Source organism: Narcine bancroftii, chromosome 1, assembly GCF_036971445.1.
Source record: "Narcine bancroftii isolate sNarBan1 chromosome 1, sNarBan1.hap1, whole genome shotgun sequence".
NCBI classification, from domain to species: Eukaryota; Metazoa; Chordata; class Chondrichthyes; order Torpediniformes; family Narcinidae; genus Narcine; species Narcine bancroftii.
The window spans coordinates 402145224-402217312 of NC_091469.1; the positions used below are offsets into that span (position 1 = coordinate 402145224).

General features: G+C 41.5%; 1 protein-coding gene across 1 annotated transcript; it reads right to left on the reverse strand.

Annotated features, from left to right (window-relative positions):
- Positions 1-26946: 26946 nt before the first annotated feature.
- On the reverse strand, positions 26947-40506 carry LOC138753183 (anterior gradient protein 3-like). Its single transcript, XM_069915823.1, has 7 exons — positions 40368-40506; positions 38073-38136; positions 36330-36382; positions 35286-35362; positions 34435-34498; positions 29108-29191; positions 26947-27175 (listed from the first exon to the last, which is right to left on the reverse strand). The coding sequence occupies exons 1-7, from the start codon at positions 40465-40467 to the stop codon at positions 27126-27128; spliced, it is 492 nt and encodes a 163-aa protein (XP_069771924.1). The 5' UTR covers positions 40468-40506; the 3' UTR covers positions 26947-27125.
- Between the last annotated feature and the right edge of the window lie 31583 nt (positions 40507-72089).

Sequence of the window (72089 nt, forward strand, 5' to 3'; positions counted from 1 at the left end):
GCATATTACTGGTCATAGGCCTCCGGCTGAAAAATTAATCCCCACTCTCACTCTCTATCTCCCAACAACAATGAAGTTTTATATCTAATTGGCTACTTGACCTGGATCCCTTGTAATCTCACCATGTGCACCAATCAATGAGTATGGCCAAGTGGTTCTTTCTATAGAGTGCTCCAGTAGTAAAGGAGAAGCTCCACATGTGACTGACATTGCAGTGTAAGGCACCACTACTCAGAATGTTGGTGCATGTTTGGCTTGCAGGGTTAGTGAAGGGTGGCGCATGTTTTTTCACGCTAATATATCCCGTGTATTCTTTCACTTCTGAAAATCATTTTAATTTTAAAAACCAGTATGCTAATATAATAATTAAACACAAATGCATGAAGTACTCTGTGACACATTGGGTTTATTATCAATTTCTAATCAAATTGTTTAAAATGTTAAATTTATTTGCCATCGAAAGATTGCCATCTGCAGATTTGTTATGGTCTTACACTGATGTTGTGTCACTGCTACTTGGTAGTTGATTTCATTCACTTCCAAAATGAAAGAGGCTTGTATTCTAACAAAGCTTCTATGCTTGAATCACCTTTACAAATCCTGCAGGAGAGGGATGGGGTATCCTGGATATGCTGGTAAATGAATGGGTGTATTGTGTAGTGTGCAATCAAGTCTAACTTTTACTTTAACATTAAAAAAGAAACCTTTGACCCAAATTCAAAATGACAAATACACAAATGTTAAACTATCCCGCATAACACCTGTTTCATTAAATGAAAATACATATAATTTGTGGAAAGTATCTTGTCTTTTTCCTGTCGTCGTGCTGAGTTAACTTTCAACTTGATAAGATACACTCTGTATAATTTCCCTGCAACGAAAGCTAATAACAAATGGAACATAGCACGTTGAATAACCAGTGGGGTGGCAGCATAGAACAGTGGTTCTCTACCTTTTTCTTTCCACTCACATACCACTTTAAGTATTCCCTATGTCATAGGTGCTCTGTGATTAGTAAGGGATTGCTTCAGGTGGTATGTACTGAAGGATGTGTTTGTGGAAAATGTTTTTTTTTCAGTGCAATTTCAAAAATCTTAAAGATTGAGTGAAAGTCCTGATAGATATTTTGGCTCATTGCATTTCTGTGGGTGGAAAATAATTGTTCAAGTGAAAATTGTTGATGTAAGTCAAAGACTAATATCCCAAAGAGTCAAAGCCTGAAAATCATAAGTTGAATGCTTGTATATTTTATTGCTTTGATATAAACACAAATTAATTTGAAGGTCCTTTTAAAACATATGTACATGCAACAAAGGAAATAAATGTTAACTTAGTTTTTGAGCAGAAGGAATAACTTGGCACTTGCTTTTCCATTGCAATTACTCCTTTGCGTACAGTAACTCATGTCCCCAGGCACACAGCTGGCCATAGAAAGTGGCTGACCGAGCCTATCTAAATACCAGTCTCCTGTTCATTAAAAACATGTGGACACCCAACATCATCAAAGACTCATATCACAATCTCTTCTCACTTGTCCCTTCAAGCAGAAGGAACAGAAGCCTGAAGTCCAGCGGTTCTGGGTTCAAGTGCAGCTTTTCTCTAACAGTTTTTGGGCTCTTGAACTCCCCATACTACTTTAACCCTAAACATAAATTACTTTGGCATCACCCAAAGATCCGTCTGCTCTACTGAAAGATAACTTTTTTTTTCTTGCATTAACTGCAATTGTGAATATTTATCTATCCTTTGATATTTATTACTTTTTTTCTGTCGTGGCCTATTTAAATTATAATATTGTAGTTCATGATTCTTACATATGGGATTAGCTTCAGCAAGTGAGAGTCATGGTGCATTGTACTTATGTTCAAACTCATGATGGCGTTGACACAGACAAAAGCTGAATGGCGATCTTCCCAATGAAATCCAGTCCTCCTCCCACTCACAAAGGTTTTGATGTGTTGCAGTTAAAAAGGGAAAGATTTTAGAGGTAACAATCGCATCCAGCTGCATTAAAAGTATTGTTACACTTGTGTTTATAGACCAAGAAAAATAATGCTGTACATTACATTTTTAAATTCATTTCATAGCTAACTAAATTTTAAGTTACACCTTTGATGTGAAGAGTTAATAGTTTTGTTTGTCCAACTACTTCAAATTTTTGATGTAAGAGTGTAAACACATGGTGAAATAAATTTTACTAAAATAATTAAATGACTGTAAGTTGCATAAGAGTTCTGCTCTACATCTGTCACTGATACTCCTAAAACCAAGATAAAGTACATCCGTTGCTCAAGGATGACTGTCCTTAACTCTTCATCTGATTGGTTAGTTTTGTTCCCATATCCTTCTGCTTGTTTAAATTAAATTTTAAGGTGTATTGTCATTCGCTACTGGATTCCTGCCAGACTGTGATTGAGTAACAAGCAGGAACCGCCTTTCTGAAAGCTTCATTCAGTTTTAAAGGTTAATTTACAATTTGGTGCCTTGATTTTTGCTAATGTTAGAATCATATTGCAGAAATCAGCTGTTCAACCAATTTCCTACAAACTCTCCCCAGATTATACACTCATCGAAGCACAAAGGATAACTGACCTCCATATTTGTGAGAGTAAACCCAAAGAATATGTACAGGGAGAATGTTCTAACTCCACACAGACAACACTCAGGGTGGGTGGAGGGGGGGGGGGGCAGTCAGAATTAAACTGGGGCCACTGAAGCTGTCGCTCCACTAGTTGTTCCACTGAGTTGTTTTTCAAGAAGTGCCCTGTGGCGATTCTCTCCCAACATCCCCCTTCCCCGTCCTTCCTCCTAATCATTATTCTTTGGAGTGTCTACCCAGCAATTCACATAACACCAATACACTCACTTGCTCACAAGACATCAGTCACAGAAAACCATACTTTCTGCAGGGATCAAATCCATGGTGTCAGGAAAAGGGAACTGAAATCCAGTATAACTGAGGGAAATTATGAAATTTCTATCAAGGTGAACTATCAAGCCAAAGTTGGGAAGAGAGCTTAAAATCTTCCTCAGTGTAATTGTGCAAATCAACCAATTCAATGGAATTAATAGTGTAGTATTATATTCCTTTAAGGCAAAATTCTATCAATTGATTTAGTAGAAGAAGCTGCCAACTGAATATTTTTTTTAAAATGAGGTAAATGACAGCATCATTATGTCGCAACTCATTACTTATTATAAACTCTCTAGTGGCTCCATGATAAATATATTATCTGTGAAAGAGAAAGGGTGAAACTGGTTCATTGAAAGATTGAAAATCACCATGTCTAATTACTATCTATTTATTTGTGGTAGGAAGAATGTTTGTAAGGGTGTCACATGGGGTATCAGTCAGGCTGGCCAAAGATAACCTCATGATTGATGTGGTCAAGATTTGGGGGTTGAATTTTGATATTTTTTTAAGAGTATTACAACATAAGACTATAAGACCATCATACATAGGAGCAGAAATAGGCTTTTTGGCCCATTGAGACTACCCTGCTTTTTAATCATGAGCAAATCAATTTTCTCACTTGGCCCCACTACCTGGCATTTTCCCTATAACTTTTGATGCCCTGGCTAACCAAGAACCTATCCATCTCTGCCTTAAATACATCTAATGACCTGGCCTCCATAATCATCTGTGATAACAAATTTCACAGACTTATCCTCTGGCTAAAGAAATAACTGATATCACTTTTCTAAGCAGATGCCTTTCAACCGTGAAGTTTTGGCCTCTTGTCTTGATTCTCCCTCCATGGAAAACAACCTTTGTTCATCTTCTCTATTCGTGCCTTTCAACATTTGAAAATTTTCAATAAGTTCCCCCCCCCCCCCCACCATTCTCCTAAATTCCAATGAGTTTAGGCCAAGAGCTTTCAAATACTTCTCATGAGATGAACCTTTAATTCCCAGAACCTCCTGTGAACCATCTCTAACGTCAGAAGATCTTTTCTTAAATGAGAAGCCTGAAATGGCTCATGTTACTCCAAATGAGGTCTCAATATCACATCCCTGCACTCGTATTCCATTCCTCTTGAAATAAATGGCAGCATAGCATTTGCCTTCTTCACCTCTGACTCAATATGCAAGTTTACCTCCAGGCCTTCCTACACAAGGACTCCCAGGTTCCTTTTCATCTGTTTTTTTTTCAATTTTCTCTTCATTTAGAAAATAATCTGCCCATTGATTTTTACTAACAAAGTGCCGGATCATACACTTTTTGACCTTGCACTTCATTTGCTACTTCTGCAGCATCCCTGTATTCTCAACTCTACCTACTCCTCCAACTACCTTTGTATCATATGCAAACTTGGCCACAAAGCCATTCATTCCATAATCCAAATCATTAATTTATAACTTAAAAAGTGGCCCCAATACCAACTCCTGTCAGAAACCGTGAAAAATGGTCAGCCAACCAGAATATGTTCGCTGTTTCCTGTCAATCAGTCAATGCTCTGAGAGGGGTGGCCAAATTTACATTTTTTAATTTAGGCATACAGTACGATAACAGGCCAGTTCAGCCCATTAGTCTGTGCCGCCAAATTAACCCCTGGTACATACTCATAGGCTGAACTGGCCTGTTACCATGCTGTATGTCTAAATTATAAGTTAAAAGTTTGGCCATCCTGGTATGTTTCCTGTTATACTATGGCTCTTAACTTGTTAAGTAGTCATTGTCAAAGGCATTCTGAAAATCCAAATACACAACATCCACATCTCCTTTATCTAGCCTGCTTATCACTTCAAAGAATTCCAATAGATTTGACAAGCAAGACATTGCCTTAAGGAAACATCTTCTTAAGGATGCTGGCTTTGGCCTATCTTATCATGGGTCTCAAAGTACTCCATTATCTCATTCTTGACAATTGACTCCAACATCTTTCCAACCTCTGACGTCAGGCTAATTGATCTATAATTTCCTTTGTGCTGACTTCCTCCTATCCTGAATAGTGGCGTGATATTTCCAATTTTCCAATCCTCCAGCATCATACCAGAATCCAATTTTTTCTTACAAGATCATTACAAATGCCTTCACAATCCCTTCTGTAACTTCTTTCAGAATCCACCTGGTGGGAGACTTATCTGCCATTAGACCATTCAGCTCCCTTGAAATAGTAACTGCACTCACTTCCCTTCTTTGATACCCTTTGCCATCTGACACACTGCTAATGTCTTCCAATTGAAGACTGATGCAAAATACTCCTTTAGTTCTTCTGCCATCTCCTTGTCTCCCACTATTATTTTCCCAGCATCATATTTTAGTGGTCCTCTATCTACTCTTGCCTCTCTTTTACTCCTTATATACTTGAAGAAGCTATTTTAAATGCTCTTTGATATTATTTGCCCACCTACTTTCATCCTTCATCTTTTCTCTCCTTATGAGTTTTTTAGTTAACTTGTGCAAGTTCTAAAAAATCTTCCCAATCTTCTATCTTCCTACAAATTTTTGCTTCCTTTTATTCCTTCTCTTTTACTTTTATGTTGGCTTTGACTTTCCTTCTCAGCCACAGTTGTGACATTTTTCCATTTGAATGCGTCCTCTTTTTTTGGTGTGTATTTATTCAGCACCTTCCTCATTTCTTGTAGAAACTCCATCCATTTCTACTCCAGCTGTCTTCCCTTCTAGAATGCATTTCCAATCAACTTTGGCCAGGTCCTTTCTCATCCACTGTAATTCCCTTTACTTCACTGAAATACTGACACTTTTGACTTTAGTTCTCATTGTAAACCTCAAATTGAACTCAGTCATATTATGATCACTGCTCCCCAATGGTTCCTTTACTCTAATCCCCCAAATCACCTTTGGTCCATTGCAGAACACCCAATCCAGCTGATTCTCTAGTGGGCTCTAAAAACTCAGCTCGTTGGCTTTGTACAAATTCTCTCTCTTGAGATCCATTTGCAAACTTAATTTTCCAATCTATTTGCATGTTAAAATCCTCTCAACTACCATAACGTTGCCCTTCTGACATGCCTTGTTTCATCTTGTATTTGTATGTGTGAGTTCTTAGACAACACATGGATGAAGGAAAAGTTTCTTTAAAGTTGTTGAGCCATACCATGAGACGGCAAGTCTCCATTACAGATCTCACATACAGCAGTCTCCCCTTCTGGCAGCCAAGTATAATCAACAAGAACTATATCCTTAAGACCTTGCTAGTAGCAAATGCAACCATGATCACTATCATTACATGCCTTTTCTATTTGCTTTTGTAATTTGTAGTCCACATCCTAGCTACTGTTTGGAAGTCTGTATATAACTGCTAACAGTAACTTTTACCCTTGCAATTTAGTAACTCAAACCCACAATAATTCCGTATCTTCTGATCTTATGTTATCTCTTTCTAATTATTTAATGTTGATCCTTATCAACAGAGCCAATCCACCCACTCTGCTTACCTGCCTATTATTTTGATACACTGTGTGTCTGAGGACATTCAGCTCCCAATGATATCCATCCTTCAGCTATGACTCTATGGCTTGGCTTGGCTTCGCGGATGAAGATTTATGGAGGGGTATGTTCACGTCTGCTGCAGGCTCGTTGGTGACTGACAAGTCCGATGCGGGCAGGCAGGCACGGTTGCAGAGGTTGCAAGGGAAAATTGATTGGTTGGGGTTGGGTGTTGTGTTTTTTCTCCTTTGTCTTTTGTCAGTGAGGTGGTCTCTGCGGTCTTCTTCAAAGGAGGTTGCTGCCCGCCGAACTGTGAGGCGCCAAGATGCACGGTTGGAGGTGATATCAGCCCACTGGTGGTGGTCAATGTGGCAGGTACCAAGAGATTTCTTTAAGCAGTCCTTGTACCTCTTCTTTGGTGCACCTCTGTCTCGGTGGCCAGTGGAGAGCTCGCTATATAACACATTCTTGGGAAGGCGATGGTCCTCCATTCTGGAGACATGACCCACCCAGCACAGTTGGGTCTTCAGCAGCGTGGATTCGATGCTTGCGGACTCTGCCAGCTCGAGTACTTCGATGTCGGTGGTGAAGTCATTCCAATGAAAGTTGAGGGTGGAGCGGAGACATCGCTGATGGAAGCATTCTAGGAGCCGTAGGTGATGCCGGTAGAGGACTCATGATTCGGAGCGTGGGTATGACAACGGCTCTGTACACACTGATCTTTGTGTGTTTCTTCAGGTGGTTGTTTTTCCAGACTCTTTTGTGTAGTCTTCCAAAGGCGCTATTTGCCTTGGCGAGTCTGTTGTCTATCTCGTTGTCGATCCTTGCATCAGATGAAATGGTGCAGCCGAGGTAGGTAAACTGGTTGACTGTTTTGAGATCTGTGTGCCCGATGGAGATGTGGGAGAGCTGGTGGTCATGGTGGGGAGCTGGCTGATGGAGGACCTCAGTTTTCTTCAGGCTGACTTCCAGGCCAAACATTTTGGCAGTTTCCGTAAAACAGGACGTCATGCGCTGGAGAACTGGCTCTGAATGGGCAACTAAAGCGGCGTCATCTGCAAAGAGTAGTTCACGGACAAGTTGCTCTTGTGTCTTGGTGTGAGCTTGCAGGCGCCTCAGATTGAAGAGACTGCCATCCGTGCGGTACAACGGATGTAAACAGCATCTTCATTGTTGAGGTCTTTCATGGCTTGTTTCAGCATCATGCTGAAGAAGATAGTAAAGAGGGTTGGTGCAAGGACGCAGCCTTGCTTCACGCCGTTGTCAATGGAGAAGGGTTCTGAGAGCTCATTGCTGTATCTGACCCGACCTTGTTGGTTTTCGTACATTTGGATAACCATGTTGAGGAACTTTGGGCGCATCCGAGGTGCTCTAGTATTTGCCAATGCCCTTTCCTGCTCACGGTGTCGAAGGCTTTGGTGAGGTCAACAAAGGTGATGTAGAGTCCTTTGTTTTGTTCTCTGCACTTTTCTTGGAGCTGTCTGAGGGCAAAGACCATGTCAGTAGTTCCTCTGTTTGCACGAAAGCCACACTGTGATTCTGGGAGGACATTTTCGGTGACACTAGGTATTATTCTATTTAGGAGAATCCTAGCGAAGATTTTGCCTGCAATGGAGAGCAGTGTAATTCTCCTGTAGTTTGAGCAGTCTGATTCTATGACTCTATGATGGCCACAGCATCATACCTACCAATGTGTAGCTGTACAATAAGGTGGTCCACTTTATTTCTTATGCTGTGTGAATTTAAATATGTTTAGTCCTTTATTTTTGTATTGCAACTCATCTTGATGGCTGCATTTAGCCCTATCTGCCTTTCCTTCCACATACCCTCCATCTCTTCTAGTACACCAACAGCCTGTTCTTCTGCCTCCTCACTTTGGTTCTCACCCCGCTGCCAATCGATTGAAACCACACTCTCCCCCAACAGCATGAGCAAACCTCCCTTCCAGGATATTGGTTTCCCTCCAGTTCAGGTGCAACCTATCCCAGTTAAACAGGTCACCCTTTCCCCAGAAAAGAATCCAATGATCCAAGAAATCGAAGCCCTACCCTCTGCACCATCTCTTCAGCCACTCTTTTGCCTGCACTATTTTTTTGTTCTGACTTTCCCTCACTCGTGGCACCAGGAGTAACCCAGAGTTTATCACCTTACTTCTCTTGCATTATGGAAAGCGTGAATATTTATCGTACCTATCTTTTGTTTTATTATCTATTTTTCATGTAATATATATTTCAGTTTTTTTCATGAAGTATCTATTCAGCTGCAGCAAGTAAGAATGTACATTGTACAATATATATGACAATGAGCTCATTATCTTTAAGTTACAAAAATAGTTCTGTGATTTTTAGACACCAAGTAATAAGCAAAAGAAGCAATATATTTTGAGGATTTTGAAAGGAGAAAAATAAACAGACAAAACGGATTTGAAATAGAATACCAGATTCTTGAGGTTTGAAGTTTCTATGCTATGGTATTGAGGAAAGTTGCAGGGAATACTTGATAATAAAAAAAAATACAGAAATTATTTTTAGCACTTGTTCTTAAGAAATGTGATTCATTAATACTCAGATCCACTCTGAAACTGGCTTTTTCACATATAATTGCGTATTTGATTGAAACTTTCAGTCAGAAACAGATTAAATGCATGTGGTTCCTCGATAAATATCATCGCATGCCAAATGATATTCTTAAGCTTTCTCAATCATTTCCATGATTCCAGTGGTGCTTAAAGCACAAGAACTCTGGAATGCTGGGATCTTGAGCAAATAAGGACAAAGCTAGAGACCTTTAACGAGTCAGGCAATATCCATGGAGAGAAATAATTGGGCAATGTTTTGGGGCGGAACCTTTATGACCCTAGCACAAGGCACATGTCAGGAGTGCAATGAAATGGTCTCCACAGGCCTGGATGAGGTGTGCGAGCAACTCTCAAGAAACCCAACACCATTCAAGGCAAAGACGTCTGCTTGATTGACATCCCATGCATCACCTTAAACATTAATTTATTGCACCACCGTTGCTCAGTTGCTGTAGGATGTACCATCTACAAAATGCATTGCATTTCCTCACCCAGGTTACTCCAACTGCCCTTCTCTTTCAGTTAAATTAGTTTCCTGTAGAAAAGGAATATCAATTTTCATCTTTTTTATAAGCTAAAAGTAATTTTCGTTTAATCATATTATTTAAACCCTGCACATTAAACATTGCAAAATTCAGATTGGACATTATTGTCAAAATAAAAACAAATTCAGAATCCCCTTTTTCTATTCCTTCTATTCACAACAATAAAAAAAGAAAAAAATGGACCCCTGCCCTTCTCCGATAATAAAATTTAAAGCTCCCCTTGCAATATAATCTAAATTAAAGAATCAATCAACCCCTCTTTAACAAAGTAAAACTAGCACTAGAAAAAAATATATTTTGTATAAATACTACAAAGGTAGTAACTCCCCACTTAACTGAGTGTGGAAAGAAATAAAATCCCTTCCACTAGTGGTGGACGATTTCCAAAAGCTTCAGTGAGCTCCATCCCCCCAACTGGACTTACAAAGTTATAAGTCTTAATCAGCTCACAATCCTAATGATTTCAGTCCTAAAACTTGCTCTGGATCATCAATATCAATCAAGATTTTTGACATATTAGTTGGAGATGTCTTCCCATTCCCATTTACATTCTTCTTATCAGATGTCTTCCTCTTAGGTGAAGAGTGCCTTTCAGTGGTCCTGTCAGGTAAAGAATTAGCAAAAATTAAAGCATCACAATCACTCTCAAAGAACTGTGATTGGAAGTTCCCATAAAAGATCTTCAAAACTACATGGTATCTATAAGAAAATTTATAACCTTCCTTCCAAAGCACTTCCTTAGCAGAATTAAATTCTTTACACCTTTTAATAATTTCTTGATTTAAATCTGGGTAGAAGAAAACCTTGTTTCCTTGTACCATCAACGGAGATTGATATCTATGTGCATTTTGAATTGCAACTCTCAATATAGTTTCCGTATCTTGGTAGCATAGACAACGAATCAAAACACCTCTTGGAGATTGACCCAAGTATGGTTTCCTTCGTAGAGCCCTATGTGCTCCATCTAATTCCAAACCTTTTGGAAAAAATTCCAATCCCAATGCTTCGGGGATCCATTAAAAATAATATTGAATCCAAACCTTCAATTCCTTTAGGAATTCCCACTATTTTAACATTATTCCGGTGACTTTGATTTTCCAAAGAGTCTATTTTCTTCAACAAGTCCTTCTTGTGAATTTCCGATCCAACAAAAGAATCTTCCACTTTTTCTATTTTTTCTTTATTTCGATCCACTTGTTCTTTACAAACTTGAAAGGCACCTTCCATCTTTTTAAAATTATCCACTTGAACTATATCCACTATAGTCAGGCACCTATTAACATCAGCTTTGACAACAGAGATATATTTCTTAACAGAGGAAACTTCTTCACAAATACTATTCATTTTTTTTTTTCAGTCATATTCATGAATCCATGACAAATCTGAGTAGACATTTGTGTTGACATGTTATCCATTTGATGAGCTATAGATTCCAAAATTGTAAAAACAGCATCAAAATTAGTATCACTGGATTCACCATGAGGCCTACCTTCTTTCCCTTCAGCAGCAGTTAGTATTTCTTCTTCTGTCTGTTCAGTTTGAGACAAGGCTTTAAAATGTTGTTCTTTTAATTCAGTTATTCTTATAACTTTACTTCTGGTCTGCACACCTGAAGAATCAGACCCAATACACTCAGAGCACTCAGAGCGCTGCTGACTGACTTCCCCAATGGCTCAAACCTTTTCTAATAATTTGCGTACTCTTGAAGCACCACGCATGCCCACCAGCGCTGAGGCCTGCGCATGCACATCTTCCGACGCGCTCCCTCGGGTCTCTGCGTCACCGGGACCCACAGCGGTATCGCGCTTCAGGGCCGACTCAGTCGATTCTGGCACTTCTCCAGCGCACCCGACATCGAGGGCGCACTGATCTTGATAAGAAAAAAAATCGGAAGCACATCGCCATCTTGTGAGGGCGCTGGGGTAATACTTAGCCGAGCTGGTACACGTTGTTGTTTGGGTAGCTGTCCAATCGATTCCACTTGGTAAGTAGGCCTCATTTTTTCCATATTTTAAAATGGAAGTTTCTTCTGAGTCTGTGCTTTTAACTTCTTTGTATTGGCAGTCATTATAGTCTTTTAACATTCAGACAACTTCTGAGCAGACTTTCCAGACTTTTAAAGTATTTTAATTCGGGTATTTATCAGTCCAACTTGGAGAAGACGGAAATATACCTCTTCTTCCTTCGCCATCAGGCCACACCCCACCCTGCTCTCCTCAAATCTGCAACTTTTCCCACTGAGAAAGACAAGGGCAGTAGGCACATGGAACACTAACTGTTGCAGGTCTCTTTTCTGGTCCTGCAACATTCTGACTTGAAAGTATATCACTGACCCTTCATTATTACTGAGGCTAAATCCTAGAAATCTCTGCCCAACAACATCATCACCAGAATGACTGCAGTATTCAAAGAGGCTGCTCATCGTCACATTCTCAAGTGTAATAAATTCAAGCAATGTAAATATGAAAAAAAGAGAATCAAGTAATTTAAACTCTGGTTTGACATGAACCACAAACTTTGTGATGTACTGGTGAGAAATATTGAACACAATCACTAGCTTATGAACAGAAACATGTGTGGGACATGTGGGAAATGAGTCAGAAGAAGCTCAACACGACAGAAAGAGAAGTGCATGAACTCCAGATGTTAATCACTGATTGAAATATTAGTGTTGCATGACAAGCACATTCACACTGCTCGATAATATCGGTAACCTTACGATATGGGCAAACTATAATTGGGGTGGCAAGGTTAGCATGGGGTTTAGGGCCATGCTATTACAACACCAGTGACCCACGTTCAAATGTGATGCTCCCTTGTCAGGAGTTTGCACATTCTCCTCCTGTCTGCAGGGTTTCCTTTGGGTGCTCTGATTTCCTCCCATCTTTCAAAATGTACAGGTTGTAGCTTAATCGGGGCATTCGGGCAGCCAGGCACATGGCCCAATTGGATCTATTAAAAATAAAAATAAAAATAATTGTGACTATTTTGTTTTTTCCGGTGCAGTAATCAATAATTCATTAGATACTGCAAGAAAAGATATCATCTACTCAATGGTTATCAGGAATTTAGCATTGGTAAAGAAATAATAGGCAAGTGGATACCAGGCCAATGCATAAGGTACACGTATACCTTAAGCCCATGAGTAATTCCTCACTGAACAAAGAACAGGTTGGTTGTGAAACAACAGTGCTGCACCTTGTAATTGAGAAGGTAAATTCCATGACTGTGGGAAAGGTCACAAACTGAATATACTTGCAACTTCCAAAAGCAATTATTTTCTGTCATCAACGTTAACATTAAGGGTTTCTCCAGCTCATTTTATTTATATTTAGTTTCTTTTTTTCCGAAAGATTGAGGGACATGTCTGAACCTTTGATGTCAAAATCATTAAAATGCATTTTAACAATAAATTTAAAATCCACTTATGTTCAGGTGTATTTATACACAGACACCCAAAAACACACATTATATATAATGTGTGTGTGTGTGTGTGTGTGTGTGTGTGGGGGGGGGGGCGGGGGTTTATATATACAATCCCTGAACGTTTTGAAGGGTGGGAGGAAACCAGAACCCCCAGGGAAAACCCACACAAACATCGGGAGAATGTACAAACACCTTACAAACAATGCAGGATTTGAACCCCAGTCCCAATCACTGGCACGTGGTTGCGCTAACCAGTACACTAACTGTGCTGTCCCATTTGTTTATTTTCCCCTGTGCTCCACAATTTTAAATTTGTAATCAAACAATTCACATGTTTTTAAAGTGCACATTCCAGGTTTTATGGAAGATTATTTGTATACATTTTGGTTTGACCATATAGAAATGACAACACTTTTTATACATGATCCCCTCATTTCAGACACCATGATATTTGAGTCATAACAGTTGAATGTATATTAAAGTAGTCACGTTTAGTACTTTGTTGTATATCTCTTGTATCCAATGGCTGCTTGAAGTCTGTGATTCATAGACATTGCCAGGTGCTGAGTATCTTCTCTGGTGATACTCTGCCAGCCTCTACTGCAGCCATCTTCAGCTCTTTCTTTTTTCAGAGTTTGTCCCCTCAAGTTTTCTTTTCAGTGTATAGAAGGCATGCTCAATTGAATTTAGATCAGATGACTAACTTGTCCATTCAAGAATTTTCCAGTTTTTAATCTTTGAAATACTCCTTCATTGCTTTAGCAGTATGTTTGGGATCATTATCTTGCTGTAGGAAGAAACACTGCCCGATGAGATTGTAGGCATTTGCTTGAACCTGAACAGATAGGATTTTTCTATACATATGAGCATTCATTTTGCTACTGCCATCAGCAGTTACATTATCAATAAAGATAAGTGCACCAGTACCTGTAGCAGCCATACATGCCCAGACCATTACATCCTCACCACCATGTTTCACAGGTGAGGAGGTATACTTTGGATCTTGGACAGTTCCTTTACACTGTGCTCTTGCAATCACTCTGGTACAGGTTAATCTTGGTCTCATCTGTCCACAAAACCTTTTTTCCAGAATTTGCAAGCTCTTTTAAATACTTCTTGGCAAACTATAATCTGGCCATCCTGTTTCTGTGGCTAACTAATGGTTTGGATCTTGCAGTGTAGCCTCTGTATTCCTGTTCATGAAGCCTTCTGTGGATATATGTGCTCCATGCCAACCAAGGTGGCCTCCAGAGCTATCCTTTTTGCCTGAATTTGGTCACTGTTATGATGAACCTTTACTATCCATGAAATTGTCTAAAATACTTTTTAAACATTATAATTGTACTTGCCTCTACCAGCTCAACTAGCAACATGGTCCATAAACCCATCTACTTCTGTGATAATATTACCTCTCAGGTTACCTTTACACATTACCCATCTCACCCTAAACTTGTTCTCTCTAATTCACTCCGGGCAATACTGTTGAAATGTATCCAGTCTCTCCTTATAACTCAAACCCCCCCAGTCTCAGCAACATCCTTGTGAACATCCTTGTCTGCACTCTATGTGGCTTAACCACATTCTTTCTGTAGTGCAACAACCAGAAATGCACACAATATTCCAGGTGTGGTCTGATCAACTTTATGTTCAGGTGTAACATAACATCCCAATTCTTGTGCTCAATGCCCACCTGGTGAAGGCAACTTTACCAAGCATCTTCATCATCTTATCTACCTGTGTCAACATTTCAGGGAACTATGTGTGTACCCCAAGACTTCTGTTCTACAATGCTCCCTATGGTGGAACTTGCAGGAAACAGATGCTTAGACCTGACATTCCATCCCAGCAGCCTCAGGTCTTCCTATTGCCATTTTAATTTGCCATTCCATTCTCATTCTGACTTCTCTGCCTGCACTGTTATATGAGGCCCAATGTAGATCTGCAGAATATCACCTCATCTTCCAGCTGGACAAGTTGCAATCTTTTGTAATATTTAAGAAGGTGCCAGATAGATACATGAATATGTAGGGAATAGAGGGATATGTGTCAAATATAGACATCAGAGTTTTACTTTAACTTGGGCATTGTGTCATGTGCAGATACATGGTCTGAAGACCCATTTCCATGCAGTATTGTTCGATGTTCTATATTTCAGACTCAACATCAAATTCTACCACTTCAAGCAACTTACCCTCTCTGTTTAGCCATAGAATTCTTCATCGTGGAAACAGGTTCTTTGGTCCAACTTCTCCTGCTGACCAAGCCAATCCCAATTGCCTGCAATCAGCCCATAACCCTCTAGATCTCTCCTATTTCCATACTTTTAACTGTTACAATTGTTCCCATTTCTATGACTTCCTCTGGCAACTTTTTCAAAATACCAACCACTGGATGAAGCAAGGTGACGGTGCAGACCAGGTCTGCTGTATCGTTTCTCAGCTACAGTTGCTGCAAATGAAATATAGATGCTGGAGCCATACCCACCTTTTAGTTCTAAGAAGTTGGACATTGGTCTGTAGTGATTCGCACGATGAAAGGGAGAGCACGAGGTGGAGTTGATTTGTGCGGATGCTGCGGATTCACGAAGGACTCAATCGTGAAAGAAATTGGAGCCTCGGTTACAGCCTAGCGGAAGGGTTGGTCCATTGTGCCATGGTGGCTGGTGGTTTTCAGACTTCTTCAGGTCACTGTTAGGGTTCCTCGTATCGAAGGATGAGGACTGAAGGTGGAGCAGCAGAGCCGGTGGGGCATCCAGGTGCGACTGGGAGGGATGCGGAGCCGTACTTGGATTGAAGGACTCAGAGACGTTCCACCCTGGGCCTTTTGGTGACAATAGACTCTGGAGGTTACTTTGTCTGAACCTCGTGGCGGCTGATGGTGGAGTCTGGGAAGCTCCGTGAACGCGCGGTGTATACTCTCCCTAATGCCAGTTTACTTAATAACATTTAATCTGCAGTGGCCTTGAAGATTAGGGGAAGCATTCTTCTCCATGTGAATGGTGTTGTCACAACCTGACTTACTGTACCATGTCTAGACTCTAGTAGCTAATCATGTAGTACTGTATTGGTAGGCAGTTTTTGTAACTGTGGGCTGAGTTTTGTTGCTAGTTTTATTAGACAATGACAAAGAATCTGATATGTGAAGAAGTTACCCTTCAGGTTTATTTTTTTCCTCTCACAAATCTATTTCTTCTAATTTTTTCTAATTTCTACCTTGGGAAAAAGACTATGACTCTACCTACCCTCCATGACTGTTACAAACTAACAACCCTCTTAATTTTGTTCCGGACTAAAGGGACTTTGTTAGCATTAACAAAGGTATAGCAATAGAAAATTCACCAGGCAATGGCAAATTCAAAATAATAGTTTTTATTAAACAATTCTTATTTATCTCTTTTTTTCTTTGGCTTGGCTTCGCGGACGAAGATTTATGGAGGGGGTAAAAAGTCCACGTCAGCTGCAGGCTCGTTTGTGGCTGACAAGTCCGATGCGGGACAGGCAGACACGATTGCAGCGGTTGCAGGGGAAAATTGGTTGGTTGGGGTTGGGTGTTGAGTTTTTCCTCCTTTGCCTTTTGTCAGTGAGGTAGGCTCTGCGGTCTTCTTCAAAGGAGGTTGCTGCCCGCCAAACTGTGAGGCGCCAAGATGCACGGTTTGAGGCGTTATCAGCCCACTGGCGGTGGTCAATGTGGCAGGCACCAAGAGATTTCTTTAGGCAGTCCTTGTACCTTTTCTTTAGTGCACCTCTGTCACGGTGGCCAGTGGAGAGCTCGCCATATAACACGATCTTGGGAAGGCGATGGTCCTCCATTCTGGAGACGTGACCCACCCAGCGCAGCTGGATCTTCAGCAGCATGGACTCGATGCTGTCGACCTCTGCCATCTCGAGTACTTCGACGTTAGGGATGTAAGCGCTCCAATGGATGTTGAGGATGGAGCGGAGACAACGCTGGTGGAGGCGTTCTAGGAGCCGTAGGTGGTGCCGGTAGAGGACCCATGATTCGGAGCCGAACAGGAGTGTGGGTATGACAACGGCTCTGTATACGCTTATCTTTGTGAAGTTTTTCAGTTGGTTGTTTTTCCAGACTCTTTTGTGTAGTCTTCTAAAGGCACTATTTGCCTTGGCGAGTCTGTTATCTATCTCATTGTCGATCCTTGCATCTGATGAAATGGTGCAGCCGAGATAGGTAAACTGGTTGACCGTTTTGAGTTTTGTGTGCCCGATGGAGATGTGGGGGGGCTGGTAATCATGGTGGGGAGCTGGCTGATGGAGGACCTCAGTTTTCTTCAGGCTGACTTCCAGGCCAAACATTTTGGCAGTTTCCGCAAAGCAGGACGTCAAGCGCAGAAGAGCTGGCTCTGAATGGGCAACTAAAGCGGCATCGTCTGCAAAGAGTAGTTCACGGACAAGTTTCTCTTGTGTCTTGGTGTGAGCTTGCAGGCGCCTCAGATTGAAGAGACTGCCATCCGTGCGGTACCGGATGTAAACAGCGTCTTCATTGTTGGGGTCTTTCATGGCTTGGTTCAGCATCATGCTGAAGAAGATTGAAAAGAGGGTTGGTGCCAGAACACAGCCTTGCTTCACGCCATTGTTAATGGAGAAGGGTTCAGAGAGCTCATTGCTGTATCTGACCCGACCTTGTTGGTTTTCGTGCAGTTGGATAATCATGTTGAGGAACTTTGGGGGACATCCGATGCGCTCTAGTATTTGCCAAAGCCCTTTCCTGCTCACGATGAGGTCAACAAAGGTGATGTAGAGTCCTTTGTTTTGTTCTCTGCACTTTTCTTGGAGCTGTCTGAGGGCAAAGACCATGTCAGTGGTTCCTCTGTTTGCGTGAAAGCCGCACTGTGATTCTGGGAGAATATTCTCGGCGACACTAGGTATTATTCTATTTAGTAGAATCCTAGCGAAGATTTTGCCTGCAATGGAGAGCAACGGGATTCCCCTGTAGTTTGAGCAGTCTGATTTCTCGCCTTTGTTTTTGTACAGGGTGATGATGGTGGCATCACGAAGATCCTGAGGCAGTTTTCCTTGGTCCCAACAAAGCTTGAAAAACTCATGCAGTTTGGCATGCAGAGTTTTGCCGCCAGCCTTCCAGACCTCTGGGGGGATTCCATCCATACCTGCTGCTTTGCCACTTTTCAGTTGTTCGATTGCCTTATATGTCTCATCCAGGGTGAGAACCTCATCCAGCTCTAGCCTTAGGGGCTGTTGAGGGAGCTGGAGCAGGGCGGAATCTTGGACTGAGCGGTTGGCACTGAAAAGAGATTGGAAGTGTTCTGACCATCGGTTGAGGATGGAGATCTTGTCGCTGAGGAGGACTTTGCCGTCTGAGCTGCGCAGCGGGCTTTGGACTTGGGGTGAGGGGCCGTACACAGCCTTTAGAGCCTCGTAGAAACCCCTGAAGTCGCCAATGTCCGCGCTGAGCTGGGTTCGTTTGGCGAGGCTAGTCCACCACTCATTTTGGATCTCCCGGAGTTTGCGCTGAAGATGGCTGCATGCGCGACGGAAGGCTTGTTTCTTCTCTGGACAGGACGGCTTTGTAAGGTGAGCCTGGTGGGCAGCTCGCTTCTTTGCCAGCAGCTCCTGGATTTCCTGGCTGTTTTCGTCAAACCAGTCCTTGTTTTTCCTGGAGGAGAAGCCCAGTACCTCTTCAGTGGATTGCAGTATGGTAGTCTTCAACTGATCCCAGAGGGTTTCAGGGGATGGGTCCGTGAGGCGGGTTGCATCGTCGAGCTTTGCTTTGAGGTTTGCCTGGAAGTTTCCTCTCGCTTCGTCTGACTGCAGATTTCCAACATTGAACCTCTTTCTGGGGGCTTTATTGTTCCTGGGCTTTGGTTTGAAGTGAAGGTTGAGCTTGCAGCGAACCAGCCGGTGGTCAGTGTGGCATTCCGCGCTAGGCATGACCCTGGTGTGGAGCACATCTCGTTTGTCACTTTCTCGCACCAGGATGTAGTCCAGGAGGTGCCAGTGTTTGGATCGGGGATGCATCCAGGTGGTCTTAAGGCTGTCCCTCTGCTGAAAAAGGGTGTTTGTAATGACAAGCCGCTGTTCTGCGCAGAGCTCCAACAGGAGGCGCCCATTGTCGTTGCACTTGCCGACGCCATGCTTGCCCAGGATTCCTGGCCAGGTTTCTGAGTCTTTGCTGACACGAGCGTTGAAGTCGCCCAGGATGACAACCTTGTCGGCTGTAGGGGTGCGTTGGATGAGGTTGCGCAGGTCGGTGTAGAACTTGTCCTTTTCTGCTGGTTCCGCCTGGATGCGGAATTTATCTCTAAACTCTAAATTTAACCCCTGTGTGTGTGTGTGTGTGTGTGTGTGTGTGTGTGTGTGTGTGTGTGTGTGTGTGTGTGTGTGTGTGTGTGTGTGTGTGTGTGTGTGTGTGTGTGTGTGTGTGTGTGTGTGTGTGTGTGTGTGTGTTTTAAAGTCCCTCTCTGAAGAGTCAATTTTAAAACTTCACCATCATTTTAGTCTTGCTTGGTCTTAAATTTTCAGTTCAGAAATAATTATAGAGCACTTTTAAACATCATATCTTCAGACCTTATTAAACCCACATTTCTTTTGATGAATTGTCTTTTAGAGAAATTTTCCTTCATTAAGGAGTAACCATTTTCAAGGCACAAATGTAGCTCCTGTGAATACGATAATACAAGTCCTGTCTTTCCAGAAGGTCAAATCTTTTTCTTTTGAATAAAGACTTTGAAATCTGTATTCCCAAATGATGAAACTGCCCTCTTTATCTTAAAGAGACAGTTAGAAGTAGGCTTCTCTTTTGAAATCTACTTATTCTGTGTCCACTTTTTATTAGGAGTAATACAAATGCAGCTTTTCCCCCTCTGCAGAAAATATTTGCTACTGGTCAGTCCTATCTGCACAGGATGGTGAATTTCCTTAAACTGACCTCTTGTCTCAGATTTCAATAATATATTTCTTGCAAATCTCTCACATCACATGGTATGTGACTTCATTTCTGTCTTTGAAGTTCATAAGATCTTTTCACACAGATGTGTGATAAAAGCATTTAAGTCCTCTTACTCACAGAATCAAAGTAATTAACTATTGGATGGTTCTCTTCTGGTTTCAGGCCACCTGCCCACATGGACACAAAATAACTGTGCGCTTACACAGGTGCTTCTGAGATAACACCTATTGTTTTCAGTCTCTCAAAATCATCATAAATCTTTTCATCTCTTGGTTTCAACTCTAGAAGCAGCCATTCTGTCTTTCAAACTGACTTCTGTCTTCCATCTCAAAGAACCACGTGTGTTTAAAATGTTAATGTGTTGTCTTTGTGCCCCTGTAACCATCCAAAACTAACTTATTAAACAATATCAAGATAAAATATAGTTTTAACATTAAACTAGGGATTAACATTAACACAGATCCATTACAACGGCCTTCATCTCCTATGTTGCAGGGAGAAATGTCCCAAACCATCCAGTTGCTCCTTGCAATTCAAGCCTGCCAGTCCGACTACTAATTTTTTTCTAGTTGCACAGCATGGTCACAGACCCTTCTGGCCAACAAGCCTGTGCCACCCAAATACACCAATCAACCTACAAACCCTGTACGTTTTTGTAGGATAGGACGAAACCCAGGCAGACATGGGGAGAACAAGCAAACTTCTTGCAGACAGCGCTGGATTTGAACCTGGGTCCCCAGTACAGTAATAACATCATGCTAGCCACTGCATTCACCATGCCATGCCTCTCATGAATCCTTCTGCACCCTTTCCAGCTGACTGATATCTTTCCTAGATCCAGATCACCAAGAATGCACACAGTACTCCAATACTATCTCACCACTGTTCCTGCTCCTATATGTGTCAGGACTGGTCATTTTCACTTTTAGCCGTCCTGGCTATGAGTTTGGCTCAGCTTCATTAGCTGCTGGACACATCCCACATCCCTGCTTTCCATACTTTTTCATGCAATGTTTTATTTTTATCTTATTTCCCCAATTAATTTTTTGACTGGATGATATGTACAGCTTATCACCATATCAACCAAAGCCACTCTTCATCAAAGGTGTTCTTTTAGTCCTCTCTGTTCCTCCCCAGCCTCCCTGCAACTTATTTGTTCACTTATGTCAATCTGTTGAAGGACTTTCAACCTGAAGTATTAACCCCACTTCCTTTTTCATGGATATTGCCTAACCTCTCGAGTGCTTTTTGCATTTTCAGTTTTAATTTCAGATTTACACCAACTATAATTTTTGTATTTTAATTTACTGTTTAATTCGTTATCATTTTTCTGCCAGAAATCTGAACCTGGAAGAAATTCTCCTTTGATGTACCGTAAAACACTTTTTCTTAAAACGCACTTTCTCAGCTACATGTCTTTTCTCACCCAAGGTCCTCAATCCCATCTCATCTGATGTGGACTTCACTCCTCAAAACTCAGACCCATTCAGGATTCCAGATATCTTCAAACAATTCAGTCCACTTTATGCCACAGGTTGGTGAATGTCTCCTTTTGATGCCTCCTGGCAGCAATATCAACTTTGTTTTTCACTACATTTGGTGTAGATGACTTTCTTACTTCCTTTTAGAAGTGAAAGATCAAAAGATCCTATATGTCTTGACTTCCTATTTGTTTTCTCCACCTTCCGCTTACCCCATCTCTTTTCCATCCAAATTCCTGACTTCTTTTTCACCATCCTAATAAAGTCCTCGCTGATCTGAAACCATTAATTCTCAGCAGAAGCTTTTTCCCCCCTCTGTTTGATTATCATGATTTCAGAGTTCAACATGAGAGTGAACACTTCTTCCACACCTTTGTCTCTTTGACCAGGAGTCTTCACCCATTTTCTGAATTTCCAGTTCAACCTGGAACTATTCCTTTGGCCTCCTAACTCCTCTGACAGAAAACATTGCTAATGGGACACCAACCACCTTAACTTTCAGCACTCTGCACACAAAGAACTAATCCTCATATTTTCATCAAACCTGCTGGCAACCATGATGCTATTGTGGTCTGGTGAACTGAGGCCAAATGACAGCACTCAGGCACATAACTACCTCAAGTATATGATCCCACTATGGTGCATTAGCCCATTGTTTTACAGACAGTCACTCTGCAACCCCACATAGTTCACTCATACTTCTTGTCAAAGACCCACAAGCATGGCTGCCAAGCAAACTTGTTATTTCAGCCTGCTTTTGCCCACTTATTTCTTGCAGCCTTCTATTCTCCCTTGGTCCTGCCCCTTCGCAATTGCATGGATGACATTTCTGATACCTTCTGCTGCTTAGTTTTGAGTTCCCTGGTCCTATGGAAACACACAATCCTGCATTGAGATGGTCTGATTGACACCTTGAACCAAGGATCAAGAAGTTGCCTTTTAGTACCCACCCATTTACCTGACTGAACAAGTTCCAATAGTAAACAAGTTTTCTTTAGCACTTGTCTCTTTCTTCCCATTAAACATCTAGCCATTGGAACTCATCCAAGCTGTGCCTAACTTTCTATGGGATACATGGAACAGTCTTTCAGTATTACCAACCACACACCCCCAACAGCTATTTTGGCACAGGAATGACAACATCAGTGCTGCTTCCTTCTGTCTTAATTTCAACAATTTAGTTCCTTGGCAACCCAGACCTCACCCAATCAGTGATATTGCCTTTGTACAATAGACCCAATTTACTATTCAAAACTTACTTATTATCTCTCTTCTCTTGTTCTGATGAAGAGTCCTCAACCTGTAACGTTAAATCTTTTTCTCATTTTCTTATTGAAAGATTTTAGAATATGTTCTGTGCTATTATGCTTTACAAAAAAGTGAATAGTGTTGTAGAAAACACTCACAGTCTGAAATCATTTGCTTTGCATATAAAGACTGAGATGGCCAATTTTCAGAATCTTATTGCCATTCAGTGAATTTTGACAAAATGCCAAAGATCCATCAATCATAAATCTCTTGATTTTAACCATTTTATTGATGGAAAAGATCCATTTTCTGGAAGCACTTTGGTGCAGCAGATTATAGCGATTGGATACAGGACAGCAAGTGATTAAAAGAACACAAACACACCCTTGAAAAAAATTCAAAATAGGAATATACTTAATGATGCTTAGGCATGATAAACACGCTGATAATAACAATGAAATGAGAGATATAAAATAATTACTTTTCCAAATGATTTGTGTCCACATATTAAAATGAGTGAGGGAAAAGATGCCGGATACATAAAATGGAAATAGCACCAATTTATCAAGGGTCATGTCAACAAAGTTTTTGTCATACAGCTAGCAAGTTTACTGCAGGACAAGAGCAAATTTTCAGCCATGGTCACAGAGGATCTTTCATCAACATCTCTAGCTTTGTTCTTTTTTTTATGACCAGTGAGTGCTTTGCAGTCCCATTAGTTGCTACACCACCATGAAGAACTCGTACCGAGCCATACCACAACCGCATTTCGGCGAGTCCGATTACCTGGCTGTATTTCTACTCCCAGCATTCAACCGGAGACTGAAGACCTTTGCACCAATGGTGAAGGTGGTTAAAGTATGGCCGAGGGAGGAGGACGAATGTTTGCAAGACTGGTATGAATCGGTGGCCTGGAATATAGTCAATGAATGTGCAACAAGTGCCACCAATTTCATCAAGACCTGCGTGGATGAGTATGTGCCCACGTTCAAATACAGGATGTTCCCCAACTGTAAGCCCTGGATGAATCAGAGAATTTGCAACCTGCTGAGGGTGAGAAGAAGGGCATTTAAGGCCAAGGATTGGGATCTTTACAAAAAGTCCTTGTACGACCTGTAGAAGGCCATCTCTGAAGCAAAGTGGCTATTCCAGAGGAAGCTAGTGACAGAGACAGATACATGCAAGCTATGGCAGGGAGTGCAGGCCATTATAGTCTGCAAAGCAAGGGCGAAAAATATAGATGGCTGTGATGCTTCACTACCCGATGAGCTGAACACTCTATGTTCGGTTTGAGAATAAGAACCAAATTCTACCTACTAGAATCTGTGAAAAGGTTGAAGACCCTGTGATATTTGTCTCTGAGGGTGATGTCAGAACAGCATTCAAGAGGGTGAACCCTCACGAGGTGTCACGCCCTGACGACGTACCTGGCAAGGGACTGAAAATTTGCTCCAACCATCTAGCCGGAGTGTTCACGGACATTTTCAACCTCTCATTGCGGCAGTCCTAAGTTCCCACCTGCTTTAAAAAGGCATCAATCATCCCAGTACCCAAGAATAGTGCGAGTTGCCTCAATGACCACACAAAGATTCAAAGCAAGCAGTCAAAGGCTTTATTAATCAGAAAACCCAGACATGCCTCTACATGCTGCTGGCTCATGTCCAAGGCAGGTATGAGGGAGGAGACTAGGGCTCTCAGCCTTTATTAGGGGATCTTATGGGGAAGAGCTACAGGCACAGAAGGCGATCCAGCCTGCCCAGTCCAGTGAGGACATGCCCACAGTACCATGTTCCACCACATTCATCCCTCCTTTTCTTTTGAATGAAGTCTGGCGGGGCGATACGGGGCAATGTCCATTGGCACAAGTCTTGTAATTCATTCAGTTCATAGGTTCAAGGACCTCTTGCCACTGGGTTACGGGCATCTCTTTTGACTTGAGGGCCAAAAGGACTGCCTTCCAGATCATACCATTCTCCCTCTCCACCTGCCCTTTCCTGTGGGTGTTGTAGCTGGTGGTTCTGCTCGTAGCTAAGTACCTGGAAAAGAAGTATTGTCGCAACTCCTCACTCATGAAGGTGGATCCCCAGTCGCTATGAACATAACTGGGGTACCCGAACAGAATGAATACTGTGCAGAGTACTTTAATGACAGTGGATATGGTCATGTCATGGCAGGGGATGGCGAATGGGAAACATGAGTACTCGTCCACGATGCTCTGGAAGTAGATGTTCTGATTTGTGGATGGGAGGGGCATCTTGAAGTCCATGCTGAGACGTTCAAAGGAGTGAGAGCCCTTGATGAGTTGGGTTCTCTCCGGTCTGTAAAATTGTGGCTTGCACTCCGCACAGACTGGGCAATTGGGAGTCAGCTCCCTGACTTCCTTCACTGAGTAGAGGAGGTTACGGGCCCTCACAAAATGGTAGAGCCTTGTGACCCCAGGTGGCAGAGGCTATCATGGAGGGCCTGAAGGCAATCAACTTGCACCCTGGCTCAGGTTCCCCTGGATAGGGCATCGGGTGGCTCATTGAGCTTGCCTGGCCAGTACAAGATCTCATAATTGTAGGTGGACAGCTCAAATCTCCACCTTATTGGTAAGCATAAAAGCAACAGCTCTCTGGTCTGTCAGCAGGGTGAATGGTCTACTGGCCAAGTAGTGGCTCCAATGGCACATGGCCTCCACTATAGCCTGTGCTTCCTTCTCATGGCAGAGTGCCTGCATTTGGGGCCATAGAGAATGCAGGAAAAAATGCCACTGGCCTGCTTGCTTGGTTCAGTGTGGCAGCCAGAGCAAAGTTGGAGGCATCACTTTCCACTTGGAATGGGATGGATTCATTAATGGTGTGCATCCTCATCTTTACAATCTCGTCCTTGATGCCCTTGAAAGCCTGATAGACCTCCGCCAACGGGGGAAAGGTCATAGTTTTCACTAGCGGTTGGGTCTGCATAGTTGGTGTTCCATTGGGCATAATACAAGAAGAGCCCCAAGCACATTTTTAAATCCTTGGGGTTCTGTGACAGGTAATTCCGGAAGGGATCCCATGCACTTGGGGTCAGGGGCGATGACACCATGCTCCACCAGGATTACCAGCTGCTTGGTGCTAAACATGCATATTTTCTTATTGTAGTGGTGGCCAGGAACCTCTGCAGGTTCTCGTCATGTTCCTTCTGGTCATGACCGCAGATGGTGACATTGCCCATATATAGATACATAACCTTTAGTTCATTGTCATCCACCATGTGGTCCATTACCCTTTGAAATACTGACACCCAATTTGTGAGGCCAAATGGGACCTGTAGGAAAAGATTGAGTCGACCATTGGCCTCAAACAACATGTACGGACAGTCGTTATGGTGAATCAGGATTTGGTGGTATGCCAATTTGAGATCTATGGTAGAGAAGAATATACTTGACAATCTTATTCACCATATGCAGGGCACAGGGTAGGCACCCAGTAAGGTGAACCAGTTGATGGTCTGACTGTAGTCTATCACCATCCAGTACTTCTCCCCACTCTTCACCACCACTACTTCCGCCCTCAGGGACTGCTACTCAGTTCTATTATGCCCTCCCCCAGCAGCTGCTCCACCTCCATCTTAATGAATTCCCTGTCCTCGGGGCTGTATCACCTGCTCTTCATGACCACAGGTTTGCAGTCCGGGGTGAGGTTTTGGAACAGTAGAGGCAGAGGGAGCTGGATGGTGGCCAATCTGCAGGTTGGGACCCCAGCCCAGTGTTTAGGTGAGTGATTGGGACTCTTTGGGGGAGGGGCCTCCCAAAATTGGTTATTACTGACAGTAAGGGGGTGGGGGGTGGGGGCCATCAAACTGCATCAACACACCCTATGCTGGCATTGGAAATCCGGCCCCAATATGATGGGTGTGCAGAAGTGCGGCATCTCCAGCAGTTTGAAGTTTTTATATTTTGTTCCCCCCACGGTTAGGGTCATTGTGCAGCTCCTGTGGATTTCTGCATAGAGGGATTTGGGAAGGGAGGAGAGAATGAGGGAGTCATGGAGGGAGAAGTTCCATGAGGAAGGCAGAGAGGGGAGAAGAGGGGAAGATGTGTCTAGTGGTAGGTTCATGTAATAGGTGGCAGAAATGGCAAAGGATGATATGTTGAATGAAGAGACTGTGGGGTGGTAGGTGTGGCCAAGGGGAATCCTGTCCTTGTTGCACATGGGACAGAGGGGGCCAGGGCAGATGTGCAGGTAATGGAGGATATGTAGGTGAAGAAATAAAATGTTGTTCCATCTTCCTTTGGGGAAAATTTATTTTATATTACCATTTTTTGACATGAAAAAAGCCAAAGTGCTCCAATTATGATCATTCAAATGTTTATTTATTAATCCATCATGCAATTGAGCACCTTTTAAATCAAAACTTTCATATTAAGGCATTGTGTACAGTTTATATATTTCTTGCATATTGGCTTTGAGATTAGTAACTCAAATGAAGTTGTTCACATCAAGAAATAAAATTCTGGCTAGCCTCCCTCGGGGTAATACAAGTACAGGTAGTGTTGTTCTTCTTTGTTATAGCTCAGATGCTAGCAAACGCTTTGCCTTCTTCATGTTCTGAATCACTGTAAAATGAAAAATAACGTGAATGAAATTATCAACTAAGTTCTATGGATATAATTGCCAGAAACTGAAAGAATCGTACAAAAGAACAAACTTAATGTGCCGTGACTATTGCACTTTTCAACAGTTTGACCACAGTAAAAACAAAATCTGCAGATGCTGGAGTTTTGTTGAACAAGATTCTTCTTGGCAGCACGGTTGGTGTAGCAGTTAGCACAATGCTTTTATAGCTCCAGCGATTGGGACTGGGGTTCAAATCTCGCACTGTCTGTAAGGAGTTTGTACCTTCTCCCTGTGTCTGTGTGGGTTTCCCCCAAGGGCTCTGGTTTCCTTCCACTGTTCTAAACATACTGAGGTGTATTTAATTGGGTGTAAATTGGACAGCACGGACTCGTGGGCCAAAATGGCCTGTTACCTTGCTATATGTCTAAATTTAATTTAAAAATTAAAAAAAGGTGTGAAATATGAAAGCCTGCAGTTAAATAAAAATCATACACTGTCAATATGAGGCAACCCACAAATTAAAGGAACAACACTTCATTTTCCATCTGGGCACCTTCCAATTGAAATAAAACGACTCCTTTCACAGAGCCAAACCATTCCCGCCCTCCCCCTCCTCCTCCCCCACCTTGATGAAAAGGTCAGGTCCAAAACATCAGTTGTATCTTTGCCTCCTTTGGAGGCTGCGAGACCTGCTGAGTTCCTCCAGCTCCTCTGTGCTTTTTGATAAAACACAAATACACAAAAGTGCTGGAGAAACTCAGCAGGTCACACAGCATTCCTTATGTAGCAAAGATAAATAACGAACATTTTGGGTTTGAGTCTTTTGTCAAGATATAATCAAAAATGGTGGGGGTGGGTGGGAGGAGCAGATAGAGGAGTATAGGCCCACAAACATATGTCATATGAGTGGAAGGGCAGAAGAGCAAAGAGCTGGAAAGTGATAGGGGAAGGGGTAGAATGGAGAGGGAATGGGGTTGGGAACCTTTCGGAAAGGAAACAGAGAGATAAGGTAAAAGAGAGAGAGAGGGAATGGGCCTAATGAAAACAAGAGGCGTCGATGTGGATGGACGCTCAGATGGAATATTAGGTGTTGTTCCTCCAATTTGTGTATGGCCCTGGTTTGGCAGTGTATGAAACCATGGACAGACACGCCAGTATGGGAGTGATGTGTGAAAGTGAAATGGTTGGCTACTGCGAGATCCCGCTATTGCAGGGGTGCTCAACAAAATGATCTCTGCAGCTTTTGGAATCTGGAATCTGTTTGATCGTGCACATCTCAATATTTAGTCCAAAATGATAAAATCCTGAATTATCATGGACTTCTTTTTGCAATTTGTTTATTTTGTAGTATTAATCTACTCTGAGCTCGTTTAATCGTGCTGCTGATTTTGGAGAATAAATTTGAAGAATTCCCAATAATTTTATTTTTGGCTAAGGTTTGCAGATTCTTCAATGATTATTGACCAATTAGCAACATTCTCTTAAAAAGTAAATATGTATTACTCACAAAGGAAATATTTACTTCAGGCCATACTATTGTATGCATGTTATAAATTTCTCTCAACAATCTCCATTTTGTTATTATAGAAAATATATAGGCTGAACATCCATCATTTTTATTGATGAATTCCAATCGCTTTTACTGACATGCTTAGTCAGAATCATTAATTTTGGTAGAAACTGATAAATATTCAAACAATAACACTATTGTCTTACAAATCTTTCTCTTTCTGTAAAACATGGACTTAGATTCACAAACTCTGTAACTATACAAAACATTTTTTTTGCTGAATATTGCAAAAAAATGGCATATAACTTACAGCAGACAAATTATTGAAAAAAAGTAGCTCAATGAATTTCCAAAACCTTTTGAATCTGGATCACAGATTTCAATAATTTCTGAAATTCCAACCAAGGTGCTTTAGACTTACAGATGTTAATATCTTGAGGTTCATATGTATAGAGCCGGTTTGAATACCTCCCTCCAATATCTGCTCTTACAGTCAAGGAAGGATCTATGGAAAACAAAATGAAATGCAATTAACTCATTGATCTGAAGCAAAAAAACAAACTGCTGGGAACACTGAGTGGTTTGAGTAGAATCTGTGGAGAAAAAGAATTGGAGACATTTTGGGTTGAGATCAGACATCAGCAAGCTTGTTAGTTCTGAATTTGAAGGGGGCTGCATTGAAATGCAAAAACTAGCACGTAATCAATGCATTTGTCTAATTTAGATAAGTTTAATCAATAATTAGACATCTTCCTGCCTGTTAATGTTAGTAATAGACAGACAGTAATAGACAGGAAATTCAGGGAGACAGTCACTCCCCAAAGGTTAGGAGGGAGGTAGTTGGGTGACTATTAGGAGAGAGAAGGGGAATAGGCAGGCCATGCAGAGTACCCCTGTGGCTGTTCCCCTCAATAATAAGTGTACTGTTTTGGATACTGTTGGAGGGGATGATCTATCAGGGACAAGTTGTAGAGGGAACATCTCTGGCACAGAGTCTGGCCCTTCGGATCAGAAGTGAAGGTAGGAGAAGAGGAGAGCTATGGTGATTGGGGTTTTGTTAGGCAAATTGATAAGGGGCTCTGTGAACAAGATCAAGGCTTCATGATGGTATGTAACCTCCCAGGTGCCAGGGTCAGGGACATCTCTGATCGAGTTCGCAGCATTCTGGTCCACGAGGGGACCAGTGACAGATTGGAGAGGGAATGAGGTCATGAAGAGAGAATATTATGAGTTAGGAAAAAGTTAAAAAACAGAGCACCAAGGGTGGTAATCTTGGGATTGCTGCTTGTGCTATGCACCAGAGTGGGTAGGAATAGGAAGTTGTGGCAGATGAATGCATGGTTGAAGAGATGGTGCAGGGGTCAAGGGTTCAGATTTATGTATCATTATGGTCTCTTCTGGAGAAGGTCTGACCTGTACAAAAGGATGGGCTGCATTTGAACTAGAAATGGACCAATATCCTGGAGCATAGATTTGCTTGAGGATTTAAACTAGTTTGGCAGGGGGGTGAGAACCAGAATGTGAGTGCAGAGAATAAGGCAGCAGGTCAAATTTGGCATGATGCAATGTGTTCTGAGCTTGTGAGCAAGGTCAGACAGGAGACAAAACATAAAAGGTTAGAGGGTTTTAAATGTATCTGTTTCAATGCTGGGAGTATTAGGAAGAAAGATGAACTCCGATGTTGTGGCTGTTCCAGAGACTTGGTTGGAGGAAGGGCAGGATTGGCTAATGCAGGTACTGGGGTTAAGGTGCTTTGAAAGGAAGAAGATGTGAGGGGGTGGTGGGAGTAGCATTACTGGTCAGGGATAGTATTATAGCTCCAGAAAGAGAGGATGTAGCAGAGGGAGTGTCCACTGAGTCAGTGTGGATGGAAGTCAGAAATAGGAAGGAAGCTATCTCTGTGCTGGGAGTAGTCTATAGGCCCTCAAATCGCCCTCGGATCACCAAGGAGAAGATAAGCAGGCAGAATTTGGAATGGTGCAGGAAATACAGGGTTTTTGTTATGGGAGACTTCAACTTCCTTAATAATGATTGGCATTTCTTGACTGCAAGAGGAATAGATGGGGCTAAATTTGTCTGGTGTGTCCAAGAAGAAGTATATGGACCAGCCGATGAGAGGAGAGGCCATATTGGATCTAATAGTGGGTAATTAACATGGTCAGGCAGTGGACCTCTCAGTAGGGGAGCAGTTTTGTGAGAATGATCACAACTCCCTGAACTTTAGCATAGCTATTGATAAGAATAAATGCAGACAAAATGTGCAAGTGTTTAATTAGGGAAAGAATAATTGCGATGGGTTGAGGCAGGGACTAGAAAGAGTAAATTGGAAACAGATGTTCAAGGGTTAAAAGTTAGAACTAATGTGGAGGAAATTTAGGGACCACTTGTGTTGGGTTCAGGATAGGTTTGTCTCACTGGGACAGGGAAAAGATGGTAGGAAAAGGGAACTATGGCTGATGAAACAGGTGATGAGTTTAGTCAAGAGGAAGAAAGAAGCACTCATCAGGTTTAGGAAGCAGGGATCAAGAGAAGAACATGGTGCCAGGAAGGAACATAAGAAAGGACTTAAGAGAGTTCAAAGGGGGCATGAGCAGGTCTTGGCATGTAGGATTAAGGAGAATCCCAAAGGGTTCTATGCATATGTGAAGAGAATTAGGATGAGAATGAAGGTGGGTTCATTAAGGATAAAGGAGGCAACATATAGCTAGAGGAGGAGTAGGTTGGGGAGGTCCAAAATGAATACTTTGCTTCAATATTCACAGAGAAAAGGACCTTGATCAGGGTGAGGTTGGAATAGACAGGCTTGTGTACTGGATGATATTGAGATTAAGGAAGAGAAGTGTTGTATCTTCATAAAAACAAGATTGATAAGTCCCCAGAGCTGGATGTGATACACCCAAGGTTGCTGTGAGAAGTGAGGGAAGAGGTAACTGGGGCAGTAGCTATGATCTCTGAGTCCTCTTTGGCCATTGGGGAGGTGCTGAGGATTGGAGAATGACAAATGTGGTCCCCTTGTTTAAAAAAAGTAATAGGGAAAATTCTAGGAATTATAGACCAGCGAGTCTTATGTTAGTGTTGTGTAAACTATTGGAGAGTATTCTTATGGATGGGATCTATTAGCATATGGAGACGTACAGTCTATTTAAAGGATAGTCTGTATGGTTTTGTTATGGGAAGGTCATTTTTCATGAGCCTAATTGAGTTTTTTGAGGAGGTAAGAAAAGAAATTGATGAGCGTAGGGCAATAGATGCGGTTTACATGGATTTTAGTAAGGCATTTTACAAGGTTCCCCATGAGAGACTTGTTCAGAATGTCACGAGGCATAGAATCCATGGAACTTTGGCTGTGTGGATAAAAATTGGGTTGCATGTAGAAAGCAGAGTATAGTAGTGGATGGAGAGTATTCTGCCTAAAGGTCAATGACTAGTGGAGTTTTGTAGGGATCGGTTCTGGAACCCCTGCTCTTTGTAAATTTTATAAATGACCTAGACAAATAGGCAGAAGGATGGGTCAGTAAGTTTGCAGATGATATTAAGTTTGGAGGAATTGTGGTTGGTGCTGAAGATGAGTTGGGCAGAAAAGTAGCAGATGGAGCTCAATCTGGTAAGTGTAAAATGATGACTTTTGGAAGGTCAAACCAGAAAGCTAAGTATAGGGTTAATAGATGGATACTTAAGTGTGTGGATGAACAGAGGGACCTTGATGTCCAAATCCATACATCTCTCAAGGTCACCACATAGGTTGATATGATAATTAAGAAGGCCTATGGGATGTTGGGCTTCATTAATAGGGGGTTTAAGTTAAAGAGTCAAGAGGTCAATTTTTAACTCTACAGATTTCTAGTGAGATGCACTTAGAGCATTATGTTCAGTTCTGGTCACCTCATTACAGGAAGGATGTGGAAGCTATAGGGAGGATGCAGAGGAGATTTACCAGGATGTTGTCTGGATAGGAAAATAAGTCTTATGAGGTAAGGTTACCAGGACTGGGATTTTCTCTTTGAGAGGAGACTTAATAGAAGTCTACAAAATTCTGAGAGACATAGATAGTGTCTTTATCCCAGGGCAAGAATAAAAAAAAACACCTGAGAACATATGTGTAAAGTGAAGGAAGGGAAGTTTAGGGGAGATATCAGTTGTAGGTGCCTGGAATGCCTTGCCAGGGATGGTGGTGGAGGCTGAAACATTAGGGGTATTTAAAATACTCTTAGACAGACACATAGATGGAAGAAAAATAGAGGCTCATGAGGTAGGGAGGGTTTAGTACTTTTTTTTAAGGAATGTATGGGTTGTCATGAAGGCCGAAGGGCTGTACTATGTTGTAGTGTTCTATGTTCTATATGAAATTCAACTGGACAACTGATTAAGGCTACAGATATTAAGAAGGCATGTTGTTATATGAAATACAATTGGAGAAAGCACACAATAAATTATATGTCCCCAGACCTTGATTTCTTGTTCTTTAACTTGGTAAAATTAAAGACAGGGAATTTAGTGTTTCCACTTTATGCCAGATTCAACATGTTGAAACATTACATTGGTAAACCATACAGTGTAGCGGCTAGTGCAATACAATTGCAGCGCCCGTGACCTGGGTTCTAATCTGTCACTATCTATACCGAGTTTGTACGTTCTCCTGTGTCCATGTGGGTTTTGTCCAGGTACTTGGGTTTCCTCCCACATTCCAAAGGCGCATGGGGTTAGTAGGTTAAGTGGTCACATGGATCTATTTGGGCGGTGCAGCTCATGGGCTCGAAGAGCCTGTTACCATGCAGTTTCTCTAAATTATATAATCAAAATTACAAATCTTTGAAGTTACAATGGGTTGGAATTACTCTGTGTTGTAACGGCTATACCTATAGACCAGCCACATCAAGAGAGCAGTGCACAACTAACTCAGAAGAGAAACACAAAACCTGCAGGTAATGGAATCTTGAGCAAACAATGAAAAGCTAGAGCAACTCAAAGGGTCAGGCAGCATCCATGGAGAGAAATAGTTAACATTTTGGGACAGGACTCTTTGTGGAGACTGAAGTAGGAGAGGGTAGAGAAAATAGGGAGGGAAAAGGCTGAGCAATGGGAAGAGGTGATAGACTATTAGACAGAAGGTAGACCAGTGGAAAAGGGAAGGGAAGAAGAGAGAAAAGTAAGAACAGAGAAGGTAAAGAAGAGATGGAAACAGAGGAATCAGATAGAGGTGAGGTTACCTAAAATTAGAAAAATTCAATTTGATTTTAACATTTCATTCAGATGATGCCATCTTCAACAGAGTAACTCCCTAAGTACTAAATGGTGTAGCTGGTCACATTTCTGGAATTGTCTTGATCTATGTCTTGAACTACAGGCATAGAGATAAAAGTCTTATTCACAGATGATCCATCTTGAATCACTTCCCCTGCAGCCAATAAGAAAAATTGCAACACTAAAGTGGAGAGAAAAGTGACTGCAGATGTTGGAATTTAAAGGGGGAAAAAACTCAATGGGTCAGCCAGCATCCATGGAGGAAAATGGACAGTTGACGTTTTGGACGGAAACACTACTTCAAGCCAGCATTGAAGCACTGCTGTTTTAGCTAATTCTTAGAAATAGTATGCCATTTTACAAGGTCTAACTCACTCTGTTTCATTATGCAATGAATTAAAAAAATAATACATAATAAACTCACATTTGGAAATTATCTTTATAAACTTTGATGCAGCAGAATTCTTAGCATTAAATGATGATTCTACAAAAGTTTCAAATGCTTACCTATAAAAATAATCCGGGGCACATATTTACCATCTGGCGCAAGGTTCTTGTCATTGGTTTCATGCTTACAAAACAAAAAGAAATGAAGAACTGAACATGTGCAATGAAATCATTACGAACTGAGAACTAAAACTCATGTATCTATTGTTGAACTCATAACTTTCTGAACAATATTAATGCTGGGAGAACTAAGACATTAATACAATTTTTATACAGAAGGATGTAGATTAGAGAGACAGATTCCTCTTTTAATTCTGTTTTTCACAAAGATGCTTCTTACGTAATCCCTCATAATTTATTCTCAATTATGTGAGCTTAAAATCAATAGCACCGACAATAAAATAGGAAAATTTTGGAGTGGCTCTTCATTAAATCATGCTTCTGTCCTTGTTCCACTTCCTTTCTACAATAGCATCACATGGAACGGTCCACTCACTTTTCTTAATTTCATGGATTATTTCATCTTCTATTACATGCATTCAATCTGTTTCACCAGATTGCAACTCAACCGGCTAAATGCAACACCATTAATCAAACTGAGAGATGAAAAAGCTTACAGCCTACTTTGGAATTAAATATGATTAAAAAGACCCATTTGAGTTTAGTAATAATGTTAACTTTTTAATCAGATTTACAGTCTTACATTTAAAAAAAAATGCAAGCTTTTGATGCAGGGTTGAATTTTGAAACTATCCACTTGCATTCTCTCAGATTTTGAAACTATGATATTATTCAGCAGAAAATAGCTTTTAAAATGATTTTACAATGTTTTCTCTCTCTTTGAACAAACACAACTGTAAATGTAAGCATATGATCATTTTTAATGTAAATAAAGCCAGATTAATGCTTACCATAAGATTTAACATGATGAAATCTTTGTCAGCCATCTCCTGGATTTCTCTACTTGCAGCAAAAGCTTCTTTCAGTGCTGAAGAAGAACAATAATTATATAGTTTTGCTTATTTATAGTAAAGAGGAAAGCCCTTGTGGCTTTCTGAAGTCAATGAATTATGAGAGAGAAAGAGAGAGAGAGAGAGAAAGAGAGAGTATGAGGATTGAGAAAAGGAGCTCAGAATTCATTATACTCTTGTACAAATCATCAGTGAGACTACATTTAGAGCACTGTGTGCAGTTCTGACTACCCAGCTAACAGAAGGCTCTCTGTGCTGGAAAGAGTACAGAAAAGATTCATAAGAATGTTACATGGACTGGAGTAATTACTTACAAGGAGAGATTAGATAGACTGTTTTTTTTTAAATCTGGAGTGTAGGTGACTGAGAGTTGTCCTTATTGAGGTATACAAAATTATAGAGGGCATAGGTAAGGTAACAGTTTACTCACCAGTGTAAGAGAGCCTAAAATTAGTGGGCATAGATTAAAAATGAGTTGGAAATTTTTGAAAGGGGACTTGAGGGGTAACTTTTTCACACAGTGTTGTGGGGATGTGGAATGAGTTTCCATAGGAAATTGTAGAAGTGGGTATAAGACATTTGGACAGGCACATGGACAGGAATGGTTAAGAGGGATATTGGCTAAATGGGTCTAGATCTGATTGCCAGGTCGGTTGGCATTGATGAGATGGGCTGAATGGGGTTTTCTTGTGCCGTATAACTCTATGACAATAAATGGGGATTCAAATTGTTATTTTATAGGTTTTGTTTAAATAAAAAACAACAATGAAAGCATGCTCATTTGGCAGAGTTTCCCTTCACTCTTAATTAAATTCAGGGCAACCTTTTATATCAGACATGGGGTTCATAATGACCAACATCTATAAAGCTCATTTAAAGTGTTACATGCAAATGCTCAGCAACCAAGCAATGTTGATTGTGCAGAAGATAAAATGAAATGACTAAGAATAAGATGTAAGAATTTCACAGGACCACAACATTTACCTTTACAGTATTTACATTCTTCCAAGTGATGGATGATCATTAACGGCTTGTTGCTGAAATAGCAAATAATGTATAAATCAAAATAGGAATCAGAAATATCCATCATGGATAAAGCCTGGTTCATGTGTCTGCTGCGGAACCTGTTTTCTAGACATTCCTTCCCCTTTCTCCCTCTGCTGTGTACAGGTTTTTTGCTAAGTTGGATCCTTGTCCTGTCAGATGTATGCTGGGCATTGGGTGCAGAACAATGGTTAAAAAAAAGCAGTAAATTAGGGAGAATAATTTATTGGAAGGTTTAGTCTAAATGACCACTACCCCCAACAGAGAAACATGCCTTTGCCAGTGATAGTCAGGTTTTTTTTAATATATAGGTTGAGAAGAATCCAAAGCAGTAAACTGCAAGGATCTGGGAGCACTCAGCTTAGAACAGCAATGGACTTTTGAATTATGGCGTTCTCTCCCAGCTGATTGATTGATGGACTAGAACCTTTGTGCTATTGTTAGTAACTTGGCCTGGAGTTGGATAGATCTCAGAAATGGGAGTTGGCATTCACTGTCAAAAACTCCTCCTTCCAGAGGCTGCATCATTTTACCATCTCCTTTCCTTAGGTTCTTTTGAGTTGAATCTTTTACTGGGTCACCTCATCAGAATAGTCTTCAAATCAGAAGAAGCTCCGGAGATGGATATTAAATAATTTTATCTCTAAAAGAGTGGGCTTGTCTCATCGCTACAGATCTGGAGTTTCCTTGCTCATCCTGATTTTCATCTGGTAGCCATTAAGGACAGTAATGTTATTGGGATGCCATCAGGAATAGTGACACAGCTAATAAAGTTGCTATCTCACTGTTTCAGTGACTGACATTCAATCCTAACTGAGGTGTTGCCTGTCTGGAGTTTGCATGTCCTCTAGCTAGCTGCATGGGTTTCTTCTGGATGTTCGTGTCTCTCCCACATTTCAAAATTGGGGTTGCTAGGTAAATTGGCCACTAAAGCTAGCTGCATGGGTTTCTTCTGCGTGTTCGTGTCTCTCCCACATTTCAAAATTGTGGGTTTCTAGGTAAATTGGCCACTAAAGCTAGCTGCATGGATTTCTTCTGGGTGTTCGTGTCTCTCCCACATTTCAAAATTGTGGGTTTCTAGGTTAATTGGCCACTAAAAATTGCACAAGCATTGATGTGAGTGGTCGAGTCTGGGACAGTTGATGGGAATTTATGGCGGGATGAATAGAATGGAATACGTGTAAACCATGGGGACTCAGTAGGTTAAATGGCTTGTTTCTCTGCTAAAGACCACTGACTGTGAATAGGTCATAAGGTTCTATTGAAGGAAACAAGGCTGAATCTTGGGGGAATTACAGTTAAGAAGCAGAAAATACCAAATCACAGTAAATTTACCACACAGAAATATATGTGATGATGCAAATGCAGCATCCCTTCTGGTCTTCTCATAAATGTTTTGTTGTGGTAGCCAAACAGCATTTTGGAGAGAGCTAATCAAGTAGTCACAGTTCTAGGGTGGAAAGCATTTAGCACAAAATGACCTGGTTGCAATATATCCAGTCATCCTCGGACTTTAAACACTATTGCTGTCTCAAACGGATACAGCTTTTCTATGAAGCTTCCAAACATTAACCCTGAGTAGTTTCAATTTTCTTCCAAAGTTTTATTCTATATAAAAGCAATTCTAATTAGTTCTGAAAACATAAATATTTTTCATTGTTGCTAAATAGTGGAATTTGTTACCTTTTCTTTGATTTAAATAGCCCCTCTTCATAGGTCTGAACCCATGTTAAATCGTCGCCCCAGCCTAAAACAATAATACACATAACAATGTTAGGATGAAACACAAAAACAGAAAATGCTGGAAAACTCAACAGATCAGGCAGCATCTTAAGAAAGAAACCAACTAGTGTTTCTGGCCTATCAGTTTTTCTCCTCCATGGATGCTGATTTGAGATTACCACAATTTTCTGGGGAATCCCACCCCCCCCCCCGCCCCCATATTTCAAGTATCTGGTGTTTTATTATCATTTACTGTTAGTTTTTAATATTCAGATTAAACTGTTTCTGTTAACTAGAATTGGACATCATATGAAAACATTAATTGCTCATTTGCATAGAAGAATTATAGAAACTGTGGGATATGTGTAGTAGCCATCAGCTTAAACACACAATCAAGTATTATCTTTACATGATGAAAACGTCTGCTTCCACCATCTTTTCAGGCAGTAAGTTCTCAGTCTTCAGCCTCCTTTGGGTGAAAAATATCCATTTGTTTTACCCCTCTAATTAACTCTTCAAGAAATTACTTTAAATTGCCTGCTCTTTGCCCAGGAAAATTGCAATATATTCTGACCAGGCCTCCAATGAATTAATTATGTCAGTAAAGTTTCCCGTTCAGCTCTTCTGTTCCAAAGGGACAAATTACAATGCAAGATTTGTTTCAAAAGTAGTTGGAAGAAACAAAATAAGTATCAACACATAATGCTTAATTTCACAGTCAGAGTGATTGACACTTATACCCATGAGGGAGAACTTAAAATGTCATGTCAATGTTGTTGGCTAGTGCATAACATTTCTGGAGAAACTCAGCAGATCTCACAGCATCCATAGTCATAAAAGGCAGTCCACACTTTGGGTCTGAACCCTCATTCAGGATTTCCAATAAAAAGTGGAGGGGGGGGGGGTGGGGGGAGAAGAAAGATGAAGAACACAGGCTAATGCTTAAAAATTAATAGGTGGATGCATGTAGGAGGGGAAAATAGAAAAAAAGCTGAGGAATGAGAGTGGGAGAGGGCTAAGAAATGTTGATCTCTGATAGAAGGAGGAAAGGGAAGGAGATGGGGAGCTGAAATAAGGGAGCAGAGGGATGAGGGAAAGGGAGAGAATGGGGAGGGAGAAGATTAAAGGAGTCAGTATTGATGCTGTCTGGATGAAGACTGCTGAGACAAAATTTGATGTACTGTTCCTCCAATTGGTGGATGGCCGTGTCATTATGGTTGCTACCCAATGTGTGACTGCGGCAACTTCACTCCATTCAAGTGAGGAAGGCAAACATAACCCCCCAAATATTTTGACAACAAATTCTGTCCTTTGTTTATGAAGCATGAAAGGGCTGTGGTACAGCAGTGAGGATTTATACAAAGGCACAGCTGAAAATAAAACTGAAAATTTATTGAAATTTATAGAAATAAATCTATAAAAGAGCAGTGATGAACTGGTTTACGAAAATGTCCAGGGGAAGCATATTTTTGAAGATAGTCTTTTTATTTTGGAATTGTGCTCACTCGCTATTTTCAAGATTGCTCCGTGACAAAATTGAGCACTACCTAAAAAAATGCCTTTCCCTCGCCACTGCCGCAAGATACCTGAGCGTGCAACTAACTTAATCCTAACTGTCAAATGTCAAGTCTTGTTTCCCATTCTCATTGGTTACGCGCTACTGAATTGCCTCTAACTGTGGCCAGGAGTCCCTGAGAAGGAATTAGATAAAGGCAGTGGTTCTAAACCTACTGCTTTAAGTAATCCCTTACTAAACATAGAGCACCTCTGGCATTGGCATTTTGAGGTTAGTAAGGGATTACTTAAGGAGGTATACAAGTGGAAAAAAAAAGGTTGAGAACCACCGGATTAAGGTTTTGATTTTCAATCATGCAAAATAGTATCTTCTTTATAATTTTTACATTTAGACATAGAGCATGGTCACAAGCCCTTTTGGCCCATGAGCCCATGCCACCCAATTACACCCAACTGACCCACAGCCCCCGGTATGTTTTGAAGGGTGGGAGGAAACCAGAGCAACTGAAAGAAACCCACGCAGGCATGGGGAGAGCTTACAAACTCGTGGGATTCGAACCGGTGCCGATCGCTGCTGCTGTAACAGCATTGCACTTACTGCTATGCCAACCATGCTGCCCTAACTGGAATTACACATTATTTTTGTGGTCATGGTCAATGCACAGTTCTTTTAACTTTGAAGAACCACAGGAAAAATAATTCTTTATTTCTTTCAAAATGAATTACATAAATATCACTTACCTCTTGACAGTGTCTGTGGTGGCCTTTTTTTAATTGCTGTGGCTGGATTGGATGTCAAAGCAAACAGGAAGATAATTGCAGAAATAAATATTGGAAGCATTGTTTTTTTTAAGACTGTAATTGTAATTTTGAATGTTCTGCAAATCGGCAAAACAAACTAAACAGAGATGCCACTGCAAACCTTATTCGGATTTCCTGTCTTATTTGTAACTGGAGCGAAGTGCAAAGTTTATGAAGTTAACCATCTATTTATGCAAGGTGAATAGGCAATCTCCTCATTAAAAAAAAGTAGTTCCCATGGCAACCTTGTGACGTTTTGCTGGAGTATAATTTAAACCTATTCATTTGAACTTTGCTACCTTATCTTGATATCTTTTGGAATGATACTTTCTCCAAATTATTAATAGGGAGTTGGAGTTAGGAAAAAAAGGTGCTTCCTCATTCATCTACAATCTTGCACTTATTTTGAATTCTATTCCATGTGAGCAAAAATCTATGTTAGGTGTACTTGGAATGTTGGCATAGAGATAAACATCTACCAATAAAAAAGTTGAACATTCATTTCAAAACTTCAGAAAAATGACCTGGCTCAATTCTATTCATGTTGGATTTAAGTTAATAACTGAATTTCATTTTATCTGTTTGTTTATTATACAGATAAATGATACTGACTTTAAAATTTGAAATCCACAAAATTCATCCATGCTGTTCCTTTGTATTATTTTAGTATCTATTGCATTAAGCCTCTAAAGTTTCTGTTCATCAAATAAATTTAGATTGTTATCAGTGTATTATCATATGCAAATTTTAGTGCAGAAGCAAAATCAAACAATTTCGGAGAGAGTGTAATGGACAAATTGAAGCAAATATGACAAAAGTAAATTGATGCATGAAGAGGAAAGAGGTAAATATGATGAGGCTTTTGTGTAGTTTGCTTCATACAGAGTTCCGGGAGTTTCTTTAAAATTTAATGGCCCAGTTTTTACAAGGAAATGCCAGCATTTCTGATCACCCAACCTAAATATCATGTTTATGTGTGCAAACATGGATGCCACTGGGAATGATTTGTCAGCTTGTAATGTGCGTCGAAAGAACCAAAGACTTGTTGATCCAAACCGAGGCTTTTATTAACTAAAAGACTGGAGCATATCACAAGTAGGTCAACTAGTCCAGAATGACCTGGTCTGGCTAGGAGCAATCCTTTAAGACCTGCCAGTAGGTGTGGCTACACTCTCAGCCAATCACAGTCACCCTACACTACCATCTGTACATATGTACATATACACATTGGTGATAGAATCTGTACTATCACACAGCTTATGTAATAATTCCTTAGCATTTACATTAGTGAATCTAACCAGGCACAAGGAAAGTATCTCAATTGATATGAATCGAAGGTAAATCACAGAGATAATGTTTATTCTTTGCATTCTTAAAGTTTTAAAACATTATTCAAATGTTTTCATTGTTTTTTGGGCATTTCTGAAAATATTTATTTGCTCAACATTTGAATAGTTTTAATAGTTTTGGAATCTTCCATGGAGACAGGTATTGTTTAGAGAGGAGTGACAGAGTGGGAGCAAATGAAAGGACGAGCAAATGAGTTAATTCCATGGAGGCATCAAGCTGGATTGGAAGGCCTAAGAGGTAATAAAGCCAAAGGGATTGGACCATGGAGAGATTTAAGTACAAGGACCAGAATTGGATGTACTGGAGGTACTGACCAGAGTATAAAATTAAAGGAAATAGGGGCAGAAATGACACTCTCCAAAACTTTGGCAAACAGAACTGGCACTTCATTTCATATCGTTCACGGTACGTCTCACAGAGCTGGCAGAAAGCCATCAATTTCACATTCCACAGCTTTCATCAACAACCAGCTCTTCTGCTGTGGGTGCTAGGCCACGTGTCCACATTCACAAACATCATATGCACCTTCTCCCACAAGGTGGTCCATTACTGAAAATAGTGAATTTATATAAGAGCATAAGAAATGAGAGCAGGTGCAGGTCATCTGGCTGATCGAACCTTCTCTGCCATTCAATAAGATCATGGATGATCTGGCTGTGGACCCAGCTTCACCCGCCTGCCTTTCCCCCCATAACCATTTATTAGTTAATGAGGCAGCCTCTACTGCATTCTTGGACTTCCTGCTAACAGACAAGGGGTATGTACATCGTGTCACCCTGTTCCTAAGGAGGAGACAGTGCCTTGCATCATTAATCAAAGCACCTAAAGAGTCTTTGGTTGGTGATAGGAGGTGACAATGAAAATAATAGTGAGCTAATTGTCAAACATGTTCTACAATGTGTTATTCTTACTTGCTGCAGCAGAGCAGGTACCACCTATAAAGAAAAATTATAAATTGAATTAATTTAAAGGAGACAAAAAATACACAAGATAAACAATGAATACTCACATTAATCCTAGTGCAAAAGTGTGACTTGTCCAAGTGTAAATAATTCATTATTAGTGTTTCGAGAGGAGATTCAAGAGTATGATAGCCATCCTTGAATCTAGAGGTGCTGGTTTTCAGGATTCTACACCTTCTTCCCAGAGGTAGCAGTGGGAAGAGATTACAACCATTGTATTATATTACATCTGGAAATGAAGAGTGAATTCATAGAATAATGCCAGTTATATCCCATGAAAGTAATCAATAAATGGTTTCCATGTTTCTTCAAATTTAATAGTTGTAGCTAAAGTACGACTTCTGATTTTTTTCTAGATTTAAGAAAGACATGACTTGAGAAAGCCATTTGAAATAATGTAGGAGAATCAGAGTCTTCCCATTTAAGTAAAATGGCTCCTCGAGCTAATAGTGTAGCTATAACTCGATATGCAGAAGTAGGTAAACAACCTACACCTGTAATTCCAAAATGAGCAGTTAAGGGGTTAGGTTGTAATTGAATAACCAGTATCATTGATCGAGTTTTAAAAATAGCTTTGCAAAAATTAAGCCACATCAATATTACATCTATCACAAGTAGAGGTCATATTACAGGTAGGAACGATGCGAGCTAATTTATCTTTAGACAGATAAGCTCTATGCATCCTGTTTCATATTAATTGTTTCCAGTTATGTGGAATGGTCATGTCGCATATCCTGGCTTTTGCTTCTCATTTATTCCACAGTCTATACCCTATAGCACATATGGATGAAAGGAGTAAAAATGAGGATGAGCAAATTCAATTTCATGCTGCCAGCTCAGGGACTGACCCTGAGGGGACAATGAAAATAACATTACCAAGGTGCCTTCCGTCTCAGGGTTATCAGCTATAGAAGTTACCAGTGTAACTATTAGTAAAACACTGCAGAATATTTTGACTTTGTGACTTTTCTGCAAACATGAAGTAGTGAAGTTGGACCCAGCTGTTCACAGGTGTTTTTCCATCCACAGTGAAGCCCAGTGAGAGAGACTGAGAGTTGCAGTTTGGCATTAAGACCTAGATCCAGGCAACAAAATCACTGTGAAATTCTGTAACAAGGTGTCAAGGTGGAGCAGTGTAGCAGCAACTTCTCTCTTCATTGATGCAGAAGAGCTGTAAACCTTTCGTGTGATTTCATCCAGATTTAAAAAAATACTCAATTTCATTAAAACATTTTAAAAGATTTTAAATTGCTTAGGTTTTTATTTTTAATTGATTTGAAGTTTATATTAATGAGCACCTTTTGGTGTTTTGTATATTTTGGAATATTTTTGGGTGTAAGAAATTATAGTTGATAATAAAGTAAAATCCCTGTTATCCAGAATTCAAGCAACCAGCAGTCTCAAGCACCCGGCAAAAAAAATCACAAAATAAATAGGTAAAAAAATACAGAAGTTTAAAATTGGTGCTTGAGTTTGCTAATCATGTATCACACAATCTCAAACAATCGGAAAATTCACTTATCCAACATTTACCAATCCCTGTAGGTGCCGGATATCAGATGTTTTACTCTAGCTTTGACAACCGACAAAACCTGAGAGACAAAGAAGCCAGATTCCCTTTCCTGAGAGAAACACATCACATGTCCAAAATTTATCACAGGCCAGTGAGATTATGATTGGCTCTCAACTTGAGGGGCGAAGTAGGGGAAAGTATTTAATGAAATAAATGGTTAGATGTAAATTTACAGTTCATACCTTTATTGTTAAAAATTGTTTTTTAAAAAAAAACTTTCAACGTGAATTAAACTGTTTCAGGAAATTCCCTTCCAAGGCAATAAATCTATTATCTGAAAAAATTGTGCAAGAGCGCCATCTTGTCAATAAATAATTCACAGCATGTTTTTGGAGTTAAAAAAATCTGCAGATGCTGGGGTCTTGCGCAGTATACAAAAATGCTGGATAATCAACAGGTCATGCAACATCCACAGGAGTTAAAAGGCGATCAAAGTTTTGTGGCTGTGCCCTTCATCAGGAATGTTGAAAAACAGGCAGATGCCTGAATAAAAAAGTAGGGAGTGGGGAGAGGAGAGGAGAGGAGGGAGGAAAGGCTCAGGTCAGAGGTAATTATGGATACAGGTGGTAGGGTAGAAGCTGAGAAGTGATAATGGGAGACAGCAGAGGGCCAAGAAGGATAGATCTGTGACAGGAGAAGGAAGGGTAGGGGGTGAGGATCTGGAGGAAAGCAATCCCACTGTGGTAACAGTGGATTTCGTGTGGAAATCCTGCTTGCTGCCACAAATGTTTTTCTTTTGGCTTTCACTCTTTCAAAGAAAACAACTTTCATTTAAATTTTGTCTTTTAAAATATCCTAACACATCAGAGTCAAGAACTTAATGGGAAGGACAGCTGTAAAGCAGGGAAATGCAGCACCCAATTGTCACATAACAAACATACAAGTGACTACAAAGAGAGTGCTGTAAAAAAAACCCAAAGCACTTACTCTGAGCCCCTGACAATACCTTTGTGAAATTAGGCATAATTACATTGAAACCAGCCAGTTACATTTACCATACAGAAATTGTGCAGTTCCCATCAGGAGATGTATGGAGAGCTCAGAACTGATGCATCAGCATAGAACATAGAACAGTAAAGCACAGGAACAGGCCCTTCACCCCACAACATCTGCACCAGACAGGATACCACATTAAACTAAAAGTCTGCTGCTTGCATGTGATCCATATACCTTAATTCCTTGTGTTTTCATGTATCTATCTTGATGTCTATTGAATGTCACTCTATTCCCTGGTTCCTAGGACTTAGCACCCTCTATGTAAAATATAACTGCTTGCCCATCTTCTTTAAATTTCTTCCCCACATTCCCCAGCTCCTCAACTTAAATGCACGTCCTCTAGCATGTAACATTTTTACCTTAGGATAAAGATTCTGACCATCTTTCCTATAAACATGTCTTATTATTTTATAAACTTCTATCAGGTTTTCTACAAAGCTCCAGAAAAAGCAACCCAAGTTTGTCCATCCTCTTATCATGGCTCATACTCCCTAATCCATGTAGTATCCTGGTAAATCTCTTCTGTAATATTTCTAAAGCCTCCAGATCCTCCCTGTAACGGGACATCCTGAATTTTACACAGTACTCCCAAGTGTGGCGTAAATAAAGTTTCAAGTGGCTCCCACATGATTTCCATAATTTTACATTCAAGGCTCCACCCAATTAAGGGAAACATACGTTGCTCTCCCTATCTACTTGTCTGACACTTTAGATGAGCAATGGTCCTGAACCCCCAGTTCCCTTACACATCAATGCAACTAAGAGACCTGCCATTAATTGTTGATTTTTCACTTATACTTGATCTCCCAAGTGCAACACCTCACACTTGTCTGGATTACATTTCTTTTGTAATTTCTCTGCCTTATCTGTAACTAATATCTCGTGGTATTCTTTATATCCCTCTTCACTGTTCAGAACTCCACCAATATTTGCACCATTTCAAAAATTTTTAACCTATCCACCTACCTTTGTATCCAAGTCATTAATGTAAATCACAAACGGGTTCAACACTGATTACTAAAAAAACACCATTGGTCACAGACCTAGAGACAAGATAACACACGTTTCCACTACTTTGTCTTCTATGGGAAAGCAAACATTCTTAAATATTTTATTTAAAAACATTTCCATACATGTCATTAATTAATCATTATACAATAAAAAGAGTACTTAAATTGAAAAAAAAATTCATATGTTAGATGATGGTTAGAACCCCTCCCCTTCCCTTCCTCTTCCAACCCCTCACTCCCACCCCCTCATAAAGAATTTTATATATAGTATAGAAAAAATGAAACAGTGTACCAGTAGTATCGTTGATTTCCTTGAGCATCGGTCTCCAACTCACTGGAACTCAACTCTAATCATTTTCCATTTAAGAAAGAAGGTTAACACAAGTTTTAAGAGGCTGGAAGAACATTTCTATATATTTATACCTAACAATTTTTTTTTTTTTTTTACAGGCTCTGAATTCACAAAAATATTGGATATTTATTTCTCAAATTATATACAATTTTCTCTCAAGGAATACAGCTTTGAATTTCTGCATTCCATCTTCCCATATCTATATATGTCCAATTTCCAAGTCACTCTAATGCATTTCCTTGTTACTGCCAATGCAATCTTAACAAATTTTGTTTTATATATTGACAATTTTAATTTGGGTTTTGTCCTTTCTATATTTCCCAGTAGAAATAAATCTAGGTTTAATGGAAATACTATACCTGTAACTTGTTCTAAAACATTTTGTAGATCCACCCAAAGAAGGTTTTACCTAAGAACATGACCAAGTTGAATGCAGGTAAGTGCCTTTCTCTTCACCTCACCTAAAACATTGATCTGATAAATCTGATTTCATTCTATTCAATTTTTGTGATGTTAAATATAACTGATGTAAAAAAATTATACTGAACTAATCTATATCTTATATTAATAGTATTTGTCATACTATCTTGACAGAGATATAACCATCTTTGCTCATCAATTATAAAATTCACACCCAACTCCCATTTCTGTCTAGATTTATACACTCCCTGTTTAGTAGATCCTTTTTGGAAGAAAAGATATATTGCAGAGGTAATTTTTTTTGGTATTTCCTCTCCTAATAAGAGTTTCCACCTCACTACAGGTAGGTAACCACTTTTCCCTTAAATTGGAAATAGCAGAACAAAGTATTATTAGATATTCCATATTTTTTCCTCATTTATTCAAATGACATCAATTGACCTGGTTCATAACAATCTTTGATATTTTTAATACCCTTACTAGACCAGATAATTAAAAATCGATTATCCTTTGAAAAAGGTACAAGCTGATTTTGAATTAGGGGCATCTTAGGTGATATATTTCCTTTTATTCCAATTTCATCTTTTATCTTCTACGAAACAATAATCAACAATGGCGTTTCTTTAACTCCAATTAATAGTTTTGAATTCCATTTATACATAAATTTCTCTGCTAATCCTTCTCCGATATTATCTAACTCTAAGCTAATTTTCAATCCAAACTATAAAATGACCACGGATCCCATACATCCATTCCCTTGGCCACTTATACTACTTGACACTGAGGACTGGAGGGCCCACTTCCGCAGTGGTAGGCCAGTTCAATAGCAGTGCCAGGAACCTCATAAAGAGAGAACTTTAAGGATAGAGTCACATGCTGGAATCCGAAGCATCAAAACAAATGGCTAGAGGAAGAGCAGGTCAAGCAGCATCAGAGGGTGAATAAGAACAGTTAACATTTTGAAGTAAAATGTCAACCAGCTCTCTGTCTCCAGTGATGCTGATTGACCCTTGAATTTCTCCAGGAGTATGTTTTTTTTAAACACTGAAAGAACTGTCACTATGACTGCCACAGTATAGAGCAGAAATGTCTTCCATCGAGGTGAAGGAAGCAAGAGGGAGCAGGGATGTGCTCTCCAGTGTGTCCCATCTCACCACCTGAAGAGTTGCTCTGATTGACTCCAAAGTAGCTTTTCCATTGTTTTTTTTAAACTTTATTTAAGATTTTATAACATGAATAAGATATAAGATTACATTAAAAAAAATTTAAAAATGAAATAATGAAATTACAATACAACATCAGTAATCTAAACAAACTATACCCCCCAATAATTATTACACAACATTAATAAACCGACTCAAATTAATCCAACCCCCCCTCCTTCTCCCCCCCCACAATAAAGAGTGAAGGATTAATAAGATTAGTAATATATGTAAGAGAAAAAAAACCCACTTACAAAAAAAAACAAAAACATTAAACAATAATCAATTCTTAAAAAAGAATTGTAGCATGAGAAAAAAAAGATTAAAAAAAACTTTCTCTATAAAAATAAACCTTCACCAAATATTAACTAACTTCACATCTATCATCATATTAATCACATAAACCACCATCTTAAAACAAAATCCAAACCTCATTAAGCATTATACAATTCAATTTTAGTACTCTTCCACCATTTTTCCCTTTTGCTCTTGAATACTTATCCAATAAAAGCCCCAATACCACATTTAAATATCCCCAATCATTACTTTAAAATTCACATATCCAAATAATAAAAACACATCTACAACAAAAACTATATCTTCAACAAATGGAGCATAAACAACAAACAAAATTCAAGCCTTATTAAGAATTGTACAATTTAATTTATAACTTTCACCATTATTCCCATCGTTCTGTAACTAAGATAATAAAATAATTTACACCAGAATTACCACTCCTTTCATCTTGAAGTTAAATAAAAAATAAAAAGCTTATCCATCCCATTCAGATTTAAATTTCAAATATTCCTTATCTAGCTTTTCCATTGTGAGGTGTAGTTAGATCAAGGGTCACTGATCAGAACCTTCAGCTGAGCACCAATTTGAAATGAAAAGCCTGTGATCATTGAAGCAAATTCCAGTGACTAATCTTTCATGGTGCTGATTATATGTTACTGAGATTGTGAGGTGTTGGTTGTATAGTGGTTAACCCAACATTATTATAGTGCCAGTGACCTGGATTTGAAACCAGTGGTGACTTTAAGGAGTTTATATGCTGTCCCTATATGTTTTCCTTTATCCTGCAGCTGATGTGGACATTATCCTTCCATAAATCTTCGTCCGCGAAGCCAAGCCAAAGAAGAATGTTTTCCTTTAGGTGTTCCAGTTTTCACCCACATTCCAAAGATGTAGGGAGTTTGTAGGTTACTTGGTCCAAGATGGATAGCGTGAGCATCTCACAGCAGCTCCTCTGGATGAGTGCACATTATGTGTTAAGTTGAGAGCCATGCACAATCGACAAACAGTAGGATTGGACAATTGGAGCATTGAGGAACATCTAGAATTCAACAACAACACCAGAATACCTCTTTGTGAGGTTCATTGCACTGATATTGAACTGGCCAACCACTACGAGTGGGCCCTCCAGTCTTGGGTGTCGATTAGCATTGATGGCTGAGGGAATGGATATGATGTGAGGTGTGGACGGCAGAGTTCAGGAAGTGGTGGCAAATTGACCAGTTTTGGAGCTTAGAGGGACAGGAGTCAGAACTTCCATGCAGGCTCTCATAGAGAGCTGTGGCTGTGAGGATTGGTGAACGTTGGCGAGACCAGTGGAGGAATGTGATGGTGAGGACAACTGGGCGGACGATGGGAATTTGGTTACAGCGGACACTTTGAAGAGCGGTGTTGGAGGGAGTTGATGGTAACATTGGCAGCCATGAACACAATGTGGGGGTTTCCCCTTCTGGACAATGGCGCAAAATCGCTGAACTCTGTGGAACTCTGGGGTCAATTGACTGAATGCATGTTTGTATTGGAAGTAGTGGTTGTTTAAGATCTTGCCTGCTACTGTTATCTGGTCCTACTGATTATTGTATTGTAGTCACTGTGCAGTAACAAGGTGGGGGGTGGGGGGGGGGGGGTTATATGTTCATAAGGATCCTTTGTGAATTTTGTGGTTGTTTATGTGTCTGTCTGGTGTGTCCTTGTTGCAAGCAGGCTCAAGATGGCTGTGTATATCTACGGCAGCTTTGTGGGTGGGTAAAATGGTTTGGACTTGGTTGCATGTTTTGTCTGATGTTTATGCTTGCTGGTGATGGCAGCGTGTAGATTCGCAGTCGCTTCCGTAGTTGGCTGAATGGCGTGCATGGGCTGTCTTGGTTAGTCTTGTTTGTTAGATTGTTTTTGGCTGAGGCTTGTCTCATGCTTATGGGCACTGTTTCAGAGAAATACTTTTGTTTTAATGCTTTCAGTACGGAAATGACAATAAAGTGACTGACTCTGATATGGGTGTATTTGGGAACCACTGATTGTGGGTCAGAAGGTCTTGTTACTGAATCTCTCAATGAAAACAAAAATTAAAATAACAATAATATGGAAAAAATGTTGTCGAGTTCCAATTTAGATGCTATATTTTCCTGTTATCTCTGTTGATTTATTGTGAACTGTAGGCTTTTTTCATAAAGCTCAAACTTTTGCTAGCAGTGGAAGAAACATGCACTATAATATAATTGACTATATGATTGATTGTTTTGACCTAGAGCAGCAGCAATAGAAATTCACCAAGACAATGGTATCTGCAAAACAATAATTTTTAATAATAACTATTAATAACATAACATTTCTTACTTAACTCTAAACTTAACCCCACTATGTGCAAATGTATGTGTGTGTGAGAGAGAGCTCCCAAACAATTACAGTTTATGCACAACTCCGAAGAGGTGATTAAAATGTAAAGTTCAGTCTTGCAGACCTTTTGTGTTGAAACTCAGTCTTTAAACTGTTCAAAAGTTCTCAAAAGTCACAAATTTTTGTAGGGTTGCTTTCGGAGAAATATTTCTTCATATAAATGACTTTTAAAAAAAATTCCCCTCTCTCGCATGGAGTTTACGGAACTTGGGATTTCTACAATGATTTCACAAACCCAGGCAAGGGTTTTAGATGAAATGACCATTACAAATGGCCCCAGTAACACTGCTCTCTCTTTACAAAGAAAGACAGTCAAAGTGGCCATTTTTTCTGAAGCCACTTTGATTCTGTATGACAAGGAGAATACAGTAGCAGTTCTTTTCTCGCAAGAATGTTACTGCATATTTGACCTCAGGTGATCTGGTTCATAATATTAAAGAGGGTTTCTTGAAATGTATTTATCACATGAAATGACATCACTGTGACTCTGTTTGAAGTTTCATTTCTCCAGAAAAATGAGTCAACAAGCAAATGATTTCTGTTTGACCAGATGGCTTTCTAAGTAAACATCATTGTTCTAGGTTTCAATGTGGAACAATCAACTCTAGTGTCTCTGTTCACAGCTTTCAACTAGACAAGGATAATTTCTTCATCTCCCAATTGATGTCTGCTTTAAAATGAAATAATGTGTGTCATTCCCTGTCTAAACCCACCCAGCAACTTTACTAAGAAATGTATAAATATAAAATATGACGTAAAGATTAATAATAACATAATTCTGTAACACCGATGCTGAGTGTAACCCAACTGAAAGCACTCAGAGACAAGTGAGGAATACAAACACACTTTTAATAGCTTACAATCAATGACCATTAGACACAATAGTCCTCAGGTGAATCTGAGGTAAGGCGGGAAAACCAGGATTTATATTGGGGTAGGTGAGGGTGGAGCCAGGGGAGGAGCCAGCCATCTGAACAATACATAGACAATGAATTCCAGTTCACTGCACTGGGATTAAGTTGGCCAATTTCCCTGTGGGTCCTAATTGATATTGAAGTGATCACTAGTTCAATCTGTTGGGGAGAAAGCAGCTATTTAACACTTAAACAAATGCAGATGGGCCATTTATGTAGCAGCTAGACGATTCAGAGCCAGCTCTCCAGCGCATGATGTCCTGTTTTGCGGAAACTGCCAAAATGTTTGGCCTGGAAGTCAGCCTGAAGAAAACTGAGGTCCTCCATCAGCCAGCTCCCTACCATGACTACCAGCCCCCCCATATCTCCATCGGGTACACAGAACTCAAAACAGTCAACCAGTTTACCTGCCTCAGCTGCACCATTTCATCTGATGCAAGGATCGACAAAGATAGACAACAGACACGCCAAGGCAAATAGCGCCTTTGGAAGACTACACAAAAGAGTCTGGAAAAACAACCACCTGAAGAAACACACAAAGATCAGCGTGTACAGAGCCATTGTCATACCATGCTCCTGTTCGGCTCCGAATCATGGGTCCTCTACCGGCATCACCTACGGCTCCTAGAACGCTTCCATCAGCACTGTCTCCGCTCCATCCTCAACATTCATTGGAATGACTTCATCACCAACATCGAAGTACTCGAGCTGGCAGAGTCCGCAAGCATTGAATCCATGCTGCTGAAGACCCAACTGCGCTGGGTGGGTCACTTTTCCAGAATGGAGGACCATCGCCTTCCCAAGATCGTGTTCTATGGCGAGCTCTCCACTGGCCACCGAGACAGAGGTGCACCAAAGAAGAGGTACAAGAACTGCTTAAAGAAATCTCTTGGTGCCTGCCACATTGACCACCGCCAGTGGGCTGATATCACCTCTAACCGTGCATCTTGGCGCCTCACAGTTCGGCGGGCAGCAACCTCCTTTGAAGAAGACCGCAGAGCCCACCTCACTGACAAAAGACAAAGGAGGAAAAACCCAACACCCAACCCCAACCAACCAATTTTCCCTTTCAACCGCTGCAACCATGCCTGCCTGTCCCACATCGGACTTGTCAGTCACCAACGACCCTGCAGCAGACGTGGACATACCCCTCTATAAATCTTCATCCACGAAGCCAAACCAAAGAAAAGAAGAAGACATTTATCACGTAAATTATTATACTTATGTCATCTGTTTCTGGTGATGATATTTGTTAATTATCAACAAAGATGCCAAGAAAATATTAAACTTGTTTCAAATTAAGGATTTTGATTTAGAACATGGCCAGATCATCTTTGTCTCTGGAAGATCAGTGAGCCAGTGACTTCTTCTCACTAGGCTCTTACTTTGGAACTGAGGAATCTCTCAGCTTGGCACTGGCAGTCAATTTCCATTGGCAGTCATCCAGCCCATGCAGAGATTCCTTAGTCTAGCTGGATCAGTGATTGTGGGATGCCCCTTGTGGTAGAAACCATAAGGACTTGGTCTGCACCAAAGTGGCACCTTGGGGTCAGACGAAATTGGAATTTCAGTGAAAGTTTGATACCTGTGATGTTATTCCCAGCCTGCCAACCAGGGTATTATTTATTTGCATATCTGCATGTTATCTCTTTCCTTGTACAGGAGTATCATGAATTCTGAACTTTTTCTCAAATGCTCATTCTCTCTCTCTCTCCTCTCTTCCTAATTAATTGAATTTGTCAAATTGTCAGCAAAGCAATTCCTGAAGAATTAAAGAGACGGACTAACTCTGAAAATTAGAAAATATAGATTTGGGAACATTTTGTCCTAAATTTCAACATAAAGATTCATAAAATGTGAAAATTGCAGTTAATAATGGGAACATTATTTTCATTTCTACATTCATAAAGCTGGTTCTAAATTTATGTTTGATCTCTGACTGTAATAAAATGCAAATTTCTAGACATGGAAATCTTACTTGGTTTTCTGTTTAATCCTAAGAGGGCCAACATTTTATTTTGCTGCATGTGTATTTTTTAAACAATAGCTTTTCAATTTAATCAAAAGGTCCTCCATAATTTTTGATGTCCCAGCCCAGTCTCTTGTTTTATTGCTTGGCTCACCACAGCCCATTTGGTTTCAATGTTCGAGAATAGGATCCAAAATTTTAAGCACATTGAATGAGAAGCAATATCAGCAATCCATTCTTGGTTGACATTGAGTAATCTAATCATGCAGCATAGAAATAGACCATTCAGCCCACTGAACCCATGCTGACCCTCACTCATCCTACACGTATTCTATTTTATTCTCCTCACATTCCATCAATTTCCTTAATTCTCCTACTCATGAAAAGCACTGAATTTTAGAGCTGGAATTTCTGCCTTTTGGACAGAGAATGGGATAACAGGTTTTGGAAGCAAACCAGGCAGATGTAGATCAATATAGAACAGATATGATTTAATTGAATGGTGGAGAAAGTTTGAATGGATGAACAGCCTATGTCTATGTACCTATTGACTGCTCATTTCATCATTTTCCATATAACCATATACAGCACAGAACAGGCCAGTTTGGCCCTTCTAATCCATGCCGGAACAAATCCCGACCCTCCTAGTCCCACTGACCAGCACCTGGTCCATACCCCTCCAATCCTCTCCCCTCCATGTAATTATCCAGTCTTTCCTTAAGTGTAAATAATGTCCTTGCTTCAACCACCTCTGCCAGAAGCTTATTCCACATCCCAACCACCCTCTGCGTGAAGAAATTTCCCCTCATGTTCCCCTTATAATTTTCCCCCTGCAATCTCAAACCATGGCCTCTCGTTTGAATATCTCCCACTCTTAATTGAAAAAGCCTATCCACGTTGACTCACTCTGTCCCTTTTAAAATCTTGAACACCTCCATCAAATCTCCCCTCAATCTTCTACGTTCCAGAGAAAAAAAACACCAGGCTGCTCAACCTTACTCAGTAACTCAAACCCTGACATCCTGTCAACATTCTCGTGAACCTTCTCTGCACTCTCTCTATTTTGTTTATATCCTTCCTATAATTCGGTGACCAAAACTGCACACAGTATTCCAAACTTGGCCTCACCAATGCTTTGTACAATTTCATCATAACATCCCAACTCTTGAATTTAATACTCCAATTTATGAAGGCCAACATTCCAAATGCCTTCTTCACCACACCATCTACCTGAGTATCAACTTTGAGGGTACTATTTACCATACTCCTAAATCCCTTTGTTGCTCTGCACTCCTCAATTGTCTACCATTCAATGTATATGACCTATTTAGATTTGCCTTTCCAAAATGCAACACTTCACACTTATCCGTATTAAATTCCATCAGCCATTTCTCAGCCCACTCCTCTTGCTTTCCTATATCTCTTTTTAAGCTACGGTAATCTTCCTCACTGTCCACAATACCACCAATCTTTGTATCATCTGCAAACTTACTTCTCCAATTTACCACCCCTTCTTCCAGATCATTAATATATATAACAAACAATAGTAAACCCAGGACCGATCCCTGAGGAACTCCACTAGTCACCGGCCTCCAATTTGACAAACAATTTTCTACCAGGACTCTCTGACACCTCCCATCCAACCATTGCTGAATCCATTTCACTACCTCCTTATTTATACCTAATGCCTCCACCTTTTTTCCTAACCTCCTGTGGGGAACTTTGTCAAAAGCTTTACTAAAGTCTAAATAGACAACATCCACAACCTTCCCTTCATCAATCTTTTTTGTAACCCCCTCAAAAAACTCTATAAGGTTTGTTAAGCATGATCTACCCCTGACAAAACCATGCTGACTACTATCAATCCCTGTTCTTCCAAATATTTATAAATCCCATCCCTCAGAACACTTTCCATCAACTTCCCCACCACAGACGTCAGACTCACAGGTCTATAATTTCCAGGCTTACATTTGGACCCTTTCTTAAACAGCGGAACAACATGAGCCACCCTCCAATCCTCTGGCATTACCCCCATGACCAGTGACATCCTAAATATCTCTGTTAATGGCCCCACTATCTGTACACTAGTCTCCCTGAGTGTCCTTGGGAATACTTTGTCTGGACCTGGAGATTTGTCCACCTTTATCTTTTTTAACACTGCCATCACTACCTACTCGGTTATCCTTGTATGGCTCATGACCTCCCCACTATTTTTCTTTACTTCACTGGTACAATATTTATTTCCCTAATGAATATCGAGGAAAAGAAATCATTTAAAATTTCCCCCATCTTCTCTGACTTTTCACATAGCCTACCCTCCCCATCTACAATGGGTCCAATTCTATCCCTCACTAATCTTTTACTTTTAATGTAAACCCTTTGGATTTATTCTTACTCTGCTTGCCAAAGCCTCTTCGTGCCTCTTTTTGGCCTTTCTAATTTCTTTCTTAAGATTTTTTCTACACTCCTTGTAGTCCTCTTTCAATTTCTTATCACCTTGCTGTTTATACCTCTTGTACACCTCCCTCTTTCTCCTAACCAAATTTCTAATATTCCTCAAAAACCAAGGCTCCCTATGACTTCCAGCCTTTTTCCTCCAAGTATCACGTCCACTTGCAGATGTTCTAATGTTAAAACACTTTTAAATTCATTTGAGTGGCCTACTCTTGCTCCTTTAACTTCTCGAAACAATCCTTAAAAGTAAACATTTAAAAATGTATATTTCAAAAATACCATAATCAATAATAGTGTTCATAACATAAGAATGATAAACTTCAATTTGTGGGTTAAGAAGAATATCTTTCATCTTGCTCCATATTTCCTTATTTTCCTTTCCGATAGAAAGATAAAAAGTATTTGGTATTATTAACTTAGTGAGTTCAGAGTAATGCCTTACCCTAACACCACTCAACCTGAATACTTAAATCCCTAATTCATGAAATAAAGACAAATTTTTCACTTCATTCCAGCAAGTGCTTAGGGTGGATGAGATTTTCTGCTGGCATTCGTGAATTATCTTTAAAGGTCCTTTGGAATTTTTTGAAAGAATACTCAACAAAATAAGGAGTATTTTTCAATTTTCAAGTTTGTGGCCTGAAATGTGAAGTTAATAAAACATTAAACACAAGTTTTATCAGGTAAACTTCTCAGGGTCTTTATTTTCCAGTTTCCTTTGTTCTCCTGCTTGTGCTCTTATCACTCTCTCATACCACGTGACTTCCGGTACATCTCATACGTATTCATTATCATGACATCCCTCCTTTAATCAGAAATAAACTTTACCTTCACTTACCAATATCCCTCGGAAACATACAAACATCGTAACTAATGGTAATACTATAACTCAACTATATAAAATTTACTTCCTACAGCACTCATACATGCACTTTATGATATAAGATTAAATTCTGTCCCAAAGTTCTTATTAAAACTATGGCACAAAGTCTTCGTATCGTTTGGGCACTTTCCGGTTTCGTTTCGGCCTGCCTGCGATATTGTTGTCGCTTCTCGGTTATTCACTCTCAGCGTCGGAAATACTGCTCGCCACGGCTTCGGGTGTTTCTGGCGCTCTAGTCACTTCATCTGAATGCCCATTCAGAGCCAGCTCTTCAGCGCTTGACGTCCTGCTTTGCGGAAACTGCCAAAATGTTTGGCCTGGAAGTCAGCCTGAAGAAAACTGAGGTCCTCCATCAGCCAGCTCCCCACCATGATTACCAGCCCCCCCACATCTCCATCGGGCACACAAAACTCAAAACGGTCAACCAGTTTACCTATCTCGGCTGCACCATTTCAACAGATGCAAGGATCGACAATGAGATAGACAACAGACTCGCCAAGGCAAATAGCGCCTTTGGAAGACTACACAAAAGAGTCTGGAAAAACAACCAACTGAAAAACCTCACAAAGATAAGCGTATACAGAGCCGTTGTCATACCCACACTCCTGTTCGGCTCCGAATCATGGGTCCTCTACCGGCACCACCTACGGCTCCTAGAACGCTTCCACCAGCGTTGTCTCCGCTCCATCCTCAACATCCATTGGAGCGCTTACATCCCTAACGTCGAAGTACTCGAGATGGCAGAGGTCGACAGCATCGAGTCCACGCTGCTGAAGATCCAGCTGCACTGGATGGGTCACGTCTCCAGAATGGAGGATCATCGCCTTCCCAAGATCGTGTTATATGGCGAGCTCTCCACTGGCCACCGTGACAGAGGTGCACCAAAGAAAAGGTACAAGGACTGCCTAAAGAAATCTCTTGGTGCCTGCCACATTGACCACCGCCAGTGGGCTGATATCGCCTCAAACCGTGCATCTTGGCGCCTCACAGTTTGGCGGGCAGCAACCTCCTTTGAAGAAGACCGCAGAGCCTACCTCACTGACAAAAGGCAAAGGAGGAAAAACCCAACACCCAACCCCAACCCACCAATTTTCCCCTGCAACCGCTGCAATCGTGTCTGCCTGTCCCGCATCGGATTGTCAGCCACAAACGAGCCTGCAGCTGACGTGGACTTTTTACCCCCTCCATAAATCTTCGTCCGCGAAGCCAAGCCAAAGAAAGAGTCACTTCATCAGGAGTGCTGGTTACTGCCTCTGGAACATCATCAGGTCTCTCAGTTTTAGCATCTCGTATTGGCCTTTCAACCTCTTCGCTCGATGTATCTCTGGACTGGTACCTTTTTACACCTGATACATTTCTCTTATACAGGACTCCAGTCGGAGACTTGACTGTCACCATACTGCCACTTCTAGATACGACAGTATAGGGTTGATGGTAATAAGATGTGTCTAGCTTACCACCAGTTTCATGCCTCACTAGAACATTATCTCCTGGCATGATGTCTGAGGACTTGGCTCCACGTTTCGAATCTGTGGACAGCTTTGCTGCACCTTTCTTTTCAGTATCGTGGTCCCTCATCTCCTGGTCGTCTTGGATATCCTTTATTTCTGGCATTTTTGTGCGGATATTTCTCCCAAAAAATGCTTCTGCAGGACTTTTTCCAGTGGTTGCATGAGGCGTTGCTCGATAGACAGCCACATAAGATAGCAATGCTTCTCGCCAATTTTGTCCTGCGTGTGCAATCCTCAATCGTTTTTCAATGGACTGATTTTGTCTCTCTACTTCTCCGTTTGCTTGCGGCCATTTCGGAGTTACTTTATGATGGTGGATACCTGTGGTCCTCATGTATTCCGCAAATGTCTCTGAAATGAATTGTGGACCATTGTCAGAGTATAATGTAACAGGTAATCCATATCTTGCAAATATCTCTGCTAACGCTTGTATTGTTTTTTCAGTGGTTGTGGACTTCAACACCACGTACTCATAGTATCTGCTGTAGTAATCTATCACTACCATAATTGATTCACCCGTCGGTAAAGGTCCAAGAAAATCAACAGCTACGTCGATCCATGGTCCTTTCGGGAGTTGCGTACTCTGGATCAGTTCTGGCGGATTACTCCTACTTGTGATTTGACATCCGTGACAAGTTTTAACAAATTTCTCTGCATCTTTATCACAACCTGGCCACCATACCTTGGTCCTGAGGTTTTGCTTGGTACCAACAATACCTAGGTGTCCTTCATGCGCTAAGGATACGATCTTCGGTCCCAATCTTTGCGGTATCACCAATCTGCAACCTCTCAATACACACTGTCCGATGCAACAAAGTTCGTCTCTAATGGGAATGTAAGCCTTGTGAGTACACTTGTCCCATTCTCCACTCTGCATGCATTCTCTTACTTCCATGAGTTCTGGATCACGTTCAGATTCTCTCTCAACTTCCTTCGAGGTCACAGCTTTCGGTGTCGCCTGAAAAGCTACGAAGCGTACAAAGCTCTCTGTTTCTGTTCCCAATTCTGACTTGGATTGTGGACCACCATCCTTCACCAATCTGGACAGCGGATCAGCAATGTTTGCTTTCCCTGCAATGTGGATTACTTTATATTTGTAGGGTTGTAGTCTGAGTACCCATCTCTCTATTCTGGCACATGGTTTGGATCTAGGTGCATAGATCACCTCTAATGGCTTATGATCTGTGATGAGTTCAAATTCAATGCCGTATAAATATGCATGGAACCTCTCACAGGCCCATACAAGTCCGAGTGCTTCTTTCTCTGTCTGAGAGTATCTTCTTTCCACATCTGATAACGATCTTCTGGCATAGGCAATGATTCTTGGTCCTCCATCATGCATCTGGACCAACACGGCTCCTAAACCAACCGGGCTGGCATCCGCTATGACTTTGGTTGATGCCGCCGGATCGTAATATCCAAGAGTTTTTGCATCTGTCAAGCTTTGCTTCAGCTCTGTGAACGCTTTCTTCTGCTCAGATCCAAAATGAAATGGTACACCTTTCCTGGTTAGTTTCCTTAGTGGTTCTGCCACTGTAGCGAAATTAGGAATGAACTTTGCACAAAAATTTACCAATCCCAGGAAACTCCTCACCTCTGTTGCATTCTGAGGTGCACATGCCTCTGCAATAGCTTTCACCTTGGCCTCTGCAGGGTTTAGTCCTTCCCGTGTAAGTCTGTGTCCCATGAAGTCCATTTCTGACACACCGAACTGGCACTTGTTTCCATTCACGGTAAGGCCTGCCTCCTGTAGTCTAGATAGTACATGCCTCAACCGTTTGTCATGCTCTTCCTTCGTTGGTGCATGGACTATGATGTCATCAGAAATGTTGGCAACTCCAGGAATGCCTTGAATCACTCGATGGATTTCATACTGGTAGATCTCCGAAGCTGCATTAATTCCAAATGATAGTCTTTTGTAACGATACAATCCACAGTGAGTCACAAATGTTGTTACATCTCGGGAACCTGGATCCAGCTCTAATTGATGATAGCCCCATTTCAGATCAATTTTTGAGAATACCTTGCTGGTAGTTAATTCTTGAAGTATTTCCTCCACTGTTGGTATAGGGTGTCGTTCTCTAATTATAGCTTCATTGGCCATTCTCATGTCAACACATAGTCTTATGTCACCCTTTGGTTTGGGCACAATCACTACGGGACTGACCCATTGTGTCGAATGTTCCACCGGTTCAATAATGTCTTGTTCGATCAATTCTTTAATTTTGGCTTTGACTTTCCCACGAAGTCCAAACGGAGTTCGGCACATTGGTTGTGCCTTAGGTTTGACCGTTTCATCTACCGCTAGCTTAAATTTTCGACCTTTCAGCTTTCCTACTCCTTGGAAGACTGCGGGGAATTCTTGCTTCATATCCTCGTATGACTGAATTGAATTGACACAAGCTCCAATATGAAGTATTGCCATGTCTTGCGCTGTGCTTCTACTCATCAATGGTTCTCCCCTCTCTTTTATGACCATAAACTCTGCTTCGGTGTACTTATCTCCAGCTTCAACAGTTGCAGTAAAACATCCAATGGTCTGCAATGGCTTGGTTGCTGTGTATGGATACAGTTTCTTGGAAAACCTCTTTGAGGTACAGATGATCTTTTTCCTTTTCAACTTCTCCCATAAATGTCGATCAATCACATTACTGTCACTGCCTGAGTCTACAATGACCTGCACTGTCACTCCACCAATGATCACTGGGACCTTCTCATGATGTACATCATTCAACGTAAATTGGTAACAACTCTGTTCCTCCTGGGTATCATCATCGTCACCGTCTATCTGGCGAATGGTATCTTTCTTTCCAGGATACTTTCCTTTCCCCCAGGCTTTGCCTTTGGAAGTTGTACTCTTCCTCTTCTGGTCTGCATTGGACTTGCTTTTGCACTTCTTTGCAAAATGGTCCTTACCTCCACACTTTCTGCAAACTTTGCCTTTGGCCAGGCAATATGGGTCTTTTCCAAAGTGACCTCTGTTTCCACATCGATAACACTCCACGTCCTGTGTCGACGTATATCTTGGCTGGTTATGGCGATGTGAGAGCCTCTTAATTTGCTGGCTTGAGTTGTCTTTCAGGGTAATGGTATGAAATTGCCCTTCAACAGCCTCTAATGCAGCAGCAATGGTTAAAGCATCGGTGAGTTCCAACTCACTCCCTCTTTCCAGTAGACGTCTTCTGAGTTTATCTGATCTGCAGTGCTGTACGACTTGATCCAATAATTGGTTGTCCAAATCAGCTGGCATGTAATTGCATCCAACAGCTAGCTGGCGTAGTCTCGTCACATATTGTCTGGCCATCTTCTTGTCTCGTTCTCCGAAACAAATGGCGTTGAAATGTAGCATTCGGTGTCACTACATAGTGTGCATTTAATGCATCTACCGCTTTCCGGTCCTCATCCTTTCTTCCAGTATTCAAAAGTGTCTTAAATGTTTCCCTAACTGCAGGTCCCGCAGTGAAAAGAAGTAATGCCCTTCTCTGTACTTTTTGTTCAACTGTACCGGTATCTAGAAACAGGCCACGACTGTCGGCGTAGGATCAAAATCTTCCAGCCATGCCTTCCATTTCACACTTACAGTGCTTGCATCACCCGTTGGGTCAAAATGAGCAATTCCACTATGTGTTAGAAAGTCACCGTCTGCCCCAGCCATGAGGAAATATTCCAGCCCCAAAAGTACTGAAGCAAAGAGAAAATTCTTATCACCTTGAAGTTGTCTGTAATCCTCTGTAATCTTGTTTAGTCTTTAATTTTCTTCAAGCTTATCCCATCCTCGTCGCCAATGTCACATTTGTGGCCTGAAATGTGAAGTTAATAAAACATTAAACACAAGTTTTATCAGGTAAACTTCTCAGGGTCTTTATTTTCCAGTTTCCTTTGTTCTCCTGCTTGTGCTCTTATCTCTCTCTCATACCACGTGACTTCCGGTACATCTCATACATATTCATTATCATGACAAGATGTCACAACCTTGAAATTGTTGTACCATAGATCATGGTCTGAACTTCGCTGGGTGGAGTGTGTTGACACCACTTAACATCTGCAATTCCCATTCCTGCAAACTTCTTCATGAGCAAGAGATCCAATTTCATTGGTTCATGTGGCTGGTTCAGTGCATTGAAGGAGAAGCAACAGCACAAATCACTGGGCACCTTTGTGGCAAAATCCCATCTCCAACTTTGCTACTTTCCAAAGCAGGGGCTGGCAACCTTTTACCATGCATGGGACAGATAGTGTGCCAGTGGTGAACAATGGGATGCACTGATGCTACCATACATGAAATAAATACTGAAACACAGACATTTGAAATCCATTATCACTCCCTATCAGATACTTGATCATATGAAGGCTGGTTTACTCTAAATTGTGGGGACCTATGTAAAATAGTGTTAATATTAGGTCACACTGGGCCAACCTCCACTCCATCCCATGCCCACTGTCTCCACCTGCCTCCATTCTTTACTTGAAGCTCCTCCATGTCCTGCGGATGAGTTAACCTCCTCATCCCAGAATAATTTACTGCGGTACCATTTAGCCCACTGACCCAGAGAAGCCCTGACTGTGTCCACCAGTAAACACTGGCCATCAGCCTGTGGGATCTGGACACCAGCTTCACTCGTCCACCTGCTGGTACCGTTGGCACGGTCTCATCCTACTGGCCTGATGACATCAGTGCACATTACCTACGAATCAAACTCAATTGTAGACATTCAAAATTGGATCTCTCTGCCCTCCATCGACCATGACTAAAGCTCCTGCTGTCTTGGGAAAGATGCTAGAATATTAAAGGACTGATCCCATCCTGAACATTCTTTATTCTATCCCTTTCATGGAACAGGAGAAATCTGTGCTTGAAATATGAACCTCCAGATTCAAGGGCAGTTTCTTTCCTGCTGTTACATGGCTCTCAAATGGGCCTCACATTGGTAAAATATGATGGCTTTGTTCTATTTTAACTGCACTTTTTTCATCTATACTCTAAAATTGCAGTCTTTGAAAAACATGTCAAGCCATAATTAATGAGATCACACTTTGCAGAACTATTTTTTGTGTGCCAGAGAAGTCACAAATTAAGACTTACAACATTGTTAACAATGGACTGATTTTCAATTGTCATCTGGTAGTTAGGGTTAGGGTTGAAGTTTGGATGATTAGATGGCTTGAAGAGTAGATGTCATTCAAATTCATGCTTGCTAATGTAAAGTTTTTGGCAAGTTGTTGGATGAAATTTGTAAAGCAGGGAAATTTGGACAGTAACATATACACACAGATGCCAGAAGTTTCTGTACAATTTACACAATAATAATTGTGAATAATAAAGAAAAATCTCACCATTTTTGCCACAACATAATTTGAGCCTTTGGGTCCTTATTTTTTTAAAAACTTTGTTCAGTAGATGGCGATAAAAGTCTACTTAATTATGAAGTCAATCTCGAAGGATTGTGCAGTAGGTTATGCAATATATTTTTCCATTCTTCAGTTACTGCTCATTTAATTTTGTTGGCAGCGCTTCAATGATCTGCCCTGCAGACCATAGTCGGCCAGTTTTAGTTGTCACACTTTGATAACATCATTTGGGAATGTAGTTCGGTGCTCACGGCCAGTATTGAACTTGATTAATAAAAATTAAGAAGGAAGTGATTCTTGTGACATTATACTTTGTTTACAGTAGATTCAAAGGAAAAATGTGTGGTCAGAAATATCTGAAAGATATTTAATTGTGAAAATGGAGTCACTTTATGTCTTGACATTTAATCAAAGAGTTAGCCTGCTGTGACTAACCCTTGACAATGCAATGATTTATAATAAACAAAAATCTCAGCAGTGCATTTCTGAAGTTGCATTGATTCATTTTCTTTAAATCCCATGGATAAGAATTTCAAAGTTGAGAATTCAAAACTTTTATTTGAAGTATCTTCTGCATTGATTTGGAACTCAAATAGTTATTGTTGGGCACTTGAAATCACTTCAGAGATTAATATATTTTCAGTCAGTTCCATATTTCTTTAAAGGTTATATTATCTCTTACAGTTGCATAGAAGTACACTATGAAGTATCTAACCTTCACAGTTCCAGAATGGAACTTAATCAAAATTATCTCCAAGTTCAATTACTATACTCTAAAAATTAGATCGCAAACTTCTAGTTGTGATTCTCCCTTGAGTTGAAATGACACTGTGTATATTCAAGAGGGATATGTTTGTGTGTATTTTGGTCAGTATGGTTCATAGTGTGAAAAATAAAAAAAAACTTTAAAAAAAAGAAAAAGATGCAACTTTTAAGTTAGTGCTTCATGGAATGAAACCACAAGATAACTTCCCACTCCTTGAGCTGTACTGACATCATGTGGTCAAGGTCCTGATCATGTTCCTGTCCAATTCCTAGTCTCCTGTCAATCTACACCCCTGACTCCAACTGCAAATTTGGGGTTTCAGACACCCACCACTAATGGTCACAATATCTCCACACGTTCCTTTCAGATTTTTATCCTTGACTGTCCTCATCCCACCCTTCAATGCCCCATATTCAGTTTTGCCCCAACCTGTCCCTGAATGGGGCCTCCCTCTGCCTACATGGTATCCTCTCTCTCAACATCCTGGATAAAATCCTCCGCTCTGCCTGAACCTTTTATCAAGACAATGAGTAATGCCTGATCCTCATCAAATAGAGTAAACAAAAGTGACAGCACTGCTGCTGGTGTGGATGGGGAGAGTGGAGAAGGCTTTAACTACCTGGACCTAATGCCAGCGGCTCCATACAGGCATTAAATAGGCCAGTTAGAGTCCTGCAACCACAGGACTTGAGGCTGCTTGCACTCACAGCAGCCTCAAGAGTTTGCAGACTCTGGGGAGCAGAGGAGACTACCCTGTGGGATGGCGACCACAGCAGTGGTGATATTATCCAGCCAACTTCGCTATCACCTTCACGTCCCAGGACCACTCTATCACAGCACTGGGGTGCTACTCTGTGAACACTGTGGGAAGGGAGATATATTAAGGGTTCAGGCTACAGGTCATGCCCAAGCTCTGCACCCAGGTCATCCTGGGGCTAGATTCCAGTGCCACCTCCACAGTGTCACCCTAGCCTTTGATGGCCCACTCCCCACACTCACCATCCACAGCACAAAGTCCAGTCCACCTGTGGGCTTTCCACCCTATGGCTACCCCCTCCATCCCTCTTCTGGACTGCAAGCCTATAGCAACCAAGAGCAGTCGCTACTGTGCAGTTGACAGGACCTTTATCAAGCCTGAGGTGCAACAGCTTCTGGTGGATGGAGTAATAGAGGCTAGCACCAGCCCCTGGGGAGCCCAAGTCCTTGTCATCAAAGGGGGCAGTAAACCAAGGATGGTCAATGACTACAGTCAGACCATTAACTGGTACACCCAGCTGGATGCCTACCCACTGCCCTGCATCGGCGACATGGTCAATGAATAGCCCAATACAGGGTTTTCTCCACGATTGACCTAAAGTCGGCCTACCACCAACTCTCCATCCATGCCCGAGAAAAACCCTATACCGCCTTTGAGGCAGACAGATGCCTTTACCACTTCTGCTGGGTCCCATTTGGGGTCACAAATGGAGTCTTTGTGTTCCAGCAGGAGATGGATCATATGGTGGATCAATACAACCTAAGAGTGAGCTTCCCATACCTGGACAATATCACCATCTGCGGCCACAACTAGCAGGACCATGATATTTCTCTGGATGGCAGAGGCACTAAACCTCACCTATAACAGGGGGAAGTGCGTGTTCAGCACTACCCACCTCGCCATCCTGGGGTGCCTCGTGGAATGTGGTGTCATTGGTCCCGACTTCGAACACATACACCCCCTGGTGGAACTGCCCCTCCCCCACACGCTCAAGGCCCTGGGCAGGTGCCCAGTTCTCAGATAAGGTCCACCCACTGGCCAAAGCCACCACCTTTCCCCTCCCCATTGAGGTGCAAGTGGCCTTCGCCTGTATCAGACAGGACATCACCAAAGCCATGAAGCATTCCGTGGACGAGACCACCCCATTCCAGGTGGACTGCGATGCCTCTGATGTTGCCCTTGCTGCCACCCTCCACCAAGGGGGCAGACCTGTGGCCTTTTTCTCCAGGACCTTCCACAGTTCAGAGCTTGGAAAGTCTTCCATCGAGGAGGCCCAGGTGGTCGTGGAAGCAGTCCTCCACTGGCGCCACTACCTGGCTGACAAAAGGTTCACCCTTCTCACAGACCAGCGTGGAGTGACATTCATGTTCAGCATCACCCTCTGAGGCAAGATCAGAATCGACAAGATCTTACACTGGAGAGTCGAGCTGGCCACTTTCAGCTACAACATCCAGTACAGGCCGCGGAAGCTCAATGACTCCGCTGATGCCATCTTGGACCGATGCCAGCTGCCCTGACCACCCTGGACCCAGCCGACCTTCAGGCGGCTCTGCCCCCACCGACCATTGACCAGGTCCCTGTCCTGCGACAGTCTCAGAGGTAAAGACAACCGCCTGACTGCTTGAATTTGTAAATATGCTTTCGAGCTACTTGGTACCATGTGGGCACCATCCCCTCCAAGGACTCATTTTAAGAAGGGGATAAATGTGGTGATAAAACCTGTACACTGGCCGCACTCCTACCAGCCTACTGCAGGGTGCAACCACTGTACCTGTAGGTAGGTAACCTAGGAGGCTGGCCCCACCTGCCCCCTGTCAATCACCTGCCCTTATAAAGACTCGAGCTGGCCCCTTAGTAGTCAGTCGAGCATGTGGAGCCAGGAAAGTACAGAGACCTTGTGATTGAAACCTGTTTGCACAGTCTACAAACTTTGTGTCTGAATTCTTCGCACATCAGTGCTCACACACAGCAGAGGATCAGTGAAGGGCTCAGAGTGCACACAGGCTGTGGGCTATTGGCAATTTGTGGTTGGGTGACCCACACGGGTTGCTGGATTTGAGATGGTGCTAAGGGAAAGAAGGGCTCCTGAAGAAGGGCCTTGGTACTGAAGGCTTCCTGATCACATCAGACGTTTGGATCCGGAATTCAGGTTGCCAATAGATCAAGCAGAAGTCCATGTGGCTGCAGAGGCTGCAAGATTGCAAGAGCCTAATCCACAGACACTCAATCACTCTGAAGGGGCTCTCTTTTGCTTATTTTTTTCTCGTACTGTAAGGAGTATTGGGTGACACCAATGGTGACTCTCTGCCACACAGCAGGCAGAAGGCAATTTTGTGTAATATTACATGCTCTGTACAATTACCTGACATATTAATCCTTAGGTATTGCTGTATGCTGAAGTAAATAGTCCACAATCCATGTTAACACAGATGTTCCATCAGTAAACTTTAAAAACATTTATTATTAAAAAAAAAGTAAACATACAGCACAGTAACAACCTATTTTGGTCCATGAAACCGTGCGCCCAATATAGACACAATTAACCTACCCCCCCACCCCCAGTAAATTTTGAATGGTGGGAGGAAATTGGAGCCCTTGGAGAAAATCCACACAGACAAGGGAAGAACGTATAAACTCCTTACAGACAGTGTGGGATTCAAACCCTGGTCCTGTGTAACATGACTGAATGTACTCAGAGACAAGTGAGGAGTTCCAACGCGCTTTTAATAGCTTACAATCAATGGCTGGTAGAGACAATAGTCCTCAGGTGAATCTGAGGTAAGGCAGGAAAACCAGGGTTTATATTGGGGTAGGTGACGGTGTAGCCAGGGGAGGAACCACCCATCAGAACAATACACAGACAGTGAATTCCAGTTCACTGCATTCACCCCTTCCTTCAGAATTGAGGCTGTGGGTGAAAAACAGTGACCATTCAAAAATAAAACTAATAGCGTACAAATATTTACAAGTTGAGTCTGTCAGGGGATCTAGTTATTCTGGTTGAGCGCCACAGTACTGGAGGACTTTGGGCTTCCTGAACCTCCTGAACCCTCTGTGGTACAGGGTCAGTGGGTCTCGAGGGCTCTGGCTCAGGTCTCGGAGTGGATTGGATCACTTCCCAAGCAGAGTCGTCTGGAACCCTGGGTGGGGTACTTGGTAGTTCCTGGCTTGTTTGGTTAGCAGCAGGTGCACCTTCTTGTTCGGGAGGTCTGACTTGTTCCTCCTCACATGCTTTCTCAGCAGAACTGTTCCTGGTGCCATTAGCCAAGCCGGAACAATGATCCCAGATGTGGATTTCCTCTGGAAAGTGAACATGAGCTTGTGAGGAGTTGTGTTGGTTGCAGTGCAGAGGAGTGACCGTATGGAGTGGAGCGCCGTGGATAGGACTTCTTGCCAGCGTGACTCTAAAAGGCCCTTGGATTGGAGAGCCAATTTCATTGCCTTCCATACAGTCACGTTCTCTTTTTCAACTTGTCAGTTTCCCCAGGGATTGCAGCTAGTTGTCCTGCTTGAAGCAATGCCTCTTACGAGCAGATACTGGTGTAGCTCTTCATTCATAAACAATGAGCATGTTTCTGGGATACCCAAACAGGGTAAAAATAGAGTGCAAGGCCCTGATGACTGTGGTGATGGTTATGTCTGGGCAGGGGATGGCAAATGGAAAACTTAAATACTCATTGATGACATTGAGAAAGTACACGTTTCCATTGGTGGAAGGGAGGGGACCCTTGAAATTGACACTGAGTCATTCGAAGGGGCAGGATGCCTTTATCAGGTGCACTTTGTCGGGGGGATAGAAGTGTGGTTTGCACTCAGTGCAGACCTGGCAGGACCTAGTCATTTCCTTGATATCTTCAATGGTGTAGGGCCGGTTGCGTGCCTTGACGAAATGAGCGATGCAGGTGATGCCTGGGTGGTAAAGCTCATCGTGCAGTGACTGCAACTGGCTGGTGTGTGCAGAGGCACAACTTCCTCTTGACAGGGCATCTGGAAGTTCATGGAAAGTACCTGGCCTGTATGCTATGTCGTAATAATAGGTGGAGAGTTTGATCCTCCACCTGGTGATCTTATCATTCTTTATTTTGCCCCATTCTGCATTATTAAACATAAATGTCACCGATTGCTGGACAGTGAGCAGTGTAAATTTTCTGCTGGCCAGGTAATACCTCCAGTGCCTAATGCCCTCGACAATGGCTTGGGTCTCTTTCTCCACTGATGGATTCCGATGCTCGTGGCCTTGTTGGGTGTGGCAAAAGAAAGCAACTGCCCTGCCTGCCTGGTTAAGGGTAGTGGATACTATGTCAGAGCAATCGCTTTCCACCTGGAAGGGTGCATTCTCGTCCACTGCATGCATGGTGGCCTTTGCAATGTAGCTCCGAATGTAATCAAAAGCCACCTGTGCTTCAACCGATATTGAGAATGAGGTGGATTTTAAGAGGGGTGGACTTTATTTGCATGGTGAGGGACCCACTGGGCATAGTAAGAAAATAAGCCCAGATACCTCCTTAAGGCCTTCATGGTCTTCAGGTTTGGGAGGTTTAACAGGGGATGCATTCGATCCGGTTCAGGACCAATGATGCCATCCTCCATCTAATAGCCCAGGATCGCCAGACATTTAGCTTGGAACATGCACTTACTGGAGTTGTATATGAGAGTCAGAGCCTTGGCCATGTGGAGAAACATATGGAGGTTGGCGTCGTTGTCTTCCATTGAGTATCCACAAATGGTGACATTGTCGAGATAGGGGAAGGTGGCTTTCAACACATATTTGTTGACCATTCTGTCCATCTGTCTCTGGAAGACCGAGATCCCATTAGTGATACCAAAAGGTACCCTCCAGAAGTGATAAAGCTGTCTGTCTGCCTCAAATGCTGCAAAGGGGTGGTCCTCGGAATGGATCGGTAACTGATGGTATGCAGCTTTCAAGTCAATGGTGGAATAGACCCGATAATGCTCAATTTTGTTTACCATGTCGAAATCCAATGCAGGGGAAATACTTCCAGGAGTGTGAAATGATTAATTGTTTGACTATAGTCAATCACTAGCCTGGACAATTTTTCTCCTTTCACGACTACCACCTGGGCTCTCCATGGACTGTTGCTAGGTTCAATGATGTTTTCTTTGAGCAGCCGCTGTGTCTCGGCTCTAATAAATTTCTGATCCCCTGCACAGTATTGCCTGCTCTTTGTGGCTATTGGTTTGCAATCGGGAGTCAGGTTCAGAAACAGTAGCGGGGGGATCAATATTTAGGGTGGAGAGACCGCATGTAGTTTCTGGATTTTGGGACCTTCCATGATTGGAGGGAGTGGGCCAGAGTACTCCATGGTAATGCTTTTAAGGTGACACAGGAAGTTCAGGCCCAACAACACAGGAGCACACAAATCCTTCAGTACATACAATTAGAACTTACAAAACTCGCCCCCCCCCCCAATCTTTTATATTTAGATGAACTGTTCAATACCCTTGGATCATCACAGAGTACATTGCTACAGTTTTAAGTTGTATTGCAGAGCAGTCACAGAGTTTGTAAAGGTCTCAGTGGAGCGAAGCAATCAATCAAATGTCTGTTTCCCCTCACCTCCATCATCAAATTAATGCCTGATCCATGATGACCAATGCCAATGCTCCGAAAACCCCGTCGCTCCACATCTTGATGTTGACTCACTCCTCTTTGCCCGCGGACAGACAAGGTGGCATCAACCATGAGGCATAGCAAGATGGCCGTCCTCCATCTTAATCCAACGAAGGACTAGGAGGTGTCCATCTTGAGGTGCGGCAAGATGACTGCCATTGCTTCCCGTGATGCTTTACTTCTGGTGGCGGGTCTTGCCATGAGGCACAGTAAGATGCTGGCAGTGAGCAGCATGGAGAGGCTGAGGCTGGCACTCTGGGACTCGGGCTCGGGTTGAACACCGATCTGGGGTCGCACACGCAGTTGCCCTCTTTGGGTTCCCTTAAGGCCTGCAGACCTTCACCCAGTGCTATTGCTTACTGAAACCTGAGCATATTGCGACCTTTGCAGGCCATCGGGCGTGGGGATGCTGTGCCTATCCACAGAAGTAGCATCCCCAGTCACGCAAGGCAACAGGTGTCGGCACTAGGGCTGTGGGAGTCACCAGCGGCCCATTGACCTGGTCCTCTGAAAAGGTGCCGCCTTCGCCCGTGAGGTCATCAGCTCCCATTTGGGCCTGTTCGAGCGCTTTCACCAGCAGTCACTGCCTCATTTACCTCAACCTCACTCCTTCCATGAGGGCATCCCGCATTTGTTCCCCCTCTCTCACCCGGTCCATGGCCGCTTCGTGGTGGCATTTTCTAGTCAAGGCCCACAGTTCAAGGACGTAATCGTCCAGTGACTCACATGGGCATTGCCGACGTAGACTTGATTAAGTGGAAAGATCTTCCTTTAACATTAATATGTCTTGTGAATTGCATTCAAATGAATAATTTTCCTTGAATTCAATATCTGACAATCAATTCCATGTATATTTTCAAAGGCATTTTTTCAG

Coding starts and splice junctions, on each gene's coding strand:
- LOC138753183 (XM_069915823.1), bottom strand. CDS start 40,467: ATGCTTCCAATATTTATTTCTGCAATTATCTTCCTGTTTGCTTTGACA. Junction 38,137..40,367: donor ACCACAGACACTGTCAAGAG/GTAAGTGATATT, acceptor TTATTGTTTTAG/GCTGGGGCGACGATTTAACA. Junction 35,363..36,329: donor AGAATGTAAATACTGTAAAG/GTAAATGTTGTG, acceptor GTTCTTCTTCAG/CACTGAAAGAAGCTTTTGCT.